The sequence below is a fragment of the Ovis canadensis genome, chromosome 15 (assembly GCF_042477335.2).
Source record: "Ovis canadensis isolate MfBH-ARS-UI-01 breed Bighorn chromosome 15, ARS-UI_OviCan_v2, whole genome shotgun sequence".
Taxonomy (NCBI): domain Eukaryota; kingdom Metazoa; phylum Chordata; class Mammalia; order Artiodactyla; family Bovidae; genus Ovis; species Ovis canadensis.
Window position 1 is genome coordinate 54,745,844 of NC_091259.1, and position 69,384 is coordinate 54,815,227.

Below are 69,384 nucleotides of genomic sequence, written 5' to 3' on the forward strand. Positions count from 1 at the left end.
TCTCTGGTGGTCCAGCGGTTAAGACTCTACCCTTCCAATGTCTTGAGGAACTAAGATCCTATGTGGCACTGCCAAAAAATATTTAAAAAAAATTTTTAAATACATAATGGTACATAAGACAGGCAAATCAAAACTAGCAAAGAAAAAAAGCATAAACTAGCAGAAGCAAAAGCATATACAAATAAAATAATTTCAAGTTTTATTAAGTAACACAGAGGAAACTACTGAGATTCTGAAGTAGCTAGATGAGGTGGACAAGAAAGGTTTCACTGAAAAGACAGCATTTAAGCAAGAATCAGCTATTAATATTGTGAAACCCCAGGACAGTTTTATTTATTCTGTGATGGGTAAACAAAGCACTTTCCCCTTAAGAGAAAAACTATGAAGAAAGTCTAATTACTAGTAGGTCTCTCTGAAAGAGACACCTCCTCCAGCCCTTCCATCCCAGGTGATTTTTTCAAAGCCTGTGGGGGTGGGGGCAAGGGCGGAACTTGGACTTTCAGCAATGGTGAAATATTATTGACCTGTCAAGGGCAAAGATAAAGAGACTTGGGAATGCCCCCAGCAGGTCCCTGATGGAGCTTGGATGAAACTGTTCTCTGAGCAGTTCTAAGTTTGTTTGTATGTGTGTGTGGTTATCAAATATATGTAAGTGTTAGACTCTTTAAGAGTCTCAGAGCTGGGCTTGGCACAGTTCACAAAAATGTTGCTTTCCTCTTCTCTCCTCCTGCATTGTTCAGGTAAGTCCAACCACAGCCAAGTGGTCCTCAATCAGTCTAACCCCTTCTTACCCTTTATGGGTACCCAGACACATCACCAAGGTGAAGAGTCATGTTGAACATCAATGGCCTGGGCCAGTCACTGCTCAAAAGTCACTGAAGGGCTTTGCTGTCCACCTTAAACGATCACAACATTGTTAATTGGCTATACTCCAATAAAAAATAAAAAGTTTTTTTAAAAAAGTCACTGAAGGGGGATGGGGCCTCCTGCCGGGAAGAGTTAGTCTTGGACTTAGATTTCTGTTCAGACCCTGACCTTATTTGCACTGATGTAATCAGCCAATATTGGCATAGTACTGAGAGGTCTTGTTCCCAGCAGGCTTGGAGTGGGGTTGGTGCTGCTGCCTTCTCTATATAGGGGGTTCAGCCAGGCGCCCGGCACTGTCCTGGGGCCTCTCCAGCTCACCATGGCTCGGGCATTGGGAGCGCCAGGTGCACTGTGGCTGTTGGGCTTGTGCTGGTCTTTGGCCAAAGCCCACCCTCTGTGAGTGAAGCTGAGGCTGGGCAAGGAGGATCGGGGTTGGGATTAGAGTGGGATAGGGCCAGCTTTTAGGTCTGGGCTAAGTCTGGGGTAAGTCTGAGTTCTTGGGACTTCCCTGGTGGCTCAGACGGTAAAGCATCTGCCTAAAACGCAGAAGACCTGGGTTTGACCCCTGGGTTGGGAAGATCCTCTGGAGAAGGAAATGGCAACCCACTCCAGTAGCCTTGCCTGGAAAATCCCATGGACGGAGGAGCCTGGTAGGCTACAGTCCATGGGGTTGCAAAGAGTTGGACACAACTGAGTGACTTCACTTCACTTCACTTCTTCAAGTCTAGGGTCAAGAGCTAAGGGAGATGGGTTAGCTGCTGTGGAGCCAGACAGCTCTGTGTCTTCTCTCTAGGGCTAGAGCTCCTGAGCATGGGCACGGAGTTGAAGGTGGGAATGTGGCCGAGCCGGATGCAGATGTGACAGGTGAGGCCCTGACTCTCTGCGTCTCTGTCTCTGCTTCTGCATTGTATCCTCTTACCGGTCTTTCACCTGCTGCCTCCCTACCTCCTCCCCAGAACGCTGCTCGGATGGCTGGGGCTTTGATGCTACCACCCTGGATGAGGATGGAAACATGCTGTTTTTAAAAGGTAGGAGGGGCTGGGATTGGGGCATTTGGGATCTCAGACTTGGTCCCCTTCACCAGGATGTGTCCTGGTGGTCTTAGGAATTATTTAAGAGCATCACCCATGGCTTCTTTGTAACTATCAGTAGGCCAAAAGTTTGCTCTGGGTCCCTCAGTGACTGTATGTTTTGCAGGGGAGTTTGTGTGGAAGGGTCATGCCTGGGCCCGGCAGTTAATCTCAGAGAGGTGGAAGGATGCCCCCAGTCCCGTGGATGCTGCATTCCGCTATGATCGTAACAGTGTCCTTCTGATCAAGGTACGACCGGACCCAGATCAGGGCCAGGCCAGAAGTGCTGGAGTCAACACGAGAAACCCTCCCCCAGGTGGCCCTTGCCAACAGGTTCCAGGTTTCCTCCTCCTGGGCCTTCCTTTCCTGAGAAAGGTCAGGCTAGGGGTGTGTGTGTGTGTGTGTGTGTGGGTGTGTGTGTGTGTGTGCATGTGGTCCTAACAGGTGCCACATCCAGCGGCTCTTCTGCAGTCCTAATCTGCGTCCACACCTCTCTGGTATTCCTCAAGCTGTCGACCATCCTTTCCTTCCTAGAAATTCTTCCTTGGCTTCCATGACCCCGCATCTGGTCTTCTTCCTGTGGTTGCCAGGTTGTTCACTGTACAGCAGTACCTGGCCGAGGGGTGACTGGAGGATGAAATCCACCCCAGTGTGCTCATCAGGTCCCATGTCCTGGCCCAGCTTGTGTCTGCTCCTTCTGGGCACCTTCTCCTGACTCACAAAGATGCCGCGTGGCTGGGTGGCCCTCACTGCCGGGTTTGTTTTCCCTCCAGCCTTTTTTTTCTTGCTCTTCTCAGCTTCTCATCTTGGGCCACTCCCTGAATGTTCCTTGGGGATCCTTCCCAGATTCTCCATTCACCCTCCCTGGGTGATCTCAACCATTGCCATGGCTCTGAGACTCTCCACGCTGTGGACACCAGATATGGATCTCTCCCCAGAGCTCCAGACATTTCTTTGCATTTTCCTGGCTGACATCTTCAACTTAGATGTTCTGTACACACCTCAAATGCAGCACCCCTCAAACGGACCACAGTGTCTTCTGTACAAATCCCTCTCCTCCCGGGTCCCCTGTTTCAGCAAATGGCACCACCACGTGCTGCATCCTGTCAGCCAGGTGCACACGGGTCATGAGACCTGGGCTTTGCTTATCTCAGGTTGATCTCTTCCCCGGCCACATTCACTGTGTGCCAGCCACATGAGTATACTGTGTACACGCTACTCCCTCTGCTAGTAATGCCCTTTCCACACTTGTCTGCCTGGAAAATTCCTGCTCAGTTTTGAACACGTGGCCCAAACGTTCCCTCCTCTGTGCAGCCTTCGAGGAATTCTCTAGGTTGACTTAGGCACCTCTCCTTTATTCCCAATGCACTTCACATGTCTCCACCTTGGAGCTCACATGGCTAGGACTCACTATGGTCTCACTTTCTGCTTTCATACAGTGAAAATAAAATGAAGTCCTTGAAGGCAGAGGTAGAGTCTTGTCACCCCTTTATGACCAGTGCTTCTCACAGTACTTGGCATGCGGTAGTCATTCAGCAACTGTTTCTTGAGTGAATAAATGAACAAATGAATGTTTGAGTGGATGGATGATTGCAGGATGATTGTGGATGTGTTTGCCAAAACCAGTGGTGTTGCAGATCATTGTACCATGGGAGTGCTAGTTGTACATAATCAGATGTGTGTGTGTAGGAACAATGATTGGATTTGCACAAACTGAAGGTACATATTTGTGCAAGGGGTCAGCACATTGTTGTCCACAGATGGATTGAGAGTATGGGGGACTGCAGAAGAATATTACGTTAACTGTGATAGATAAAAGGTGTTGCGTGAGCAGAGTGGCAGTGTCTGGCGTGCATATTAAAAAAAGCGTGCTTTTGTGTGTAGGGGGACAAATTCTGGGTATATCCTCCTGAGAAGGGGCAAGAATATCCAAAGTTGCTCCAAAAGAAGTTTCCTGGAATCCCATTCCCACTGGATGCAGCTGTGGAATGTCACCGCGGAGAATGCTCTGAGGAGGGTGTCTTCTTCTTCCAAGGTCAGTGCCGGCTGGAATAGGAGAGTGTGGAGTAGTGGTGGGATGGTGGTGAGGGAGTAGAGGTAGGGAGGGAGGTGCTGGTAGTACCATGATATGGTTTCCCAAGAAAGAGAAATAGAGAAGCTAATTAAGGTCTGCACAGTTTAAGTAGGGGAAGTAAGAGGAAGTCATTCTGGGGAAGTTAACTGGATATAATTCTGCTAAAAGTCCCTCATGTCCTCCATGACCCTTAGGACAAATCCATGTTCTTTAGTCTCACAGACAAAGTTCTTCATGACCTTACATACAAGGTTCTCCAAGTCCCCCCAGCCTATTGACCCTCCAGTGTTTAGTCTCTCAGTCCCTTCCCTTGAACATGAAGCCCCCCAAACTCTCTGCTATTCCCTAGACACCCAATTTGCTTCATGCTTTCGGCTTCCATCTCCCACTCTTGAATGCTTTGTAACTCCTTCAGATTTTAGTTTAAGTATCCCCTTCTCTGCGGAGTTTTCCCAGACTCTTCCCACTGCCCTGCTGAACTGATCATGTGTACTTTGCTGCTGAATTCTGTCGTATGACTACTTTCCTCAACTCCTTCCCTGCTGGGCTGTGAGCTCCATGTGATGGGGGCCACATCTGGTCCATCCTGGGGCCCAGTGCAAGCACAAGAGAGGGCACAGTCTGGCCTCACCGAATGCTTGTTGGTTGATTGGACAAAGGCAACCACACGTGGTTCTGGGACTTCTCTACAAGTACCATAAAGGAACGTTTCTGGCCGGCCGTTGGGAACTGCTCCTCGGCCATACGATGGCTCAACCGCTACTACTGCTTCCGGGGTAACAAATTCCTGCGCTTCGACCCCGTCGAGGGAAAAGTGAATTCCAGTTATCCTCGGGATGTCCGAGATTACTTTATGCCCTGCCCTAACAGAGGTGAGAAAGCCCTAGCCCTGGGACCCCTGGAGACATGTCCACCTTCCCTGAGTCTGCAAACGCCATGCACCCCTACCCTCACCTATGGAATGATACCTTGGCCCTTGCGCCAGCCCCACTTCCATTCTGGCTCTTCCCAACTGTCTTCATATGGGGAAGACCTGCACCCCCAATACGCCCAGCGGTTTCTTCCACCTCGGCCCTCATTCTGACCTCTTGCCTTCGTGTGTTCTCCCTTGCTTATTTCTCCCCCAAGGCCATGCACACAGGAATGCAACCCAGCATGTGGATAAGCGCTGTAGCCCACATCTAGTCTTGTCTGCATTGCTCTCTGACAACCATGGTGCCACCTATGCTTTCAGTGGTAAGAGATGCCCTCCAATCCCCCCATCTCTGTCCTCCATACCTCCCAACTCTTTTGTGTGTGCCTCTCATCTCTGAGATATTCCCTCCATTTTCATCACTGTGCCCCTTATGAAAGGCTCCCATCCTTTCACGCTGGCATGCTCCTTTTCACCTCTCATTTCCTCAGATGCATATCTAAGGAACCTATCTCATTGTCCAGGCCTCTAACTTCTTCCAACTGTCTGCCTCTCAGTACTATCCATGCCAGGTCTGTGCCTTCCCTGGACCCCCTGAACCTATGACTCCTCATATCCCCTTTGCTCCTGCATGTCTCTGACCCTCTCCCCACCCCCCTACCTCAAGCTTATCTCCAGGAGATCCATCTTCTTCCAGGTGCCTGGTTCCTATATCCAGGCCTCTGGGCATAGCATTACCTGGAAATAAGATGTTCCCGTTGCTAAGCATCAGCCAAGAAGTGTTCAGTTCCTTAGCTCTTTAGGCAATAGCTTCACTAGCCTGATAAGATTTCTCCCCTGAGTGACCAGGGGAGACCCCTCTCCCCAGACCTGGGCCATTAATTAGTAAAAGCCATCTAATGCTACTTAAAAAGGATGTCTTGATCTATACTTGAGGACAGCTCTAAGAGAGTGACCTATCCCATTACACTCAGCCTAAGACATACGTATGACAGGATACAAGTGTGAAACAGTGGTTTAGAATACAGCAGAGTGAAAATCCTTCCTTACTCCTAACCCCTGAACAAATCCGATCAGATGTGACTACCAAGCTATAATGAAAAATACGCAGCCACAAGCAGAGCCTATCCCCATGACAAGGGGGATATATGACATAACAGCATATCCCCATGCTGTAATGAGAACATACGTTCGTGATGAAACACACACCTACAGTGAACAAGTAGACCTGTACTGAGAATACATGCCAGAGTAAGAACACAGACGGATCAGGAGAATACGCAGCTATGGTGAGAGCAAGGCACCACTGGCAGAACACACACACAAAGTGAGATAGCTATGGAAATAGAGACAGAGATCGGTAGAAAGACATGGAGATAGAAGCACTAAGAAACTAGGGCTACAGGGACCACACAGAGACAGACAGAGAACACTCACCCATGGCGAGATCGTGGAATCTCAAGGCCATGTACGCATAAACAGAACGCAGCCGAAATCCTAAATCAAGAGCATTAGAGATGTTCCATAGCTGCTGAGAGAACACCGTTATGGTAAAAGTACCCAGCCAAGCTGGGAACTCACTATGTTGGCAAAAACACCAGTACAACCCAGCTGTTCAGCAAAGGGCCAGTTCTCCCCTCTCCCTCATTGATAAATCTCTTGTCTCTAGCTCACGGTTTCTAACCCATTCTTTCTGCTTTCCCACCTTTGGCTCACACGTGGACCATCATGTCCTCTCGATTTTCTCTAGTTAGGATCTTTTAGCCTCAGATACAACTCATAACTGCCTCGGTTGCTCTTTTTCCTACTGGCTTTCCAGAGGAGAATGGGCCTGGCCCAGCCCCATAGTTTTATTCCAGACCACATTAAAGTGGCTGCTGGTTGGCCTCTGCATTGGCTATTGATGGACTGGGGCTCAGCACTTATTTCTTCCGCCCAAAGAGCAGCATAGCTCTGATTCTCAAAATAGGAGCCATGAGCAGGGTAGTTTCATCAGAAGGCAAAGGTGGACATGTGGTCACTGAGACTTGCCTGGTTAATACACAGAAAGAGAGCTTGTGGCTGCATGGTAGCACCGACTATTTATCAAGCACCAGATAGGCACTGGGCATTGTTCTAGGCACTGGGATACAGTGATCAACATGGCAGAAAAGACAATTACCCTCATAGAGCCTGCTGGAGACAGAGATGATAAAAAAAAAGAGAAAATAAAAGAGAATGCTTTCAGGCAGTGTTAGTAGCTGTGAAATGTCCTGGGAACATTAGAATATTTCTTATTCCCAAATACCATTTGAAGCTAGTATAAATGGATTTGTGAGTTGTTGATATTTTAAAATATAAAATAAAAAATGTTAGGTGTCAAAAAGCTGTGAAGAAAATAGGACAGAATAATTGGATAGAGGTGAAGAGAATGATGGGCCCCTTCTCTGAGAGATGATTTTTTAAAAAATATTTATTCTATTTATTATTTATTTGTCTGCACCAACCTTAGTTGCGGCATGTAAGATCTTGCTCCCTGACCAGGGATTGATTAAACCCGGGTTCCTGCATAGGAAGCATGGAGTCTTAGCCACCAGACCACCAGAGTAATCCTGAAGAGATGACTTTTGAGCTGAGATTTCAGTGATAAAGAGAAAGTAGCCCCATAAAGCAATGGAGGAGAAGCATTTTAGGGAAGGTGAACAGCAAATAATTTGAGGAGTCAAGAGAGGAGGCCAGTGTGTTGAGTGTTGGGACAGAGCAGATGAGTGGCTTCAAAAGAGGGAGAAGGAGCCAGATCACACGGGTCTGGGCATTCCCTGGTGGTCCAGGGGTTAGGACTATGTGTCCACTGCTGAGGGCCCAGGGTTCAGATTGGTCAGAGAACCAATTTCCTGCAAGCCGTGTATGGACCAACCAAAAAAGAAAAAAGCTTTTATCATGGGCCTGGTAAGGGTTTTCAACTGTAAAAGGAAGCCAGGAGGGGATCTTGAGCTGGGCCATGATCTGTTCTGACTTAATTTTTTAAAAGATCATCCTGGTTTCTTATGGAATGTAAGTCACAGAGCTATAATTGTATAACCAGGGAATCAGGCGAAGAGTTCTCGCAGCTGTCTGGATTAGAGGTGATGACAACGTGGACTGGGAAAAACAGCACAGAGGTGGTAAGCAGTCATCATAATGTATTCTGGAAGTTGAGTCCATAGCATTATCCAATGCCTTGGATATTGGTCAGAGTGGGGAAGGGAAAAGAGTGGTTTCAAGAATGACTTAGCTTGGGGAAGTGGGCAACTAGGTGACAAATGGTTCCTTTTATTAAGATCGGAAAAGACTAGGGCAGGAGGTGTGTGTGTTTGGTGGGAGCAGAAATGAGTTTGGACACATTAGGGTATTGGTATCTAGTAGCCCCAAATGGACACGTCAGGTAGGCAGCTGAGTTTGAGCCTGACACTCAAAGAAAAGGTCCATCAGAAGTGAAGAGAACAGTTCAAAAGTCTTCAGTATGCAGATGGGGTTTAAAACCCTGGACTAGGTAAAATCACCTAGAGAGTGAGGGCAGGTAGAGTGGAGGCCCAAACTAGGGGATTCTAATGTGAGATACCAGGCTGAAGAGGCATCAAAAAGGTAAGAACACTGGAAGAGTCTGGAATAACAGGAGCCAAAATTTAAAAAAAGAAAAAATTTAAAGAAGGGAGCTGTGAGCAGTCAAATGCTGCTAAGCGGTATAGTAAGGAGAAGACATTAGATTTGGCAAGTTGGAGGATACTTAACCCTGAAGAGAGAAATTTCAATGGCAGAGGGAAACAGGAACGTAAGTGAAGTGGATTGAGGAAGGAAAGGTAAATAAAAGTTTAGACAATTTCTTTAGGAAGTTGTTATGAAACGGAGAGAGGAAAATTAGGGGCTGGTGTGGCTACTCCCTCTGTCTCTGACCATCTCAAGGGATTAGAGAACACAGTCCGGGTGAGAACGCCCAGTGGGAGCTTGCTGTGCTCTTCCCTTTTCTTTCTTTCTTTTTTTTGAACTTTTAATTTTGTATTGGGGTTTAGTTGATTAACAATGTTGCGATAGACTCAGATGAACAGCAAAGGGACTCAGCCATACACATACATGTATCCATCTCCCCCAAACCTCCCCTCCCATCCAGGCTGCCACACAACACTGAGCAGAGTTCCATGTGCTATACAATAGGTCCTTGTTGGTTTTCTACTTTAAATATAGCAGTGTTTTAGGTTATAGGTCCTTGTTGGCTATCCATTTAAAATATAGCATTTCTAAGGAGAAATGATGCAAATGAACTAACTTACAAAACAGAGACTCACAGACATTGAAAGTGGACTTATGGTTGCCAGGGGGAAGGGACAGTTAGGGAGTCTGGGATGGTCACACGCTGTTTCCCTTTTAACTTCTGGCCGCAGTCTCACTGTAGCACCTCCTCACATGGACATCTGAGATGCATAAGGAGCCCACACCAAACCTCATTATGTTGGCCTGAGCTAGCAACCCGGCCACTCTTCTCCAAGCGTGCCCTTCCATCAGGCCCCTACTGCCTCCAGTTCCAATCAGGTCACCATGCCTAACTTTTCCAACCACATGCTTGCTCTAATTTCTCTCCTAGCCTCTTCCCTCCTGGCCTCTGGATGCACTCTCTCCCACTTCTCGGGACGCACCCCTGCATCTGTCACTTGCCTCTTCATGGCCTGGCCTTTTACCACCAGCACTAAAGCTTCCTCTGCTACCCACAGAGAACCACTACTGGCGTCTGGACAGCAGCCGGGACGGATGGCACAGCTGGCTCATCGAGCATCTGTGGCCCCAAGGCCCCTCAACAGTGGATGCTGCCTTCCTCTGGGATAAAAAGCTCTATCTGATCCAGGTGTGTGAGGGGAGAGAGGCCTGAGGTGGAGCCTGGGGAGAATTCCCTGCTCTGTGCTGATGAATCTCCTTGGTCCTCCAGGGTACCCAGGTATATATCTTCCTGACAAGGGCAGGCTACACTCTCGTAAAAGATTATCCAAAGCAGCTGGAGAAGGAATTCGGGAGCCCTCAAGGGGTCAGCCTTCATTCCGTGGATGCAGCCTTTACCTGTCCTGGATCTTCTCAGCTCCACATCGTGGCAGGTGAGTGGCGTCGCATGCTGAGGGGTGGTTGGTTCTGTGCTTCTCCATCAGGGAGTGGAAAAGGCCAGGTGCAGATCCCCATGATGTGGAAGCCACGTTACATCCGGTGTCTCTTCCCAGGCCAGAAGCTGTGGTGGCTGGACCTGAAGTTAGGAGCTCAAGCCACGTGGACAGAGCTTCCTTGGCCCCATACGAAGGTCGATGGGGCCCTGTGTACAGAGAAGTCGCTGGGCCCCCACTCGTGTTCCGCCAATGGTCCGGGCTTGTACCTTGTCCAAGGCTCCAATCTGTACTGCTACAAAGACGTGGAGGAACTGAGCAAGACCAAGGACCTTCCCCAGGCCCAGAGGATGAACAGCCTCCTGGGCTGCGCTCCCTCCCAGCACTCCTGACGCGTGTCTGGCCCGGCTCCTCCTCCCAGTTTCCTCACAATAAAGCCAGAGTGCTTCTTCACTTGAATCACACGGCCCTGGTTATGGAACAATCTCACTTCTTTGAGTTGAGAAGCTTGTAACGTCTCTTTTTGAGGCTCTTTAAACCTACAGGAGATAAGGGAGGGAAGGGCTGAAGGACAAACCTCATTTCTTTACAGGTGATTTCTGAATCCCAGTGATCACAGACAGAGAAACAGAGGGGAGAGAGATTCCAGAGGCAGGGGATATATATACATCTCTCTCTCTCTCTCTCTCTCTCTATATATATATATATATATATATATATATATATATATATCTCATTATGACTGATTCATGTTGTATGGCAGAAATCAACATTGTAAAGCAATTATCCTCCAATTGAAAAACAATATTAGAAAAAAGAGGGGAACAGAGAAAAAATGTAGAGAAAGGAACCCCTGTGTTGGCATAGGTAGTAAGAAGCAGAGCAGGGACTCTGCCCTACTAATAACTGACCACACCTTGGCCCCAGGACATAGGGAAATAGGGCTGGAAGTGGCTACACATACACCAAGTGGACTGGCCCAGTGCTGCCATGAAGGGCTGTGGCAGTCTTCAAATTGTAGGTCCTGGGGGTTCAGGCAGCATCATAGCAGAAGATGAGGCTTGGTTGCTATGAGTCAGGCACAACAAGCAGAATGAAAAATGAGTGTTTCACCTGCCTGAAGCAAGCTGGGAAAATGGAAGAAGGACTGACTCGGGACCTGAACTATGAAACACATTTTCATTTTCAGAATGTCACACAGCCTCGTGGGCATCCCCTGGGTATTTGCACCATCTAGAGGTTACAGTGGTTTGTTCTTTTCTGGTCATAAGCTGACCAAGACTTTAGGGTCCAAACTTACTGACAACCATTTGATTGGGGATTGGCCTGGACTATAGGCAACTGGGTCTCGAGGTGAGACCTTTTTCTTCCTCTACCTTTCCACGTCACTTCAGGTTGAAAACTTGTTTTAGGCTCAAAAGAAAAAAAAGCAGCCTCAGACTCCAGCAAGGGGCCCTCACTCTGAGCTTCCATACACTAGCCTCAGTGACCTCTTCCATTAAATGGGCACAATACTAGACACTTCCCTGTGACAATGAGTATGGACTCAAACCCACCTCTTGGATTCACTCCAGAGCATCCTTGGAAGGATAACCACACTCTGGTGCATGGTCCCTCCTGACCTGGGGGCCCCATCCTCTGTGGGGCTTTGGAGTCTAAGTAGAAGAGAAGATAGACAAACCCAGCACGGAAGGCCAGGCCACAGCGTGGTTCCCAGCAGGCACCAGGCCCTTGTTGTTTAGGAGAACAACAAGGTTGTTGTTGTGCCCCAGGTTCCTTTCCCAGGCTCAATGGCTGGGAAGACAAGCAGGTGATGAACCCAGGCCCCTTAGATCATGGTCCATCCAGGACTGGAGTTTGGCTGGGATTGGAAACAGAAGTAGGGGCCAGGCACCAGGGCTGTGGGATCCACTTCCAAGAAGTGTCTTGAGTTTTCCCTTCCATCCTTGAAGATGTCTGGATGGTTCTCCTCCTCGGGTTGGCTTCTTCTCCTTCAGCCTGAGGGGTGAAGACAAGGCCAGAGTCTTAGTTCTGGGTCTCGTCCAGTCCATGTGCCACCTCTGGGGCCAACACGGCATCATGTCAGGATGCCTAGAGGTGTTCTAAACAGTTATCCAGCAACTCTGCTATTGGAGGCTAACTTCCTCCTCTCTACTGAGAAAGGAGGACTAAGTCTCCTCTTTCTTCTCTTCTCCCATCTGCTCTGTTGAAGGGAAGCCTCTAAGCTTGTGTCCAAGGAACTTTCAGAAAAGGTCAACTCATGATTCTTCCATCCACCCTCTTAGCACCTCCTATGCTCAGGGCAGTGTGTCAGGCAGTAGAAAAAGAGATGGGTTGGACAGTTCCTTCCCCGAAGGTCTGCCACTCTACACAGTTGGGGTAGGGGGAGCTTAGGGGAGAATGCAGACAAGGCATCAGATAAATGCAATAGAGTGGGACAGACATTAAGATGGAAGACTACATATGAAAATGAAATCAGAGCCAGCAATACCTGGATGGGGAGCAAGTTCAGTTCAGTTCAGTTCAGTCGCTCAGTCGTGTCCGACTCTTTGCGACCCCATGAATCGCAGCACGCCAGTTCTCTCTGTCCATCACCATCTCCTGGAGTTCACTCAAACTCACGTCCATCGAGTCCGTGATGCCATCCAGCCATCTCATCCTCAGCCGTCCCCTTCTCCTCCTGCCCACAATCCCTCCCAGCATCAGAGTCTTTTCCAATGAGTCAGCTCGTCTCATGAGGTGGCCAAAGTACTGGAGCTTCAGCTTTAGCATCATACCTTCCAAAGAAATCCCAGGGTTGATCTCCTTCAGAATGGACTGGTTGGATCTCCCCACAGTCCAAGGGACTCTCAAGGGTCTTCTCCAACACCACAGTTCAAAAGCATCAATTCTGCAGCACTCAGCCTTCTTCAGAGTTCAACACTCACATCCGTAAATGACTACTGGAAAAACCATAGCCTTGACTAGACAGACCTTAGTCGGCAAAGTAATGTCTCTGCTTTTGAATATACTATCTAGGTTGGTCATAACTTTTCTTCCAAGGAGTAAGTGTCTTTTAATTTCATGGCTGCAGTCACCATCTGAGTGATTTTGGAGCCCCAAAAAAATAAAGTCTGACACTGTTTCTGCTGTTTCCCCATCTATTTCCCATGAAGTGATGGGACCAGATGCCATGATCTTAGTTTTCTGAATGTTGAGCTTTAGGCCAACTTTTCCACTCTCCTCTTTCACTTTCATCAAGAGGCTTTTGAGCTCCTCTTCACTTTCTGCCATAAGGGTGGTGTCATCTGCATATCTGAGGTGATTGATATTTCACCTGGCAATCTTGATTCCAGCTTGTGTTTTTTTCCAGTCCAGCGTTTCTCATGATGTACTCTGCATATAAGTTAAATAAGCAGGGTGACAATATACAGCCTTGACGTACTCCTTTTCCTATTTGGAACCAGTCTGTTGTTCCATGTCCAGTTCTAACTGTTGCTTCCTGACCTGCATACAGATTTCTCAAGAGGCAGGTTAGGTGGTCTGGTATTCCCATCTCTTTCAGAATTTTCCACAGTTTATTGTGATCCACACAATCAAAGGCTTTGGCATAGTCAATAAAGCAGAAGTAGATGTTTTTCTGGAACTCTCTTGCTTTTTAGATGATCCAGTGGATGTTGGCAATTTGATCTCTGGTTCCTCAGTTAGGAAAGCCTTTATAGCTGAATTTTAAAAGATGAGTAGAACGTATGCAATCCTTTAGCAAATATATATTCACTGCCCGCTATGCACTACCATGCCTGGTGCATTACAGGCAGAAGAGGCGACACAAGCACAGAAGAGCCAGGAGTGGGAACCACAACTACTCAGCAGGGCTGAGTACAAGGGATGAGTGAGAGGCTGGTTGGAGGTGAGGCTGGAGAAGGAGCCAGGGGCTTCTCAGCTTATGAGGGGCTTGCCCATCAGGCTAGGAAGCTTGGATTTTGTCTATCTTTGGGGAAATGGAGACCTACTGAGGGATTTTAGACGAAGGAGTCCTCACACTTGATGAGATTTACATTTTAGAAAGATGACTCTGACTGTTGCAGAGCGGATTCTGAGTGAAAGGAGATCACTGTGGATATAAGAAAGTCACTGAGGAGGTCAGTGCTGCGGTCCAGGTATAAATCATGGAGGCCCAGATACTGGTGCAATGGAGATGAAGAGAAGCAGGCAGATTAAAAATCATTTAGGGGATTTCTCTGATGGCCCACTGGCTGAGACTTCATACTCCCAATACAGGGGGACTGAGTTCGATCCCTGGTCAGGGAGGTAGATCCCACATGCTGCAACTAAGAGTTCACATGCAACTAAGTCCAACTAACACCTGGTGCGGTCAAATAAATTACTTAATTAGAAAGAAGACATTCTGCAGGACTTGCTGATAGACAGGATAGGAGGGTGACAGAGTGAGAATTTCATCACCGAATGACTCCATGGCCCCTTTTTTCCTGCTCATCATTGTGCCACTTCTTCCCAAACTTTCCATGGTGCCCTCTCAAATGCACACTGCATGGTCAATAAGCTTCTCTATATTCTTTACACACTCCGTGGTTAATATACTTCTCTCTTTCTCTCCAACGAAGAGATCGGGCTCTGCCCCAGGGACTTCTTCCTTCCCCTGGAGCTGTTCCAGTGGAAGGGAAGCAGCTCACCATTGGCAAGACTCCCATACATCCCTATGCTATTTTCTTCCTCTTTCTATGCAGGTTAAATTCTTTTCTTTGGCATCAAGCAAATGAGCCATAGTATCCTTATGGCTCCCATCTACTAACCTCCTGACTATGTCCTCACTTGCTGAAGACCCTACTTCAGTCACCAAACTCAGATCCTAGTCTCATTCACAACTGCTCCACCTGTGAAGCATTTCCTTAAATTCCAACACCCTCCTTGTGACCACAACCTCCTACCTGTATCCTTCTTCATTCTCTCTCTCACTGCTCTCTGACTTTTTTCCCATCCAAATGGAACATCAAGGTTGATCAACTGAACAATTTTCTTAACAATGGCTTTATTTCTCTGTTCCCTTTAACTTCTATTTAATCTAACCACGGAAAAGGAAAAAAAAAAAAAAGCCAACTTTAGGGCAGAGAAAGAGTGTGAGCTTGAGTCAGACATGTTTGAACTTCAGTCCCAGTTGGCCCACTTACTAACTCTGTAGATTTGAGAAACTCAGCCTTTCTGAGCCTTGTGTGTGGTGTATATGTATATGCAAAAAAGGAAAATATGTATCAATCACTGTTCCATAAGGATAGAGAGGGCACTCTAGATATTCCAAGTAAAGGAGGATTTGTGGTGGTTTTTTTTGCATTTTAAAAATTTACTTATTTTTAAATTGGGGGATAATTGTTTTACAATGTTGTGCTGGTTTCTGCCATACGTCAACCTTAGAGGAGGATTTGACAGCAAGGACTTTGTTACAAATTGTGGGGGAGGTCTGAAGAAGCATAAGAAGGAAAACAGAGTTACCCAGAGACCAGGAAACTACCACTAGTCTTGACTTAAAGGAGCAAAAGGCAGAAAAGGTATTGCCCAAAGTACAACAAGGAGGTGGAACCCACAAATCTGCACTGGGAGCTAATACAGCTAGAGTTTGTATTGCTGATGCTACTGTAACAGCCTCCATGTTTGCTAGGGTGGAGCCACTGCTCCTGAATTTGCCAGAGGCCCTGCCAAAAGCAGAGTGACTCTTTCCTTCCTCCCACTTTCCTCAAGTGAGGGTTCCCGTTGGCACAATCTAACTGGAATGAAGCGACAAAGGAACCTGAGAAATGTGGTTTTCAGATCTCCAGCCTTGTTGGTACAAGCGAGATTACAGAACAATGGATGTAGGGCTGAGTACCAATAGGCAATACTGACCTCATATATGTGTCATAACTCTTGGTTGCAAGCTATAAAACCCGGCTCAAAGTGGTGTAAACAAGAAATATTGATCAACTTATGTGACTTCAGGAAAAGGTAAACAAAGGTGTTAAATGGATGTTATCAAGCATCTGTCTCTCTCCATACTTTAGCTCTGCTTTTTTCATACTGGCTTCATTCTCAGGCAGGCTTATCCCTTCTTGTGGCAAGATAAGGACCAGGCTTATATTCTACCAGCACCGCTAGCCCAAAAGTTGAAGGAAAATTCCTGGAACTGAGTTTAACTGGCTCAGATTAGTCACGTGCCTATCTCTGAATTGATCATTTTGACTTGATCCTGGATAAGAGCCCAGCACTGAAATGGGTTGTAGAGTTCGAACGATTCTCATCTGAACCCCACAGATTTAGAGTGGGGAGGAGATGGGTCTTCAAAGAAAACTGATGTGCTGTTACCAATCAGAGGAGGAAAAGATGCTGCACTGGTAACAACAAAGGCAACAACAACTTGTTCATGACAGGATAATACTTATAAGGTTCTCCATATTCTCCATCCAATCCTCCTTCCCTTCCTCAGCTAGAGACTTCAGAAATATTGATATCACTAGGCGTGAAATACCTTAACCTCTTGCCTGGCTCCCACCTTATTAATTATCCTATCTACCCTCTATCCTCAACCCAACCCTTCAGCCTATAAAGCTCAGGTGTCCAATTCTATCTGAGCCCTTGATCCCACCTCCTATCATCACCTCCAGGATCTCAATCTATCTTTCATTGTTTTTTTCTTTCCTTTCAAATCTATCTTCTCTACTTGGTATCTTTCTGTAGTTTATACCCAGGTGGCGCTAGTGGTAAAGAACGCTGCCAATGTAGGAAATGTAAGAGATGCACGCTTGATCCCTGGGATGGGAAGATCCTCTGGAAAAGGGCATGGTAATCCATTCCAGCATTCTTGCCTGGAGAATCCCATGGACAGAGGAGCCTGGCAGGCTACAGTCCATAGGGTCACAAAGAGCTGGACACAACTGAAGCAACTTAGTATGTATGTAGGCACACAGACCATATTCAAGTCTCTGTCATCTTTAAGAAAAAAAAAAGATAAAATCAGAATCTTCAACTTTGTACCACTTTTCAGCTACTGTCTATTCTTTCTTCCAACTTTCTTAAAGAGGGATCTGCTCTTACTTATCCTACTTCCTTATTTTCATTTGCTTAAGTACTATTGCACTGTGGCTTCTGCCTCTATTTTCTGCTAATATAGATCATAGGGGGATCCATGACCTCCATATTGCCAAATTCAAAGGACACATTTTTTGACCTTGACCTGTTGGAAATCTCTGCTGCATTTGATGCTGTTGATCACATCTTCCTCCTTGAAAATCTTTCCTCCCTTGGATTTCTTCCATGACATTAGATCTCTCCTAATCTTCTCTTATTCTGTTTCTTCTCCACTTTCCTCTGGACCGCCTTTTCCTCTGCTGGTCACCAAATGCTAGCATTCCCAGAGTTCAGCCCTCCATCCTTTTCTCATTCTCTACTTGGCCTTCCGAGGAATGTAGTAGAATAGTCCTGTCAAAGAATGGTGTTGGGGAAGTCCTTGCTAAACCTAGCAATTGACTTTTGAGAGCCACTGCATATAATATGGGAGAAGGCAATGGCAACCCACTCCAGTGTTCTTGCCTGGAGAATCCCAGGGACGGGGGAGCCTGGTGGGCTGTGGTCTATGGGGTCGCACAGAGTCGGACACGACTGAAGTGACTTAGCAGCAGCAGCAGCATATAATATGTAGTAAGATTTTACTCATGGATTTCCCAAATGATAACAACCAATCTGAAGAAAGAGGGTTTGTTGTATCAACTACAAGAAAAATTACAATATCAAAGCAATATTTACATGTAGTAGTAGAAAAGGTCATCTTTGCTCCAAAAGTGTCTTTGCTGCTAATAAGGTTACAAGCTCTATTCTTCCCTATAGGTGACTATAGGGTCACCTATAGGTTATACAGATGTTCACCAGGCTGATCTATTAAACCAAAGAGCATAAAGTCAGTACTCCTGGTAAATGACTCTGGATGGATTTGCTTCTAATGTTTTTCCTGGTAAGTCCAAGGTAATAATTTGAAAAATGTGCTGCCTCAGAGGGACCCTCATTGGTCAAAACCACACAGACTATCTGAGATGGCCCATAAGCTACTGGTTGTTCTGGAAACCATCAGAAGGGGGATGAGATACAACTTAGAAAGGCTGGATGAAGGGTACAGGTTGACACCCCACCAATCAGGAGGCTTTGCAGAACTAGGAGAGCAGGGATTCAGGAAAACTGTGTGTGGATCAAACTGAACTATATGTACATCTTTTTTTTTTTTTAACAGCTCGGTTACAGCTCAAAGTTTTATTCAATAAACAAAGGATAGTCCACCCTCCAGGCGTGACGGTGGAGAGGGTGGAGATCCCAAAGGAGAGGCCCGTACGTCCATCTTAACTACACTTAACTGTGTTTGCATCTTAACTAATTAGATGCCTCTCCCCATCTTCACCATCACCTGTGATTATCATCTCTGATTACCTGAAGAGAAATCCGTGGATATTACAGCCATCCTGCTTAATGGGATTGGTAAGACACGTATTCTGGTGGGCTGTCTGTAAATGGGTGCTAGTCCTGGATTTTTTTTTTTCATTTGCTCAAGCAGAAATCTGGAAGTCATCCTTTCCTTCATTCTACCTTAGCCAATCAATTAATCACTAATTGTTGAGTTCTTTCTCCTGAATATTTATTAAAGCTATGCAATCTTCTCCATCCCTAATCCCCCCACTATAGTCATCTCCTAGAATTGCTTTCTAACTGGTACTTATCCTGCCAATTTTGCTCTCTTCCTATCTATTCTCTACTTAGCAGCCAGAAGTGATCTTCTAAAATGCAAGGGTGGGACTTCCCTAGCAGTCCAGTGGTTACACCTTTGCTTTCCAATGCAGGGGGTGCAGGTTTGATCCCTGGTTGGGGAGCTAAGATCCCACATGCCTTGCAACATATATACACACACACACACACACACACACACACATATACATAAAACAGAAGCACTATTGTAGCAAATTTAATAAAGACTTTAAAAATGGTCCACACCAAAAAAATCTTTTAAAAAATTTACCTCTTAAAAAAAGAGGATTGATGCTGAAGCTGAAGCTCCAATACTTTTCCCACCTGATGAGAAGAGTCCACACACTGGAAAAGACCCTGAAGCTGGGGAAGATTGAAGGCAAAAGGAGAAGCAAGCAGCAAAAGGATGAGATGGTTAGATAGCATCACCAACTCAATGGACATGAATCTGAGCAAACTCCAGGAGACAGTGAAGGTCAGGGAAGGCTGGTGTGCTGTAGTCCAGAGGGCTGCAGAAAATTGGACACAACTGAGCGACTGAACAATGACAAAGATGTAAAAAAAAAAAAAAAAAAGCAAAGGTGAATGAACATGTCCTTCCCCTGCCTCAAACCTTTTGATGATTTCCCATTGTCCTTAAATTAAAGTCCAAAACCCTAACAACATGGTTCTCCTTGATTTGGCACCTGTCTACCTTTCCAGCTCACCTTATGCCAATCTTCTACATTATCACACCCATCCTGGCCTTCTTGTACTTCTCCTTTGACTTGGAATCATTTTCTCTTCTCCTGGATGACCTTTTTCTTTTTCACCTCACCTAAGTGCCACTGCCTTGTGAGTCTTTCCAAATGTCCCCAGGTAAAATTTAGTCTACTCACATAGTATTCCACAGACTTCATTCAAAACACTCATCACAATTCTAACCATATATTTAGTATCACTTTCTTTTGTTATTCAAGCTTCATGAGGGTAGGGACTGAATCTTGTCTCTTAACAAGTTCCTAGCACCAAGGACAGTGCCTCCCACACTATAATTATTTGTTGAGAATTATCAAATGAACAAGGACATCTTTCTTCTTCTGAGTAACTCTTACTCATCTTTCAAAGACAAAAGTCATATGTTATTCCCTCCAAGTTGGGTGACAGTCAAATCTGATTTTTCTTTGGGACCCTAGGACCTAGCCTGAGGCTTAGTACATGGTATATAATAGAAGTTTGTCAAATCATAATAAACTCTTGGCTAGGAGTTGATAATTTCTGAAGTCGAATGATGGGTATATGCGAGTTCATTATACTATTGTGTTATCTTTCTATATATATATTTGAAAATCTCCATAACAGAACATTAAAACATTTATATTCACCTCAAGTCAAGTGAAAGTGTAGTCAAATATGATCTTGAGACTTCTGGCTTAGGCAAGCAGTAGACGGTGATGCCACTCACTGGGATGGATGAAATGGGGCTGCATCCAGGCATGTGTGTTTGTGTGTTCTCAGATACATGTACTGGAGAGAATTCTTTTTCACCCCAGTGTAACTTCTTAAAAGGTAAAAAAAAAAAAAAAAAAAGGGTGAGACAGAGTTTAGATTTGGACATTTTTAGTTTTAGGCACCCCAAAGGCATCTTTAGTCAGTTGCTCAATAGTTTGCAGGTACAATAAATCAAACCTCTGCCTTAGAGGAATGAGTTCGGGGAGGGTTTCTGGATGGTGACACTCCCTCTCACTGGCTTTGATGGCCTCTGGGCCATTGACCTGACCAGTGGGGACTACCCCACTATCCAGGGAGTCTGCAGTGTTGAGCTCCACTATTCCCTCCTTCACACTTTTCATCTGCCCTCCTGTGAATTTCTGGCAGGGAGCTATTCGTTCTTCATGTCTGCAAGGCCTTGGTGTCACAGTCTCATGTCCAGCCGCAGGGGTAGGGTGTGAAGAAACATCTGGGTTCCAGTTTGTTTCCCCCACTTACCTGTGACCGCAGACAAGTCGCTTTACCTTTCTGAACCTCAGCATCTTGTCTGCAAACTGAGGATAATCAGAGCAGCGGCTTCACAGGGCTGGTGTGAGCGCGAATGCGTACAAAGGGTTTAACACAGAGCCTGGCACCGTGAAAGCGGTCAATAAATACGAGCTATTATTATCACCAACGCTGTGTCCTCATCGCTTACCACCAGGACGTCAGGGAGTGTTGCCGCGAGAGCCGAGCAGGCGGCCTCCTCCAGCCCCTCCCCGCGCGGCCGCGGCCCGGGCACCGCCGCCGCGGTTCTCGCTCCAACCTCGGCCGAGCGTCGCCCCGCGGCGGTGCGGGGCCAGGGCCCTGCGGGGCGCGCAGGGTGAGTCCGGGGTCCCCTGGTGGAGGGTGGTGCCGGGCTGGGCGGGGGTCGGCGGATGCTGGGGCAGCCCTCTGGGACCTGGGGACCCACCCGGGCGCAGGGGTGGCGGCCGGCGAGGGGGTTGCGGGCGCGGGGCTCCTCGAGGCCGCAGGGCGCAGCAGGCAGGCGCCGGGCGCTCGGCCGCCGAGGGGCCCAAGATGGCGCCCCTCCCCCACCCCGGCCCCGCGCGCGCCTCCGCCGCTCCGGGCGCGGCCCCGCGGCCCGCGCGCTCCTGGGCGGGGGATGTTGTGATGGAGAAGCTGCCGCCGAGCCCGAGCCCCGCAGCCTGAGCCACCTCCGCCACCTGGGCCTGGGGCCTCCCCGCGCAGGTAGGAGCTGCCCCTGACGGGGCCCAACCTGGGCTGTCGGATCCCTGCCCCCAGCGGCCCGCGGATCCTGCAGCCCGAACCCCGGGGCGGCCCGCGTCCCCCGGCCGGGCCCCATCCCTGCGGGCGGCCCTCCCACCGCGTATTCCGACCGCCCTCCAGTCCCCTCCTTCCAAAGTCCGACTCTGCTAAGGTCCTCACGCCGTTGCCTCCCCGACCTTTACCTGCTGCCCCTCCGGAATGAATAGGGAGCGAGAATAAGGATCGGGGAGCTGGGGGCGGTGGGGGATGGGGGAGGGGAATAAGAGGATGGGGGAGGGGTGGTCAAGGACTGGGAAGGGGACCTGGGGTGAGGTGGGCCGACAGGCAGCATGGATTCCTGCAGGGACCCAGGCCTGAAATCTGTCAAGCCGCATTCTGTTGCCCTCGGCGACCGAGGGGTGTGCCCCGGGGCCGGCTGGCCCCAGCTCAGCCTGGAGGCCTAGCGCTGGCTGGAGCACTCATTAGGAGCAGTTTTCCCATTGTCGATTCAGAGGATATTTCGAATCTATTTTGAACCTGCCTGTGTGTTTCTTGCTTTCCCAGCCCCTCGGAGCCCCAGTTGGCTACATGCCTTAAAGCCAGAACCTCGTCTACACTTTGATATCTTTATTTCCTCGCTTCCCATTCATTCTTAAAACCACTTCACTCCATCTTCCATCTCTGGCACCTATGGAAACTGCTCAAGCCAAGGTCACTGGAGACTTCCATGTGGCCAAACCTAATGGACGCTTTTCCTGTACGTCCTTGCCGTTTCTTAGTGTTAGTGGTGTGTGTCTACTCTCCCTGAAACATTTTCTGGGTTTCTCTCCTGCAGCCTTTTCTGCTCCTTCTCAGTTTGCTGCCTCCTTCCCCTTTCTTTAGTTGCTGGTGACACTCTTGGTTCTTTCCTAGACTGTCTTCTCTCATTCTGCACTTTCTTCTCATATTTTATTCACTCTCAAGTCTCCAAATTTCAACTCTCAGAAATGGATACTTTCCAATCAGCTACCCAAGCTGGAATCCTGGGCAACATTCTAGATTAATCTCTGTCTTTCACCCTATATCTTATGTCAGCAAGTTCTGCCACATCCACTACCTAAGTATTTTTCAAATTCATTCATTTCACTCCATCTCACCCACTGCTGCCAAACTTAATCTAGGCCACCCACCCCCTTTTTTCCTTGATTGCTTTGATAACATACCCTCCTGCTTACTTCCCGTTAATACTCTAACATAATTTTTCTTTACTAAAAAAAAAAAACAACTATTCAATCATTTATTTATTCAACAAGTGTGCTTTGAGCACCTAGTATATACCAGGTACTGTTTGGCGCTGAAGATTAATGATGAGCAAAATACACTATGCCCTTGTTCCCATGGAGCTGACAGTCTAAGGGTAATGTCAGATAAGATAAAATTACAAATATAATAATTACTATGAAGGGAAAGGTGAATGGTGTCTTGAGAACACACAGGAGCACAAGCTAAACTGTACTGGAGGGTAGGGAGAGAGGACTGAGGAAAGCTAAGAACATGACATTTGAACTAAGCTGTAAAGGATGAGTAGGAGTTAAGCTGGGAGGGTAGGGAAAGGGAGTTCTGGGCAGAAGGGGAATCGTGTGTAAACACCTTATGGAAGGAGAGAGCAGGATGTCTTTAAGGAATCAAAAGAAGACCAGTGATGCTGGACAGCAAAGTGTCAAACGTGGAAGGAAGGTAGAGGCCAGGCTGAGCTGGACAATTTAGACCATGTTAAGAATTTTGATCATAAAGCCTTTGTCCTTGGTGTGGACTGTTGATGGTAGTAGATGTAGAATGTCAATCAAATCCAGAAATTTTTCTTGGATAGAAGATCGTCAGTACTTGGGGATAGATTGAATATGGGGAGAGACGGAGAAGGTGGTGTCAAGGATGGAATTTCTACTTCTGGTTTATAGAACAGGTTGGATGGTCATATTATTCCATGAGCCAGGATCCTGAAAGAGGACCAGTTAGGGTGTGGGAGAGAAACATGAGTGAGTATGTTGGTTTGAGAGGCCCTTGAGACATCCAGCTAGAGATATTGAGTAGAAAGTTGAATGTATCTGTCTGGAGCTCAGATGAAGGTTCTGAAATGGAGGTATACTTTTGGAAATCATCCGTTTGCAGGGGGCAACTGAAGTTATGGGCATGAATGAACACTTGTATTGAATATTGGGTGAGAATGAGAAAACAGCATGAGAATAAGCCATGAGAAACTCCAGCAGAGGAAGATGAGCCAGCAAAGGAGTGTAAGAAAGCATCAGACAGTATCGAGAGTGTAGGAAGAAAATCAGGAGATACAGTGCGTGAAAGCCATGGCTGAAAGCTGGATGAGAGGCCATGGTGTCAGATGCTGCTGAAAGTACAACCCGGATGAGGACTCCCAAGTGTCTGTTGGAGTAAATGACACTGGGGTCATGTTGACCTTGGAAGGAGCTGTTACTGAGGTGTGCTGGAGTGAAAGCAGGGCTGGAAAGAGTTGAAGAGTGAGACCCAGGTGAGGAAATGGCAGCTGTGAGTAAAGACATCTCTTTCAAGAAGTTCATGGTGTCAGGTTGGGAAAGATTCTGTGTTTAAGTTGGGAGATAGTGGATCTTATTGAGGAGCTATTTACTACATGGAAGAAAAAATGAATCAACAGTGGTTAAAAAAAATTCCTAGAAAGGCATGAAAGGAAGAATTTAAATGACAGGTGAAGCAGTTGGTTTTGGAGAAAAGGAGAGAAATGAATAGATGCTGAGTCAGTACGTTTTTGGGCCTGAGGATGTTCTCTGGCTGATGGCTCCCATTTCCTCAATGAATTAGGAGTGAGGGAGGGAGGCATTATCCTCTGAGAGGGAGGGGTGAGGAAGGGGTTGGTCCAAGGAGAGCTGTGTTCTTGTCTCAGGCAGGTCTCCGCTGATGTCTTGGCTAAAGTAAACCTTGGGATCCTGTCAGACACGACTGAAGCGATTTAGCATGCATGCATGCGTTGGAGAAGGAAATGGCAACCCACTCCAGTATTCTTGCCTGGAGAATCCCAGGGACAGAGGAGCCTGGTGGGCTGCTGTCTATGGGGTCGCGCAGAGTCGGACACTACTGAAGTGACTTAGCAGCAGCAGCAGCAGCAGCAGTGCCCTGTTCTTTTCCCATCGTAATACTCAGTCATTTATTCAACAAATACAGAGTGCTTAGAGGGTTAGATACTACCGTTATACTGCAGTGTAATGAGCTCGTCAACTACTGTTTCTTGATAGACTGTGAAATCCATCAAGGAAGAGCCATTTCTTTATTATTCATCTCTCTCCCCCCCCATGCCTAACACAGTGCCTGGCATACAGTAAGCAGTCAGGCTAGAAAACCATTGACCTTGAGCAGGATTCATCCCCTACCCCTGAGGTCTCCTGTCAGGCCCTTCAGGTTTAGTGGCCGCTCTTAGTTCCCTGAGGAGCCTGCCTGCTCCCTGCCTTGAGCCAGAATCTGTGTGGCTCCTTCCATCCTTGGAGAGGTCCCAGGTGTGAGTAGTACCAGTGGGAGGGAAGAGGTTGGGTTGTGCCCCCTCTTGAAGATACTGAGCAACTGGTCATTCTTTGACCTTAAGAAATGAAGTAAAGGTGACCACACTTTCTTGGGACAGGCAGCACTCACAGCAGAACACCCGCTTCCCTCCCCCAGTGCTTTCTGTCCCTGTGAGCAGATGGGCAGGGGTGTCCTGAAGTCACCCTGATTCCTCAGTGTCCCAGCCTCACAGGGCATGTGCCCTTCTCACATCAAACCTCCAGATGTCAAGGAGGTTGGTCCCGAGTACTGAGAAACCTGGCTCCACACACTCCTGTTTTAGAGAAGGGCCAATCATCCCTGTGATGTTCCGAGTATGGCACAGTCATGGGGTCCTTCATCTCCTGAAACTCAGAGGAACAGCCTTTGAGTGAGGATGTCAGTTTAAGCCAACCATCCCCCTTTTTGCCTAGATCTCAGACCTTACTTGCCTGGGACCCCATACTACTTCCTTCTCAGGGACCCTTCAGCATTCTCCAGCACCCTCCCTGATTCTCCTTCCCCGGTCCATGGGATCACACAAGCCTGTCTCAGTGTCTATTCCCAATTAGTTCTGAGCTACCTAGTTCTTAGTTCCTCTTACCCCTCCATCCTGACCAAGGGCCCACTCTGCAGACGCACAGCTCTCTTTGGTCATGGAGTGTGAAGTAAGACACAGTCTTAGATGTTCCATCGGAATGCGGTGGTGCTGGGCAAGGTGAGACGCAGAGGAGGGAATGGGCACGTGAAGAGGGGAGAAGGGACCAAACAGGAAAGACTTACTGCTTAGGAGCTGCGATGGCTAAGCCAGGTTTTGAAACCTAATCAGAGGTCCTTACAAAGGGAGACAGGATTCCAAGCGAGAGATCAGTGTAAACAAAGAGCCAGGGCTAGGTGGGTGTGACAAGTTCCTGTGGCTGGGGCATAAGCTGAGGAAGAGGCAGATGGGGAGAGGGTCCGAGGGGGTCACAGGAATTGGCTCAAGGAGGCTCTTGGTGATCTGCTAACGAGCGCAGACTTTATCCTAAAGGCAGCGGTGAGCCATCTAATTTTTTGAGCTGGAGAGTGACACAATCTGGTTTCCATTTTTGGAAGATTACTGTGGTTCTGGGTAGAGGCAGAGCCGTTTATTTTTCTTGTTGGTGCCAGTGGCCACGAAATTTCTCATTGCCCAGGGGAAGCCATACTGAGCAGACCAGCAGTCAGTTACGTGGGAGGTAGACACGTGGACAGGAACCGTTTTTCATTTCTTTCACAGATGTGTGCATGGCATCGTGCTAGGGTCTGAGGAGCTAGAAATGACGGAGAGGTGAGCTATGGCACCCACCTCTTAAGTGGAGCACTGCACCCAGGAGATGGCCAAGCCTTGCCCGGCAGCCTAAACACCTCCCTGCAGCCGGTTCAGGGTTGAGAGCTCTGCCAAGGAGGCAGAAAGAACTGAGGCTGTGGGTTCGGGGAGACAAAGAGCTCAGGGTGAACAAGGAGCTAGAGAGCGCTCAGGTGAGAAATTGAGGAGAAAGAACTGTGCAGTGAGGATCAGAGAGGAAGGTGTGTGTTGGGGGCAAACTGGGGTCAGTTGCCTATTGGGGGAGGTCAGGTAGGAAGAGAGAACTCTGAGTCAGGCTATCAGGGAGGGGAGGAGAGTGTGGTAGGGGCTGTCTAAGAGGGTCAGGATGTGAGAAAATTGAGTAGTTTGGTGAGGGAGAACAAATTGTGAGGGGGCATCCAGGGAGTGAGCACATTATACTGGGGGTCATAGAAAGGGAGAAGCTTCCAGTGGAAGGTCAGGGAGATGGGGAGGGTGGAATGGGGCTCTGAGGGTGGGATCAATCATTAGGGTGATGGGCTGGGAAGCCTGATAGGTGGAGAAGGTGATCCACAAAGGGCTTCTGAGGATGCAGGAGGGGGTTCAGGGGGTCAGGAGGGGTGGGCTGTCACTGTGGAACAGGTGAGCCCCTCACCGGAAGGGCAAGTGGAGTTTGGTTAGGGCACCGTGAGCAGTGGCTGACACACAGTAATAGGACCACTGTGTGTTTTCTGAAACTGGCAGAGGGGATGCTCAATGGGGCCAGGGGAGATGGGAGGGCAGATTCATACATTGATTCAACAAGTATTTATTGAGTTCTTGCTTTGTGTCAGCACTGAGCTAAGCTGTAGGCATACTGCATTGAATAAAAAAAGGCAAAATCCTCACCACCATGGAACTCAAATTATAGCCATGAGAAGGCAGTCATTAAACCAAGTAAACAATAAATTAGCTTGTTAGATGGTACTGGTGCTGGGGAGAGTTTGGGGACGGCTGGGAGGGGGCATGGTGGCCTACAGTATTAGGGTATTTAGGGAAGGCATCCCTGAAAAGGTGACATTTAGGCAAAGACCTCAGGAGCTGGGGGTCCAGATCAAAGGCACCTACGGTGACCCAGAAGCACTGTAGGTGCTGGCAGAGGAACTGGTGCCCGAGGTGAGATACTTGGTAGAAACAGTCACCAAAATGCAGCTTCACCTGGTCAAAGGAGCCATGAATTGGAGCTCAAGACCCTTGTTTTGTGACCTGAGGGCTCAGCACCTTGCCCCGGGGGCTTGGTTTGCAGTTCATTCTCTCATTTTCCCGGTCCCTCGTACAGGGTGTACTTGGGGGCCAGCTGGGCCCAGTGATTCATGATGAGAGCACCAGAGCCAGGGGAGCTCACAGTCTTGGGGCTGTGGGTAGCGGTGTGGCAAGAGGCAGGGAGCAGGCAGTGTCCAGTGTCTAGAACACAGGAGCTGGTTCCTCACCAGCCGCACTCCTGGTACAGTAAGCCCCAGTTGGATGAGTTGGGGGTGGGGATGCACAGAGAACCATTGTTATGGAGTCCCTGCCACTGGGAGTGAGGGCAAAGCAGGGGCTAGCTCTGCTATCCCTGGCAGCTCGGGGCTGGGGGTTGGGGATGGGGTGGACCTGGCCTGGGCCTGGCCGGTGCAGGTGGTGGTGGTGGTTGAGTGGGTGTGGTGGTGATGGCGGAGAGTGGAGCCCAGTTACTCTCCTAGGATAACAGCTCACAGGACACAGTGGTATGTGCTGGCCTACTGAGTGAAGGGAGGTGAGGAGGTGCAGGGCACAGGCCTGGGGCTGAAGCAGGGGTGTTGCTATGCTGACCTGGAGGCTCAGCATGGTCTCCTCTCCCCACTTGCAGGATTTGCTGAGGCCATGTCTGTTCCATCATCCCTGAGCCAGTCGGCCATTAATGCCAACAGCCACGGAGGCCCCGCACTGAGCCTGCCCCTGCCCCTGCACGCTGCCCACAACCAGCTGCTCAACGCCAAGCTGCAGGCCACGGCCGTGGGACCCAAGGATCTGCGCAGCGCCATGGGGGAGGGTGGTGGGCCCGAGCCAGGCCCTGCCAATGCCAAGTGGCTAAAGGAGGGCCAGAACCAGCTCCGGCGGGCCGCCACAGCCCACCGCGACCAGAACCGCAATGTGACCTTGACCCTGGCTGAGGAGGCCAGCCAGGAACCCGAGATGGCACCCCTGGGCCCCAAAGGCCTGATGCACCTGTACTCTGAGCTGGAGCTCTCCGCCCACAACGCGGCCAACAGAGGGCCGCGAGGACCCGGCCTGATCATCAGCACCCAAGAGCAGGGCCCGGACGAGGGAGAGGAGAAGGCAGCAGGCGAGGCCGAGGAGGATGATGAGGAAGAGGAGGAGGAAGAGGAAGAGGACTTATCTTCTCCCCCAGGGCTGCCGGAGCCCCTGGAGAGCTCGGAGGTGCCCCCTGGGCCCCAGGCCCTGGCAGACGGCCCCCGAGAGCACAGCAAGAGCGCCAGCCTCCTGTTTGGCATGCGGAACAGCGCAGCCAGCGACGAGGACTCGAGCTGGGCCACCTTATCCCAGGGCAGCCCCTCTTATGGCTCCCCGGAGGACACAGGTATCTTGTGCAGCTTGACATGGGGAACGTGGGAGGGAGAGAGGGCAGAAGGTGGGTCCCTCCATACAGAGGCTGGTATCCGCCTGGGCGGGGGTCACCAAGCCCGTGTCCTTAGTCCTCAGCAGGCCATGCCCTGCTTTTCCAGAAAGAAATGTCTTCATACTGAGAGTGCTTGAACAAGTGGATAGACCTTTCCATCACATACCCCCGATGGATGATGGACTGGTCTGTTTATGAGGCACTTACCAAGTACTGGCTCTCTGCTCAGTATTATGGTATTAAATCTGCATGCCAATGGGAGATAGATATCATTAGTATGTCCATAGTACAGGTGACAAAAAATGGGCCTGGAGAGATTTAGTCCTCTCCCAAGGTCACCCATGGGCTTCCCTGGTGGTTCAGACGGTAAAGAATCCTCCTGCAATGCGGGAGACCTGGGTTGCATCCCTGGGTTGGGAAGATTCCCTGGAGAAGGGAATGGCTACCCACTCTAGTATTCTGGCCTGGAGAATTCCATAGACAGAGGAGCCTGGCAGGCTACAGTCCACGAGTCGCAAAGCGACGGACACGGCCGAGCGACTTCCACTTTCAAGGTCACCCACAGTCTGAGATCACAGTAGAACTGGGATCGAAACCAGGTCCAAGTACAGACCTGAGCTCTGGGCCCTTATGCTATCACTGATGCATACAGCCGGACAAACCTAGGTGCCCTCTAGGCAGTTTTGAACAGGCAGCAGCTCCCCACAAAGGTCTATTTGGAAGGACTGGAGTGTTATGTACAGAGCACCACACTGGATGTTGCAAGAGTAATGTTTTGTTAGGAAGAGGATATTGACTAAAAGGAAACGAAGAAGAGGATGCTTTCTTGGGATGGGGGATAGATATTAGGATTGATATCTATCCAAGGACTGATCCTTCAGTGGGCCCCATTTAAAGAAGTTGAATCTCTGCATTTGCTACTGTCACGTGGAGATGCAGATAGAGCTGAGGAGCAAAGGACAGAGATAATGGGCTGCAGCCGCAAGCCTGTGCTGGATGGTAGTGTGAGGAAAGACTCTTCCCGCTCCAGGCAGCAGGCACCTTACCCAGACCCAGACTGGGGAACCTTGGCAGGGAGCAGGCAGTTCAGATGAGTGAAGGGCAGCATGCCATCCCCTTTCAAAAAACTTACTATGGACATTTTCAGACATATACGAAAATAACAGAATAATGAACCTGACTTACCCATGACCCAGTTTCAACAATTATCAACACATGGCTACCCTTGTTGCATCCATACCCCCACCTGCTACTCCTGGGCCCCAGCCTAGGCTGTTTTGAAGCAAATACATCTGTAAATGTTCACTCATGCATTTCTTTTCTTTTTTTAAAATCTTGATTGATTGACTTTTGGCTGCACTTGGTCTTAGCTGTTGCGGTGAGCTCTCTCTAGTTGAGGCAAGTGGGGGCTACTCTCTGGTTATGGTGCTCCATCTTCTCATTGCTGTGGCTCTTTTGTTATGGAGCACGGGCTCTAAAACGCTTGGGCCTCAGTAGTTGTGGCACATGGGCGTAGTTGCCCTGTGGCATGTGGAATCTTCTCAGACCAGGGATAGAATCCGTGTCCCCTGCATTAGCTGGTGGATTCTTAACCACTGGACCACCAGAGAAGTCTCCCAACTCGTGCATGTCTAAAATATAAAACACTTTTTAAAAATCCAGGGACTTCTCTGGTGGTGCAGTGGTTAAGACTCTGTGTTTCCGTTGCAGGGGCACAGTTTCCACCCCTAGTTGGGAACTAAGATCCTACATGCATGCTCCTGCCTGCCCCCCACCCCCGGCAAAAAATATCCGAACTACTAAAAACATGTCCACTGAAATTTACCAGTACTTCCTCAGTATCACTGAATATCTAGTCAGTGTTTACATTTCCCAGTTGTCTAATGAGTGTGCTCCTGCCCTTCTAAAATTTGATTCATTTCATCAATATCCAAATAGGAACAGACCTTTTGATGGTTGGTATGTCTCAAAGTTTCTTTTGATCTGTACCTTATCCCTCCATCTCTATTTTGCTCAAAGTTTTGTTGTTGTTTTAATTGAAGCCACTGTGTTGTCTTCCCTGGGCTTTCCATTTTCTGGATTTGAAGAAGTTCCACTTCCCCTGGATTTCCCGTAAATTGGCAGTGAGTTCTAGAGCCTTCATTAAATTCAGAGTTTTTGTTTTTGTTTGTATTTTGTTTGAAAGGACACTTCACAGGTGGTATTGAGTACTTCTACCAAAGACAAAGTCTAATTGCCTGTCTTTAGAGGGATGTTAGCGACCGTCAGTGATCATTGCCCAGATCCCCTTTATAGGAACTGCTGCTACTCCACTCCAGCGGGTTACTCATAGGGTTAGGTGTGGGGAAATGTAGTCTCAGTGGAGCCAGTTCTTCAAGGGAAACTGAAAACTAGATATGGATGTGAAGCATCCCAATTTCTAAATGTTAGCAACCAACTCTGTTTTTTAAAAAAGTACCACACAGGCCAGACAAAATCTATTTGAGGCTTACACGGCCTGCAGGCGGCTCGTTTGCAACCTCTGCCTCAGGGTGTGTCAATCAGGGACTGAACAATGGAGAGCCTGGTTGCTCTGGGGTCCCTGGATGGTCACTGTGGTGGTCACTCCTATGAGCCTTCTGAGAGTGGGAGGACAGAACTGCTCAAGAGCTGGGAAGAGTCTGCTGGGTGCGGGCAGTGACCTCAGCGAGGGAGCTGGTGTGGTGAGAGGATCGGCAAGGATCAAGGTTTGCTGGAGGCAGTGGAAATCGAGTATCTCGGGATAGGCTGCGTCACTGCCTACTCTCTTATGACTGTTGCTATGACCAGGGAGACCACAGAGGAGGTCTGGTCTCCGGTAGGAATGGGGTAGAATTGAGCAAACGTTATTTTCTCCTTCCCACCCTAGGATCTCCACAAGGTTGTTAATTGAATGCGGAAGTATATGAATGAATGGATGGATGGATGCATGAATGATGAGCGAATGATGAATGAATGAACTTCCTACCTGTGTTGGGTTCATACTCGGTGCCAGGTCTTGTCCTAAATGCTGAGAATACGTACTACAAATGATAGAGATTCCTGCCCTCATAGCACTCAGTCTAGTATTTTGATAGCAGTAAATAGGTAGTTTGAGCCCTGGGGTTGCGGAGGTGCAGGAAGAGCAGGTAATAGACTCAGGGGTGGGTCAGTTTTGAGAAGGGATCTTTACACTGATGCCCAGTAGGTGGTGCCAGGTGAAGTTTGAGGGAATGTAGGCTGGGATCAGAGAGGATTAGGGGCACGAGAGAGAGACAGAGAGAGAGAGAGAGAGAGAAAGAGAGAGAGAGAGAGAGAGAAGCAGGGAGAGAGACCAAGGGTGAGGGGAGTGGTCAGAGGTAAGGCTGAGAGGCAGGGGAATAGGGGCTCCTAAGGTCCTACAAACCTTGTGGAGAAATTGGGTTCTGTCCTGGGGGCAAAGAGAAAACAATTAGAGTATGCAACTGGAGAGGAGGTTGTTAGCATTTGGGGCTGTAGCATGCAGCTCAGATTGGAAAGGGCTAAACAGGAAGAGGGAGACCAACTTGGGAGGCTGTTGCAGTGACCTAGCTGGACTTCGGGAGTGAGTAGGGCTGGGGAAAGGGAGAGCAGGTGACTGCATCCGGCTTAGCCAAGGAGGCCTGAACCTTTGAGTGCGTGGGGGGAGCGCTTGAATGAATTGGCGCAGGAGAAAGTATGCATTTCTAAATAAATGTGTGCTTGTGGAAGCAAGGGCCGGGGTGGGGCTGTGCTCGGAGGGAGATGTGCCAAGCTCCAGAAGGGCCTCCCAGATGGTCCGGGGGTAGAGCGGCCCCTCCAGGACAGATCGGAAGGATGAAGCTCTGAGGCAGGAAGGTGTCGACTGACAGGGATGGCAGATGGATTGGTGTGTGTGACTCAGTCAGGAGATGGTGACCTGGTCCTCAGATTCAGGGGTATATGACCCTTCAGGGAGAAGGGTGTGGCTCTGGGGGACACAGCTGTCCTGGGTGTGGTGTTCCTGGAAGGTTTGGGGGGAAAGCCCCGAAGACCGTGGAGGGTCCCCAGGGAAACGCAAGCTTTCTAACTCCCTGGGACCTGAGGGGAGAGGTGGCTGGGGGGAAGGAGGCAGTAACGGGTACCTGGAGGCTGGATGGGCAAGAAGAGCCCCTCCTCTGTGAGGCCACTTCATTGGAAGCTGAGGGTGGCGAGGTACCTTGCCAAAGTGACTCTCGCATCAGGTACACAGTCACCTCGGTGTAGCCACGCCCACTTCCAGCCCTCCTTGCCTGGTTGCCCAGCAGCCTGGGTCTGGGGACTGACTGCCTGTCCCTCAGTGCTGCCTCTTGGACCAGTCCGGATTCCTGGTTTCCCTGGTAACGGGAAGCACGTCAGCAGTCTGGGCACTCCCAGCCGGTCCTGGTGCTGCGGTTGCCGAGGAGACGCTGCAGCCTAGCTGGGCCCTGGCAGGTGAGGGGGGTTGGTGCTGGGAAGCCCCAAGCCCAGCCTCAAGCTTGCTGGGGCCCAGCCCCTGAAGCCCACCCTCCGCTTGAACTGCTTGGCAGATTCTGGGCAGGGGTGGGATCCCTGGGAGCCTGGAAGCCACACCCTGTTTGCACGGAGAGCTCTAGGCTTTGCAGGGCCCCAGGTGGCTGGGGTGTTCCCACGAGGCTGAGCCTCCTGTCGTCCCTAAGGCTGGGCTTGACTGTGGCACTGAGGTGACCGCTGCGGGGGGTGGGATGGAGATTCAGGATTGGGGGAGGGGATCTAGGATCAGAAAGAAGCGATGTGAGCAGGGAAGGCTGGGGTCTCACGAGCTGCACCCTCCATCCCCACTCCAAGGGGGTTCCCTTCCCTGTGGTCCTGGCCCCTCCTTGGTGAGCTCCAGGTAGGGGAGGATCCTGCCTGGCAGGCGCTCTGCCCTGGTGAGAAGTGGGCGGGATGAGCTTCTCTCTGCAGCCCAGCACCAGGCTGTGAGCCCAGCTGGCCAGGCTGGAGGGGCTGTGAGGAGGCAGGGTGGAGCAGGAGGGGCTGGGAAGGAGTGCCATGGTCTCCCAGGACTTTTTCCTGGCCATCCTCTTGCAGGATAGTAGCCCAGGTGAGGGGCGGCATGTACCTGGGCACCATGTGGGGCGGGCTGGCAGGGAGCATGGACCTGCTGGAGGCGTGAGCTGGGCTGTGGGGCTGGAACAGTGTGGCTCTGCTTGGAGAGGGGAGGGCATGTCACAGGTGTGTGGTGTGCACATGTGCATGAAATGTCTGCACGTGTGTGTGGCAAGGGTCAAGGTGTGAGTGTCTGTGGTATCTGCACACATGTGGCAGAGGTTGACATATGTTGCGTGTCTGTGCATTCACTGTGGGTGTGGTACCCACACATGGGTTGGGGGGCATTGTGGATATGGTCTGCACATGTGTGTGGCAGGGGCTAGAATATATATGTGTGTGCACACACCTTTGTGGATGGTGGCTGCATTAGTGGATGGATGGAGTTGGTGTGTGTGTGTTTGTCCCTGCACATGAACGCAATACCTGCTATCCGTGTAGGTGTCTCCTGTGCGTGCACACCCTTGTGTTTGTGGGGGCTACACAGGTGTGTAGTAGGGCTTGTATATGTTGTGTGACTGTGTGCATGTGTGTGTAAAGGGTAAGTGTGTCCACTGGAGATACGGATATGTATGACAGGTCATTTGGGGTCACTCAACCTCCTTGCCTTCTCTCTGCCCCCCTCCTTCCCTCTGTGTGGCCACATTAGCTGGGAGCAGGGCCCAGGAGGAGACATGAGTCACGTCCCTTGCTGGTGGGCCCCCCATGCTGTGACTCCAGACTTTAGGCTCTAGGCGGAAGCAGGAATCTTGTGTTGGAGCCCTTCCCCCACCCCTTCTCCACCACTGGGTCTCGGGAGGGGACTGGGCATAGCACCCATGATTCTCTTGTTAGGTAGGCAGAACCTTACCAAGACCACCCCCCCCACCCGGCAGATTCCTTTTGGAACCCCAACGCCTTCGAGACGGATTCCGACCTGCCAGCTGGATGGATGAGGGTCCAGGACACCTCAGGGACCTACTACTGGCACATCCCAACGGGGACCACTCAGTGGGAGCCCCCGGGCCGGGCCTCACCATCACAGGGGAGCAGCCCCCGAGAGGAGTCCCAGGTGAAGCCCACAGGCCTGATAGTTCTGACCTGGAGTGGAGGGGGGTGCTGCTGGAGCAAGATAAGCCAGCCACTCCTTGCTCCCATTCCTGCTTCTAGCTCACCTGGACCGGCTTCACTCATGGAGAACGCTTTGAGGATGGAGAATTTTGGAAGGTGAGTGAGGGGACCTCCTTCACGATGGGGGAGCTGGAGATGGGGCATCATTTGGGTCCTGATTTCTCTCTCCCCTTCCTCAGGACGAGCCCAGTGAGGAGGCCCCGATGGATTTGGGGCTGAAGGACCCCGAGGAGGGGATGTTGCCTTTCCCAGCTCAGAGCCTCAGGTGAGTGGGCTGGCAGTGGGATGGGTCTGTCTGGAAGGGGCCTTGGGACAGCTCCCTCTTCGGGGGCCTGTACCAAGTGTTACATCTGCCTCCAGCCCAGAGCCATTGCCCCAAGAGGAGGAGAAGCTGCCCCCACGGAATGCCAACCCAGGGATCAAGGTGTGTTCAAGGCGATGCCTGTGCCCAGGTTGGGCCCCCGTGAACAGGAGCGCCCTTGGGTCAGGTTCTGGGGTCTCTCTGGTCTCAGTACAGCTCCGCAGGTCCTCAGCTCTTGCACTCTCAGCACAGACCCTTGTGTCTGAGCGGGAGGCACTTCAGTTTATAACTCAGGCAGCCTTGTTGCTTGGCAGGGGGTCCCTCCTGGCTGGGCTCAGGTGCTTCCTGCCTAGGGGTCTCCTCTGAGAGCATCAGTCCTCCTGCAACTCTGTCCTGTTTGTAGAGCCTCTTACGTCCTCCCACCTGCTGTGCTCTGAGTCGGGAACTCCTCTGGTCTCAGCAGAGTGCCCTGTGTCCTGGCTGGGGGCTCTTCTGGGTTTAGACTAGACCCTCTATCTCCCACCCCCTCTTTTGTGTCTGGCAGTGTTTCGCCGTTCGCTCCCTAGGCTGGGTGGAGATGACCGAGGAGGAGCTGGCCCCTGGCCGCAGCAGCGTAGCAGTCAACAATTGCATCCGTCAGCTCTCCTACCACAAAAACAATCTACACGACCCCATGTCTGGTGGCTGGGGCGAGGTGAGCTGGCAGGGTGGTAGGGCGGCAGTGAAGTGCAGAAACTGGGAGAGCTGAGTGAACCAAGCTGCACCTCTGCCAGGGCTGGGGAGGGGGTTGCGGATCCACCAGGCAAGTCTGCGAGATGGAAGTGTGACTCCTGATTGGGAGATGGTTGCCTGACAGCGAGGGGGTTGATAAAAGGAGTCACGTCGGAGATGAAAGGTGTGAGCTTTGCTAGAGTTGAAGCCTGCAGGGTGGCTGGTCCCACACCAAAGAAAGGGCCCTAGAGAGGTGGCTCACCTCCCTCGAGCTGGAAGTGGCAAATATCAGCCACCTTCCCGGCTGGGGCACCGCTGAGCATCTGCTTCTTGGGCCTGCAGGGAAAGGACCTGCTGCTGCAGCTGGAGGATGAGACGCTGAAGCTGGTGGAGCCACACAGTCAGGCCCTGCTGCATGCCCAGCCCATCGTCAGCATCCGCGTGTGGGGCGTCGGGCGGGACAGCGGAAGGTGGGAGCAGGGCCGGGGCTCCGGGGTGGGGGCTCAGCCAGCAGTCAGAGCGAGGCCCTCCTCCCTAACTCTGTTGTTTGCCTCTCTTGTGCTGCCGGACCCAGAGAGAGGTACTATGCCTAATCTACCCTGACCATTCTTCTCCCCACCCCTGGACCAGATGAAGCAAAGCGCCCAAGTCTCCCTAGTCTGCCCCGCCCTTCCCTGCGCGCTGTGCTCGCCCATCCTCCCCGACCTCGGCATGCTTGCCTGTCTACCCTCCGGCCAGAAGGCAGTGTCCACAGTACAGCGACCCGAGGGCAGACGGATGGGGAGGGCGTGGGTGGGCGGGAGTGAGGCTCTGCACTGGAAGGCACTGGGAGACACTGAGGCGCCCCTCCCCCAACAGGGACTTTGCCTACGTAGCTCGCGATAAGCTGACCCAGATGCTCAAGTGCCACGTGTTTCGCTGTGAGGCACCCGCCAAGAACATCGCCACCAGCCTGCATGAGATCTGCTCTAAGGCACGGCCCCCTTCGCACCCTGGAGTAGCTGCCACCTTTGCTGTACAAGGACGTGGGTGGGGTCTTTGAGTGGGGGGCGCTCCAGGGCAGCGAAGCCCTGACGGACCCGCCCTCCCTCTTCCCCCTTCCCCTCCCTTTCTCAGATCATGGCCGAAAGGCGCAATGCCCGCTGCTTGGTAAACGGACTCTCCCTAGACCACTCTAAACTTGTGGACGTCCCTTTCCAAGGTCAGTGTCACAACCCCACCAGGTCTGTCTCAGTTTTGTTGGCAAAGTTAAGGGGACCCAAGAGGAGGCACGAGTTCCTGGGCAGAGTGATAGTAAAATGGAGACGCAGCACTTAACCTGGTCGTCCAGAAGTTCATACTTGTAACGCGGGGGATGTGAGTTAGATCCCTGGTCAGGAAACTAAGATTCTGCAAGCCGTGCAGAGTGGCCAAAAACAAAAAGAAAAATGGAGATTCAATTCCTGGGGTCAAATAAGTGTAAGGACTTTGGTTAAAGAGAGGCAGGGGAGGGGTGGAGGTAGGGCCTTGGCTGAGTCAGTGTTCAGTTTATACCCTGGTGATGGGGACTGGGAGAAGCAAGAGCTGTCCCTGTGACTGATCCTCTTCTTTCCTCCTGCAGTGGAATTCCCAGCACCTAAGAATGAACTGGTGCAAAAGTTCCAAGTCTATTACCTGGGGAATGTGCCTGTTGCTAAACCTGTTGGTATGTGTGTCCTTTTCCACCCAGGGACCACCACCGTGATCTCAAAGCCCTTCCCCCACCCTGCACCTCCCAGTACCTCTTTCACCAGAGCTTCCTCATGCTTGATGTCACCCGGCTCTTCAGAGTGCATCCCACCTTCGGTACCTCTGTACCAGCTTCACTCTGGGTCTTAGCTTCCCTGAGTGTGAACCAGTGAACCAGGCATATAGGGAGACCCATTCTTGAAAAGCTTTGGTTAGGTTGGGCGGTAGGTCTTTGATGACTAAAGCGCTGGAGCAGCCAGGAGCTGTGTTTGGTATTACCACCAACTATGGACTGTGATCATAGAAAGGAAGCAGTGAGCATATTTGTCAACATGCTTTGTGTTGGTAAATTACTTCCGTATATGTCATTTAATTCTCGAGAATCCTGTGAGTTTTGGATTATGATGATACCCATTTTATAGTTAAGGAAACTGAGGGTAGAGACTATTAGGTTCACTCTGATACTTCTAGTACTTTCATAGTACCTATTATTTACTTGTTCATTCACTTAGCAAATAATTATGAGGGCTACCATGTACCAGGTTCTGGCCACGGCCCTGCTTTCATGGAGGTTATAGGAAACTACCTTAGGAAAAAAGAGGATTAAATCAAACAGTCACACAAATAAATGTGTAGTTACAATTTGAGTCATTTTACTGAAAGAAAGTAGCAAGATGCATGGAACTATGTAACAGAGGAGCTTCATTTAGTCTAGGAAGTCAGAAAAGATTTGAGAAAGTGACATTTGAACTGAGATCAAAGAATAAATAGGATCTAATGTGCCCAAATGGGATGGAGACAGGAATAAAATGGGGAAAGATCACTCCAGGCAGAGTGAAGATTGGGTATGAGGACCCATCATGAAAGACACTTTAGTATTTCAAAGTCATTGAGAAAAGTGGTGCCAGGTGAGGCCAGGAGCTTGGCAGTGGTCAGACCCTGCGGAACCTCATAGGCCGTGTTTATGATTTGTTCTTCATCCTAAAGTGTTAAGAAGCTACCAGAGAGTTTTCTGGAGTGCACTTGTCATAATCATTTTAATTTTGTGAGGACTTCCCTGGTGGCTCAGCTGGTAAAGAACTCTCCAGCCAAGGTGGGAGATGCAAGAGATATGGGTTTGATCCCTGGCTCAGGAAGATCCCCTGGAGAAGGAAATGGCAACCCACTCCAGGATTCTTACCTGGAAAATGCCATGGATTGAAGAGCCTGGTGGCTACAGTCCTTGGGGTCACAGAGTTGGATAAGACTAAGCACATATGCCCGCACCTAGGTGATACATGGAGAAGGATGTTCAGCAGGTGGAGGTGGACCTGGGGGCCTCAGGAGGACCTTGCAGTAGTTGTGGCTGGTAGTGAGAGTATCTTGCACTGTACTGGGGCTGGAGAGGAGTGTGTGGATTCGAGAGGTTTTTAGATGATTAAAGTCAACATGCTTTGGTTGGATGTGGGGTGGGGGACAGAGTCCTTAAGGTTGACCCCTGGCTTCCTGGCTTTTGGCACTAACTGGATAGTGGTGCCATTCTCTAAAGGTAGTAGGTACTGGAAGAGGCCAGTTTTGATTTGGAGATTTGAGTTCAATTTTAGGCGTGCTGAGTTTGGTGTGTCTTTGGGAAGGTGAGTAGCAAACTCAAATTGGCAGCTGGATTCACAGAGGAGAGGACTGGGCTAGAGATACAAATGTGGGCATCATCGGGTTAGAGAGGTAATCAAAGCCATGAGTCTGAAGAGGATTGACCCTGGAACGTGGGCAGCCACTGTGAGAAGGGTTATCAGGCTAGGCCTGGCTGTGAGCCCCTCCAGCATTTAATGGACAGTGGAGGAGCAGGTATGAGGTCAGAGGAAAAGAGATGGCTTCAATAAATGGTCAGGTGTCATGCCAAGGGACACTTGGGAAGAACTCAACAGTATTTGGTGAATGGATAAACAAACACACAAACAAAAGAATGCTCAGGTGAGAGCCCAGGAGATGGTGGACTGAGGACTCTAACCCTGGTCATCTTCAGTTCTCTGTCCTTCCCTTTATACCATGCTGACTAATGATCAACACCATTACATTCAGTGAGGGAACCCTTCTTAGGGTGGGGATTGAGCTGGGGTTGAAGGAAGGCCTGGACTTGCAGAGAGGAGTAGACTGGATTCCAAGGTACTGCCACAGCTGTGGAGCCGGAGGTGAGGAGATCCTCGTGGGAGAGCAGGAAGGACTCATGACTCCGCCCTCCCCTTTGTGCTGTTTCCTCCTCCCTTTCACCCTCAGGTTCATGACTCTTCCAGTTATTGCATCACTCCCCTATCTACCTGCCATTCACATAGCTTCTCAGTACAATAAAGGAACTGTCTGCAGCCCTGGATGGATCCTCTGCTGTCCATCAGCTTAGAAGGTCTGCCCTGTTGAAGCCAAGAGTTTCACACGGTAGTCCCTAAACTCACTTTATCATGCTTTATTTATGCTCTGTTTTTACCCTGCGCAAGTTTAACATTGGCCCCTCCTGAAGCTGCAATATTCACTCATTAATCATCCATCCATCAACAAATGACTACCCAGTGCCTGATTTGTGCCAGGCACCGGTCTAGATTCTTGGTATATGTCAAAGAACAAAATTGCCTTTAAACCAAGATTCCTGCCTTTAAGTAGCTGACATTCTATTCAGAATAGACAGGCAATAAGTAAATTATATAGTATGTTGGAAGGCTACAGTTGAGACCTGAAGCAATGAATCTACTCATTAGAAAAGACCCTGATGCTGGGAAAGATTGAGGGCAGCAGGAGAAGGAGGCAACAGAGGATGAGACAGTTGGATGGCATCACCAGCTCAGCGGACATCAGTTTGAGCAAACTCCGGGAGATTGTGAAGGACGTAGCGACTGAACAACAAGGATGAGGGGGGTTGGGAGTTTGGGGCTGGGGTCAGGGTGTAGGTTTCAGTCCTGAGCTGTCATCACATATGACAGACTCTTTCCAGGTCACCTAGTTCCACTGTTGTCCCCGCCTCCATGCTGATCCTCCCCACTCTGGGGCCAGGTGCCACCCCCACAGCTCCATCTGCTTATTAGGCAGTCTGACTTTGATGTCTGGTCTCCACATGACTGGCATCAGTGTCATTCACATCTGAGCGCTCTGCAGGCTGCCCTCACCCACCCACTCCTGTGTCATCACCCTTCTGTAGCTTCTGGGCTGCTGGGTTATTATACCAGTTTGGGTACATTTGCCCATTTGCCTTTCTCAGACATCTGGAATTCCTTTAGTCAATAAGCCCTGTGCAAGGACTGGGGACAGAGAATGAAACTTGATATCTGTCCATGAGATGGCCATAGCCTAGTGTGAAGAAGTTCCTAGCAGTTACAAGATGTGCCAAGAGTTGTCTCAGCAGCACCCTGTCTGCCTGTGGCAGGGAAGGCTTCCCAGACAGGAGGGCCTAGGTGAACCCTGATGCTGATGCGTGAGAACTGGGAGTTTCGCAGACAGTCAAGAGAGGAGGAGCCCTCTGGAGGGAGGCTTTCCCTCAGTTACAGTCTGTCCCTGGAGGGCATCCTCTTCTTTTACTTTGTGTTTCCCATCTGCCTTGCTGGGCATTTGCCAAGATTAGATGTTGATAATGCTACATAAATCCTTTGAAGCTCAGGGAGCAGTAAAATACGAAGCTTGACAGGTCAGATGAGGCCAGTTTTTGGAGGACTTCATGCTTAGGAGAGAAGTTTGGCTTTGATCCAATCAGAGGTAAGATGAGCAAGGCCAAGGTGAGGGAGGACTTTGGGGGAAGATGTGTTTTCTGCCCTCAAAGGGTCCACAAGTTCGGTTCCCAGTGGGAGCCCAGAGGCACTGACAGGGGCAAGCGGGCCTGGGGGCGGACCAGTGCGTGCTTCTGCATGGACGTCAGTCACTCTAACGTCGTCACTGTAACCACACACAGATGACACAGCCAGCTCGTGAGCAGTGCAGGGAGCAGAACTGGTTGCTGCCCTGGTTCTCTGCTGAGTCCCAGTGGCGGTGGCATGCACGGATGCATGGGTGGAAATGTCATGGGTGGAAGTGTTTAACGGCAGTTAACGTTAGGAGTTAACGGAAACATTGTTACAAGGGCAAGTTGATTGATCTAAAAGCCAGGAACCTTGGATTCCTTGGCTTTTGCATAAATATTAGAAATTACTGAGTGCAGTAAGATTTTGACAGCCCCTTTGGTTCTGAGACTAGGACTATAGACAAGGGGCAGGGGAAAGGCCTGGCTGAGAACTCAGGCTCTGGAATCAGACTGCCTGTCTTCAGATCCTCATTTCTCGGTTGTGACCTAAGGTCAATTACCTGATTTCTCAATATAAGCTTCAGTTTCCTTATCTATAAAATGGTGATAAAGGGATCTGTTGTGAGATTGTGTATGACAGTGCACTATAATGTCATAACGTGGTGTGACACATGAGACAACATTGCTCAAATGGAAATTAAAAAAAAAAAAGCCAAAAGCAAAGCTTGCATCCTGGAGTCTTAAGGACTGGCGAGAACTGGCCTATAGGGGCTGATTTAGGAGTTGTATGAAGCACTGCCGTGTGTGAATGTGGAGAGCAAGGTATGGGGAGGATAGAGCTTTGGGGGTCAGTCTGCTTAGAAGGCTGGAGGAAGAGACAGAGTCAGTGAAGCAAAGCAAGCTTAGGATTCAAGATGGAAGAGACTAGAAAAGTGCCAGGTCACCGAAACCAAGGAGGAGTGCACCAAAGAAGGGTATCTATGCAGCATGGTCCAGGGCTGTGGGCAGGTGAAGTAGGGATGGGGCAGAGACCCCGGGCTTGACTGGGCAGAGCTGGACAGTCCCCAGCGTAGAGCTGGGGTGTCCTCTGTCCACCACCAGCAGTGCCATGTTCATGTCCTTGTCTTTCAGGGGTAGATGTGATAAATGGGGCCCTGGAATCCGTCCTGTCCTCCAGTAGCCGTGAGCAGTGGACCCCAAGTCATGTCAGCGTGGCCCCTGCCACTCTCACCATCTTGCACCAGCAGGTAAAGACCTGGGTGGAGAAGGTATGGCAGGGCCCTGCTGTGGAGGGCAAGACTGGGAATGAGGGGAAGGGCCTCCGGAAAGATGGACACACCCAGTGGAAGAGGGTCCGGCCATCCCTTTCCAACTGGTGCCCCTCCCCGCAGACGGAGGCAGTGCTGGGGGAGTGCCGGGTGCGCTTCCTGTCCTTCCTGGCCGTGGGCAGAGACGTCCACACGTTTGCATTCATCATGGCTGCCGGCCCAGCCTCCTTCTGCTGCCACATGTTCTGGTGCGAGCCCAATGCTGCCAGCCTCTCGGAGGCCGTGCAGGCTGCATGCATGGTGAGTGGGGAGGGTGGTGGAGCAGTGGCGCCCAGCCCACTTGGGGCAGGCTGCGGCATGACTGCGCCTCCTGCCTTTGCAGCTCCGCTACCAGAAGTGTCTGGATGCCCGCTCCCAGGCCTCCACCTCCTGCCTCCCAGCGCCCCCAGCCGAGTCTGTTGCCCGGCGTGTGGGGTGGACCGTTCGCCGGGGCGTTCAGTCGCTGTGGGGCTCCCTCAAGCCTAAACGGCTGGGGGCCCACACCCCCTGAAGCCGTCCGTGCTCCCTCCACCTGCTTGCATTGGGCCCCAAGGAACTCAAGGGTGCGGGGTGGGGAGGGGCCCTGCAGGCTATTATTAGACTTCAGGTCCCCCCCACCAGAGTTGCCCTCCCCAGTAGCTGGGGTTCCTCACCTGGGGGCTGGGAAGGGAGATCTAATTCTGCAAGTGACAATATTGGATTGAGAGAAGAGGAGCAGAAAGAGGAAGCAAGGCCAGCCCCAGCTCTCCATCCCCACGTTTCAGGTGAAGCAGGAGGAACTGGTCGAGGCCAGGCTCCATCTTCATAGGATCCTGCTGGGGCAGAAGCGGGGGGCCGGGTCCAGGCATGGGTCCTCTCTCCTCTGCTCTGTGGGTACCTCTGCTGTACTGATATCACTAATAAAGTCTGCCCTGCTGAGCTGTGTACTTTCCTGTGCCCACAACACACCATCACTCCAAGAACCCTCCTCCTTCCGTTAGGATTTTGTTCCTGGGCCCCCCTTGCCCTCCCTGCCTCAAAAAAAGAAATTGGGACAGTTGCAGCAGGGTCTCGAGTCCAAGTCCCTTGTATTTATTTGAACAGCCTGGCAACCAGGCAGCAGCAGCCGTACAGGGTTCCTGGCTGACCAGTACAGGCCTGGGGTGACAACTTCTGTCTGGTCTGCCCAGGTCAGTGCCAACTTAGACCTCTGCTCCATGGCCACAAAAGGACAGCAGCCTCAGAGCAGCCAACCCCCCTCCCATATTTTGCTAAACCAGCTCCAGGAAAGGAGGTCTTGTTTTCGAGGTGTGCATGGACCACCAGAGATGGGCCCTTCCACCAGACGTTCGTCTCACAGTGGCCCTCTGGAGTTTTCACGCCTTTCCTACGACAAGCTCTTTCCCACTTCTGGGCCCCAGGGGTGTCAGCACAGCAGTGGCCTTGACCACAGGCTCTGGACATTGGGGAGGCTCGCATCCGGCACCAGGTGGCGACACAGAGCAGGGCTGTCTGAGCGGGCGGAGAGCTGGGCACACAGGGTAGCGAGGCGGCAGGGTGTGCCGCAGGGCTCCGAGGGCGGGTGGCCCTTATGGTAGAGAAACCAGAAGGTCTGGAAAAGCTGTGTGTCCCTCCACATGCGGTACACCAGGTCGTGCCAGGCGGTGGGCAGCGCATTGGGCAGCCCATAGGTTTCCCGAGCCCTGTAGAGGAGGTGCCAGTGTGGTGTGGCTCCGGGCTCGTTCGCCTCCGTCAGGTTCAGGATGTAGGTCTCATGGTCCAGGACCACGTGAGAGCTCCCGGAATAGTTGCCGTCTATTTGGTAGACACGGTACCCTGCAAGGAGGGAGGGCTGGCTGGACACGGAGCAGGCAAGGCCACTCCAGCAGGGAGGGGCAGCTTATCCCCTGGCTTCGGCTCGCCTTCCTCTCTCTCAACCACCTCCTTCACCCCAACAGTTTGCTTCCGCCCCACTCACCAGGATTAAGGCCGATGTAGGTGGTGGCACTGGGTGCCAGGAAGGCTACAGACAGCGGCCGGCTGAGGGTCTCTTCGTCATAGAAGACCTCAAACTCATCCACGTGGGTGTGACCAAAGAACTGACCGGCCAAGGTGTTCTCATACCTGGCCAGAAGACATGAGTCACATTCAGAAGATTCCAGTGAAGGGAGAAGAGGATCCGAGGAGGACAGGGTGCTTTCTTTGTCCATCCAGTTCAAGGACGTAGCCTCCCCACCCCATGGGGGCAGTGGGGGATGATGAGATGCCCAAGGGAATTTCTGACCCTTAGACTCGAAAACCACTCAGGCCTGTAACACATCTCCCTCCTACCTTTCCACAATTCTGTAATAATTCCAGCTCCAGCTCTTCAGGCAGTGCCCTGGGGGAATGTGGCCAATTATGTGCACCTGTGGGGAGGGTTAAGGAAGGTTTTCAGAAGAGGGGTCCAGGTAGCACTAGCTAGGATGGCAGGTGTTCATGTCTTCAACAAGGGCTGGCATTCATGGCCAGAGAAGGGGAGCAAGTGAAAGGACTTTCTAAGAGTGACAGTTGAGCTGAATCCCCAGGGAACACTGTTGTGAGTGCAGAAAAATAGAGCTTCTCTGCCTACAAGTGCTCCAGCACCAGATAGGAGTCTGCTCAGGAAGGCCCTGTTCTTTCCTCCCACACCTGGCCCCTGCCCACGGGCTGAGCTCCCACCACCCTCTCACTTTGTCTCCCCGGTCCTCAGCGGCCTGAAGCTCCCCCACCAGCCACTGGAGCTGTCCAGCAGGGTCTGTGGAGTTGATCAAGAGCCAGAAGTTCTCACGGGAACAGAAATTCATGTTGAGAGAGATGAGGCGGAGGCCAGGGCGTGGGGAAAGGGCATAGAACCCCCCAATTCTGAAACAAAGTGAACACGGGTCAGCACACATTTGGAGTCTTGGCCCTCTGTGCCTAGTCCTGTGCAAGGAACCTGTGTGAAGGAAAGAGGCACCCAGGATGATCCCTACCTTCATGCTCACATTCTGGCTGAAGGTCAGACAGCACTGACCAGAGGGCCCACGGGACTGGAGAGTGGCTCAGAGGACTAGAGGCTCTAGGAGCTCAGAGGAGAGAGAAAGTGGGCTAGAACAGGAAGCAAAGGTCGTCCAGAGAGAAGAGAGCCCCGGCCTACCTAGGTGAGCTGGAAAAATCGGGATGTTAAAGGGGGAAGGCGTCTTAGAGAGGGCCAACATGAGCAAACACAGTGCCACTAGCCCTGTGAAGGAGGGTGCCTGGAGATGAGGGTGGAAGTGGAAAGTGGGGTCAGCCTGGGAGGGGAGTGAAGCGAGCTGAGGGCTCAGGCAGAGCACTCACGCGTAATGCCAGCTCCCCACTCCCTTCGCTCTCATCCACCTTTCTCCTCCCTCCTTGGGTTTCCGTGGGTCTCAAATACCTGAGGGTGCGAAGGGCTTCAGCCGGCAGCCAGGGCTCCCACGCCTCAGCCATCGCCTCGTAGAGCCAGTGGGAAGACTGGTTGCCCTTTATGAAGGGGGGAGGGAAGCCGTTGACGGGTGTGCTCTCGTGGTTGCCCACGGCAGGGTACACCGGCACGGGCCCCAAGAACTTCTTCACAAGGGCTGTGACGGTGGTCAGCGCCCGCAGCTGGTCCTGACGAGACTGCTGCCAGACGTTGTGAGCAGGGATGTCTCCTGTCCAGTACACCATATCAAAAGGGCCGGCGGGGCCCAGCCCACTCAACAGGCTCTCCAGGGTTCGCAGGGGCAGGTCACACTTGCTATACTCGCCCCAGTACCCAGCACCGGGCTGGGAGGCAGGCGGTGGGCCCGAATCCCGGCGGCAACACAGTGGGTTCTCACAGTTGGGGTCTGTGCCTTCCAGGTAGTCGTGATCCCAGTGCAAATCAGTGAGGAAGAGGACGCGGCTGACAGGGGAGCCTGGGGCTGGGGGCTTGGGCGGCTGGGGGGGCGGCTTTGGCACGGTCGGCAGAGAGATATTCCAAGAGGAGAAGATGTCCCAGTGCCCACAGGAAGAGCCCAGCAGCAGACCACAGGCCTCTGACGGGCTCAGCACTGAGCGTGTCCACACCTCCACCATGTCGTCCTCGAAGAGGTGGACAGCTGACTGGCACACGGCAGGCGGCGCGATCTTCAGCAGCATGCACAGCTTGATGGCCACGGAGCCCACCCAGGCCACACTGGCCTGATTCTGCCATGGGAAAACCAGTGGTGAGGAGTCAGAGACAGAGCTCAGGGACCAGGCCACCCTGGATATGAAAGACCCTTTGGGCTTCCATACCCACAGTGGGGCTGGGATAGACTCCACCATGGCAAAGAGATATTAGTTCACACCTGTCTCCCACAGATATTGCCCTGTGACTCAAGCAGCACCAGGCCAGTACTTCCTTTTAAGCTCAGTGGCAGTTCAGGCCTTTGCTGGCCCCGCTGACTTTCTTAGACACTGTCTGCTGAGTGCCCTAAAATTTGGACTGGGCAGAATGACAGACTGACCAGGATTTGGGGACACACGTGAGGATAGGGCCTTGATTCCCCGAGGAAACCTTCCACCCCGCCACCCTCCGACCACCCCCCCAACCAACCAGCGGTCATCATAACCCCATGAGGGACAGTCAAGGCACCCCCGACCCAACTAGTCCCACATCTCTGGATATTCCTTAATTCAGGTTCCCTTTTGGTTAGTAGCTAGCCCTAGCCATAGTGGTGCTAGGTGTAAGGTGGAGGGGATTCAGTCAGGCGCACCAAGCTGGGAGTCCTGCCCTCACCAGCTGTTGGCCCTCCTACAAGTGACTACGGCTCTGGGGCCTCTATTCATTTATAAAGCAGAGATAACAGTAATGAAGCCACCTAGCAGGCGACATTTAACCTGAGTAAAAGGGCTAGCGCAGTACCCAGCATTAAACTTGCACTGTTTCCTTACTTCACAAGTCACAGTGGACGTGGTGGTGGTGATGTGCAGCCAAAGAACAGCAAATTCAGCAAAGTCTTATGGAAGACAGCCTCTCCATTAGGGATGCTCTTGGAAACCCCAGAGCTCCGGCCTTAGCCCCAGCCCCTACCCGCAGCTGCACCTTTCTGGCCTGTCTCCCAGCAGCCCCTGTAGCACTCACCCTCAGCCCGAAGTCGATGGCGGTGAATAGTCCTTTGCAGGTTGGGCAGGTGAGGTTCCACCAGCCAAAGGCCTCCTGGAGCTGGGGCGCTATGCGAATGAACTTGGCGGGATGGCCTTGGGCAGGAAGAGGATGGGCCTCCGCAGAGGACCAGAGGACCAGGGAGTTGGGCAGTGCCAGCGCAAGTGCCAAGCCCAACCACAGGAGCCTCAGACAGGGGGCCGCGAAGGACCTGTCCGATGCCTGCTCCCCGTCCGACCTGGGGCGGCCCTGGCCGGGAGACACTCCATGGCGGGGCATCGCCCAGCTTCCTAGACCAGGCTGGTTCGCCCGCCCGGCCCCGGCTGGTGTAGGCCTCAGTAGGCTCTCGGGATTCCAGGCGGTGCCAGGGACACCGATTACCCCCCGCGCAGTCGGCTGACTGCTCGGAGAAAAGCCACAAAGCAGCTCCGCCCCTTCCTCTTTCTGGGTTCCGCAGCAGCTGATCGCGGTGGCTGGAAGCCAGGGCGCAGCTAGGGAGGCGGAGCGGACGCGGAGTGGGCGGGGCGCGCCTGGGACCTGCCCAGGCTCGCGCCCGAGATCTCACCCCCGCATGGACTGCGGCTGGGGGCCGCTGTCGCCGCCCGGCCCTTGCTGGCGCCCATCTAGTGTGGCTGGTGAGAGGCTCCTCCGAGGCCCCTTAGGCAACTCCTCTCACTCGAATTCCTGGAATAGCTAACTGCCAGGCCCACTGGGCTTTAAACTCGAAGCGGAGTGGGCAAGAGCTGGTGGTGGTGGCGGGGAGCGCAGCGAGGCAAGGATGCTTACACTGTGTCTGTTACTCTCCGCCCAGAAGGTGTCAAACCTCAATTTCCTATGTTCTGCCACTGGTCTCTGCACCCGTGAGTCGTCGCCCTGCCTTTAGTCGTGGTATCTCAGACTTCTGTTAGTGGAAGGGACCCTAGGCTTACCCATGCCTTCATTATGTTTGAGGAAACAGAGGCTCAGATGGTAAAGTGGCTAGTTGAGTTCAGTCGCTCAGTTGTGTCCAACTCATTTTCAGTAACATGGATGCATCTAGAGATTACTATACTACATGAAGTAGCTCAGAAAGACATGACAACCTGTGACGAAGAACAGATTAAAGACCATACAGCCAGGAACATGAATTAGAACTTGGGTCTTCCACCTTCCTGTATCCTTGATGGTGAAAGCTATCATTTGTCGAGTGCTGTAGGATGTCCCAGGCACTGAAACAAGCATTTTATAATGACTAATCCTCAGTTCTAACAACAACTCTAAAAAGTTAGTATAATACTGTTATTATCTCCATTTTCCAGATGGGAAAACTGAGGCACAGGGTAGATAAGTGGCAGAATAGTGATTAAAACTGAACTGTATCTCAGTGCTTCTCCAGATCCACAGAACTATCAGGTTCCTGTCAGTTCTTCCCTTTGAGAAATTTTTCTTTAAAAAACAAAACAATTCATTTATTTTTATATTTGGTTGTGCTGCTACTCTTTGATGTGATGCTCAGGCTCTAGGCCCACCAGCTTCAGTAGCTGCAGCACACAGATTCAGTAGTTTGGGCTCACGGACTCTAGAGAGTAGGCTCGGTAGTTGTGGCACTCCAGCCCAGTTGCTCTGCTGCACATGGAATCCTTCTGGACCAGGGATCGAACACGTGTCCCCTGCATTAGTAGGTGGATTCCTATCCACTGTACCACCAGTGAAGTCTTGAGAATTTTTTTCCAAGTGACCCTTGCCTCCAATATCTATGAGCATCATATCAGATAGAGTAATTATAGTATAATAGGAAATATATTTAGTTTTGTCTCCAGTTTCTGGCACAGAGCTCCTGAAATCTTTTGAATTTTCTGATAGGAGTGTCTTTTGTTATTTTTACAAGCCCCTTTCAATCACACCCAAATTTATGTTAATAGGTGAATTAAGGTGGGGCGCCTAAATAGCCTCAGGATGGGGCTGATCCCTGGGAAGAACTAGTGATCAGAGTGAGATGTTTTGGTCTCACTCTCAGTCTCCAGGTTGGGGAAGAGGGCTGGGGATTGAGCTCTATAAAAACTCTCAGAGTGCTTCTGGGTTGGTGAACAATCGAGGTGTTGAGAGGGTGGTATGCCTGCAGAGGGCATGGAAGCTCTGTGGCAGTCCGCCTCCCGTGCTTTGCCCTATGCGTCTCTTTCATTTGGCCATTCCTCAGATGTACCCTCAGTATTAATCAGAACGTGTAAGAAGGTGTGTTCCTGAGTTCTGGAAACTGTTCTAGCAAATTATCAAACTGAGTAGAGGGTCATAGAACCCTAGAATTCACAGCTGGTTGGTCATAAGTATAAGTGGCAATCTGAGACGTTTTGTAAGCAGGTAGGGAAGGGGGTCCCCAGAAGGAAAGAAGCAAATATAGCTTTCAGACATAAGAGAAGCCCTTTTAGGCCTAAGCCATTTTGTGGTCTAGTCTGACGTAGCGTCTGCCCTTGGACAGTTCTTGTGCTGTGTGCTCCGTCGTGTCCAGCTGTTTGTGACCCCATGGACTGCAGTCCACCAGGCTCCTCTGTCCATGGGGATTCTCCAGGCAAGAATACGGGAGTGGATTGCCATTTCCTTCTCCAGGGGATCTTCTTGACCCAGGGATTGACTGCCTGTCTCCTGCATTGACAGGCGGATTCTTAACCTGCTGAACCACCTGGGAAGCCTCCAATAAAGATCTTAAGGGAAAATAAAGAACAAGACTTTTCAAGAGAAGTAACCAAAGTAAGGGTAATAAATCAGTTGCAAAGACTCCCAGTTCTGTTTCAATGGTAAATGTTAGCCTGAAGCACTTACTTGAGAGCTGTTTTTCCGAATTTAAACCCTTTCTCTGAGTGAGTCCCCAATTCCTAGATCAACTGGAACCTAAAGGATGCTGCTGCTGACTTTTTCTGACCCTTGGGACTTCAGTCAACTGAAGTTGGAACTCTGTCAAGTTCTGCTTCTATTCTCCGCAGAATTCTCCTGCTCAAGCCCCTTCTTGTATGTGTACGTATCCTTAGCTTAAAACTTCCCCAGTTTTGCTGTTTAGGGAGATACTACTTTGGGAATGATTCCTGATGTTCATCTTACTTGTTGCAAGTAATAAATTTTTTTTATTTCTCCTAATCTCTGTCTCCTTTGCATCTCTTGACTTGACACCCACAAAGAGCTGAACTGAGTTTTCTGGTAACATTGTGACTGGGTGTGTTGCAGGAAGGGGAACTTCTTACAGGACCTGAGAGTGGGCTCTTGTCTAACACTCTGAAAAGAATTGTTGGAGGAAACACAGGTACTGACAAAGCAAGAAGGGGTGGGGAAGGGGTGGGAAGGGGTGCCTAGGTGGAGAGCAGCAGGATAAGGGAACGCAGGAGAACTGCTCTGCCCCGTGGCCTGCCACCTCATGGTAATTGGCCAGGCATTCTCAGGGTCTTTCCTGGTGGCAAGTGCATCCCTCAGCCAAGATTGGTAGGACATTTGGACTGGAGTCTCTTTTCTCCCTTTGACCTTTCTTGAATTCTTCGAATTGGTGGCAGCTTGTTAGTTCTGCGCTCCTTACCGGGACCTCCTCTTAAGATAACTCACCCAAGTGGCTGCTATGTTGCCAGGGCAGGTGGTTTCAGTCAGTGTTTCCTTAACGTCTGGACTGGGGACAATCTTGTGGGACTGACCCGTTTAATTTGTGGGATCTGATCCTAACTCCAGGTAGATAGTATCATAATTTCGTTGAATTGTTGTAAAATTAGTTGGTGTTGGAGAATTGGTTGGTGTCAGAGAAAACTCTTCCAGAATTGGTGTCAGAAATACAATTTGCTAGCTTGGCCCTAGCTCATGGAATCTTGTGATCCAGGAAGAGATAGAATGGAAGAGCAGGGGACGAGGAACCTTAGATTTCTGGGTGGCCACATAGTCACCCATGGTATGAAACAGCAGCTGTGCTGTAGTCAATTACCAAAGGTAAATTTTACCAATAGAATTTAGAGATAGATCCAACTTCCTGGGGCATTGGTCACTAGAATCTCGAGGAAATGGAAACTAGTGAGAAAAAAGCAGACTACGCAGTCTCTTGGTTATTGATATCTGTAGTAGCTAAAATGAAATAAGAGAGAGTGCTGGATTGGACATTGATTGGCTTGAGCTTCGGCTACTAGCCCCAAAGCCACCAGCAAAGGGAAAATATTATGTGGGGACAACAGAGAGTAAGACTCTGGTCACCAAGAAGATAGTCTGTGTTGGGAGAAGACAAAAACCAAGAAACTACTAAAACCAGGGGATACAATGTGAAGGAATTGTTTTATTTTATAGATTAGTATCACAACTTCTTAAATAGCCTTCACTGAAATGCATTGTGAGAACGACTAATTTGGGGATGGTATTTTTTTTAATGGAAGAGCATGTTTAGGTTGATACAGGACCTATAGCTTACTATGGAACAATCACCAGTGGTTATATATGATCCAGACGCACAGTAAGTTATTCTTAAGGAAATGGCCAGCTTGCTGGATTGGATAAAAGCCACTGTAAGGTCTGTTTACCCGGGTAAGGTTAACTATTCAGCAACGCCCATTAAATGTCACGTGGAACACTGCAGATAAAGAAGCTGATCTGCTTCACATGCAGGCCATGAGGAATGGATTTTATGATGACCAGGATAGTCACTCCCCTGTTCTTGAGTGACTTTGGCCTGCAGCAGCTTAAAGTGGGGTTTTGGTACCCAGCCAGAGACTGAGGTCGGGTCGCAGTGGTAAGAGCACTGAATCCCAGCCATTAGACCAGTGATCAGTGACAAGGCCCTGGCTCTTCAGCTTTGCAGAAAAGAATTCCCACAAAGATGGAAAGCAGTGAAACCAGTAAAGTATTTATTAGGGCGGAAAAAGTACAGTACATGAGGACAGACATATGGGAGGACTCGGAGAGAGAGAGTCTCTGAGTTGCACCCTCGTGGCAGTTTTGAATCACTGTTATGGGGCGTTTCTTCTGGGTTTCCTTTGGCAGTCATTTTGATTTGACTGGTTCTGAGTCTGTATTTGGTTTACCTCAGGAGTCTCCCTTATGTGCATGTTCATCTCTTAGCCAAGATGGATTCTAGTAAAGAGACTTATGGGCATTTGACATTACTTACTATGAAGTGATGTCCCCTCCCTTTTTGACCTCCAAGGAGCCTTTCTGTGCATATGTAGTCGGGGAGGTCTCCTTGACTTCGAGAATGAGGAATATGTGGTCTTTTATCTCTTACCTGGGCAGGGCCCAGACTCCTCCATCATCCTGTTTTCATGGAGTTTCTGTCCACAGAAGATAAGTTATTCAGCCAGCAGCCCATCCATGTCCTGCTTCACCCTGACTATGCCCAGTACCCAGGACACGGTAAATGCTATGGTTAAGCAGGCTCCTTTTGCGTGGACACCACGGTTGCATTGATGCCGCATGTAACTTTACTGCTACATAATCAATCACCAGTCCAAAAAATCTTATTTGATCTGTTATCTTCCCTTCTCATCCATCTTACAGATGCTAGTAAAAACATTATATTAATTAACAAGAGAATGGGGAGATGTGGATGAGAAATCAAGGGGACTCATCCCAACAGGGTGGATATCTTTAGATGGTTATCAAGAAAGGGAGTTCAAGTAGTCCCGTTTGTCCTTACCTGTTTCTGCTCTGAGTCTCTGTCCTTACTTACAGAGGACACTGATGACCCTTAGGGCTCACATTCTATCTCTTCTCCAAGACCGTATTTTCTAAGGTCTTATAAGGAAAAAATGTTATATATCAGAACCAGATCTACAAGGTTCATGTACTGCAGTTGCCTATATAGTTAAGATGCATATCTAAAGAATAATTTCAATGAGTCCAGATTCTTGCATCTTCCCATACACGGAAAAGAACTAAAATAACTTGAAATATCTGTTCTTTGTAATTAGCAACAACTTTTTGATGTTCAACCAAATGTTTGTTTTCCCAGCACAAACCTCATATATATTTTTGTTCCTCCCTAACCTCTTTGGAGCAGGTCCTCAGAACTATTAGAGATGCTGACTCCTGCACTATAGCTCTCAGTTTAGTCAGTTCAGTCACTCAGTCGTGTCTGACTCTTTGTGATCCCGTGGACTGCAGCACACCAGGCTTCCCTGTCCATCACCAACTCCTGGAGCTTACTCAAACTCATGTCCATCAAATCAGTGATGCCATCCAACCATCTCATCCTCTGTCTTCCCCGTCTCCTCTTGCCTTCAATCTTTCCCAGCATCAGGGTCTTTTCCTGTGAGTCAGTTCTTCGCATCAGATGGCCAAAGTATTGGAGTTTCAGCTTCAGCATCAGTCCTTCCAGTGAATATTCAGTGATTTCCTTTAGGATAGACTGGCTGGAACCCCTTGCAGTCCAAGGGACTCTCAAGAGTATTCTCCGAAACCACAGTTCAAAAGCATTAATTCTTCGGTGCTCAGCTTTCTTTATAGTCCAACTCTCACATCCATACATGACTACTGGAAAAACCATATCCTGGACTAGACGGGCCTTTGCTGGCAAAGTAATGTCTCTGCTTTTTAATACCTTGTCCAGATTGGTCATAGCCTTTCTTCCAAGGAGCAACTGTCTTTTAATTTCATGGCTGCAGTCACCATCTGCAGTGATTTTGGAGCTCAAAAAACCAGTCTCTCACTGTTTCCATTGTTTCCCCATCTATTTGCCATGAAGTAATTGGATCGGATGCCATGATCTTAGTTTTTTGAATGTTGAGTTTTAAGCTTTCACTTTCATCAAGAGGCTCTTTAGTCCTCAGAAAGATCCCCAATTAAACTTAAGTCACACATTTACATTGTGTGTTTTTCTTTCAGTTGACAATCTTATCTTTCACTTGTGTCTCATCTCCTTAATAACATTATTTTTGATCACTCCCTCCTTTTTCATTTGCCCAGTCCCCTTTTTCACAGTGATTTCACATATATTGTTGCTTTTGATAGAACCATCACTTGCTACATATTTAACGTCCTTATTCTTATGGATAAGCAGTCAAAAACCTCTCTTCCCCTGATATGGATCACATTGTTCTCCAGAAATCAAATTCAGAGAAAGAGATTAACACGCAAGAGATTTGGGAATTCCCTGGTCATCCAGGGGTTAAGACTCTGCCCTTTCACTGTTGTGGGCCTGGGTTGAGTCCCTGGTGAGGGAAAGAAGATCCCACGGCAAAAACAAAAATGAAACAAGCAAACATAATGCAAGAGGCTTATTAGGAGATGCTCTGTGGAAAGAAAGGGAAGGTAGCAGCATTGGGCAGAGGGACAAGTTGAACTGTGATGCTGTCTCCATAGAGGCTTCAGTGGATTTCATGGGAGTTTTGAAGCTGAGATGACCCTTCAGAGTTGTTCTGAAATAGGGTGAGGGACTTGCTTCATTTGGGGAAATCCCAGTAGCTGATCCCAGAACAGCAACTGATACCCATCATTTTCCTCTTCTATACTTTCTCGATTTCCTTCACCCCTAGCTAGCACCTCTGTTGATTTCAGTGGCTTACCTGATGGTGTGACCCAGACTTTTCCCTTCAGGAATCTGAGCCCGGTATCCATGCTCTCCTAAGTCAGAGCTGCTGCACTTGTCATGACCATCAAAATAGAGCAAAGCAGGGGAGTATCAGAAGGCTCCCAAACGAATCAGCTGGTGCCAAATGCATCCCCCTATGTCTCCTTTGGTAACAGCTATCCTATCTCCCTTTTTTTATTTATGATCACACTGCACAGCTTATAGGATCTTAGCTCCCCAACCAGGGATTGAATCTGTACTCTCTGCAATGAAAGCACAGAGCCCTAACCACTGGACAGCCAGAAAATTGCCCCTTCCACCCTGCCTCCCCTTGTTCCTGTGATCAGGATTTGAGTTGAGAATTTTGAGTTGTTTTTTAAAAATAGTATGTATTCATGTATTTTTGGCAGTGCTGTGCCTTTGTGGCTGCGTGCAAGCTTCCTCTAGTTGCAGTGAGCAGGGACTACTCTCTAGATGAGGTGCATGGGCTTTCCATTGTGGAGCACAGGCTCTGGGGCACTGGCTCAGTAGTTATGGTGCACAGGCCTAGTCAGTGCCGCCCCCACCCCCACCCCCACCCCCACCGGCCCCTGGCATGTGAGATCTTCCCTGATCAGGAATCTAACCCATGTCCCCTGCCTTAGGTAGATTCACTGACCACTAGGGTAGTTGGGGTTCCAGTTTGGAACAGTGATTGGCAGAGGGATAATATGGGTTGGGACTGTAAACTTCCTAGTTAATTTGGGGAGTCTGTTCCCATTTGGGGTACCTATGTGCCATTGTGTTAGGAAACCTATTCAAATTCTGTACAGATGACTAGTCAACTCTTGGGCTAACTGTGAAACTGGAAATTAAATCTGTTGTCAGCAACCAAGAACTGATGGGGAAAGGGCTCCCTCTTGTGGAATTTCTAGAAAGTACAAGAGACCCTGAACAAATGGCATCTTCTGACAGGCAGTTCCAACTAGGTGTGCACAGACCCCTGCAGGGCAGAGCAGTGGCTAAGGGATGGGTTTTAGAATCAGTTTCCTGCGTTAGAATCCTGGCTCTGCCACTCATTAACTGCATGACCCTGAAAAGTATGTCACCTTCTAAACTTCCATTTCTTCCTTCCTGTGCGACATGGAAATAATAGTACAGAATTTTGGTAAAGATTCAATGAGATAAAGCATTGTTGTTCGGTTGCTCAGTCGTGTCCGACTTTTTGCAACCCCACAGACTGCAGCACACCAGGCTTCCCTGTCCATCACCAACTCCTGGAGCTTGCTCAAACTCATGTCCATCGAGTCAGTGATGCCATCCAACCATCTCATCCACTGTCGACCCCTTCTTCTCCTGCCTTCAATCCTTTCCAGCATCAGGGTCTTTTCTAATGAGTCAGCTCTTCACATCAGGTGGCTGAAGTATTGGAGTTTCAGCTTCAGCATCAGTCCTTCCAATAAATATTCAGGCCTGATTTCTTTCAGGATTGATTGGTTTGATCTCCTTGCAGTCCAAGGGACTCCTAAGAGTCTTCTCCAACACCACAGTTTGAAAGCATCAATTCTTAGGAGCTCAACCTTCTTTATGGCCCAACTCTCACATCCATACATGACTACTGGAAAAACCATAGCTTTGACTAGATGGACCTTTGTTGGCAAAGTGATGTCTCTGCATTTTAATATGTTGTCTAGTTTTGTCAGTACTAAATAAACTAGAAATAAAGAGTAGTTAGAACAATATGTAGTGTCTGCATCTGCCATTTATACTGGTGATCCTTGATGTAATTTAATGAGATCTGACTCCTGTCCTCCCCAGCTTCCCACGCCCCATTTACTGTGTCCACAGTCAGGGGAAAGGAACTCTGGTTGCAGTGAGGTAAAGAAAGAATGTGGGAAACAAATGCCCGCCTCAACTGAGATATAGGTAGCATTTATTTAACAGACAGTAACAGCTCCTTTTATTGTCAGGCAGTCATACATTCATTCACTCGAAACACACACACACACACACACACACACACACTCACACACACACACACAGATTTGTCAAAACAAAACCCTCATTGAATTCAGCCTCCCTAGAAAAGCCTTACTATACAGTCATCTATTGTTATTCAAACAGCTTCCTGGGGCCTCAATCTCCCCACCCATGAACTTCTCATCAAAGGATTCATTCAATACAAACAATTCTCCTCTGAAAGGAGAGGGATAAATTCTGCATCTAAGAAAAATATAATTAGAACATTTTATATATTGTTATACTATTGTCTGCTGGTATCCGTGGGGGATTGGTTCGGTAGAAACCAAAATCCACAGAAACTTAAAATCCCTTATTTAAAATGGCATCCCACAAAGAGTACAGTTGGCCCTTCTCTCCTCAGATTCGTCATCTGTGGATTCAACCAACCTCTCAGTTGATTGAATCCATGAATGTCCAACTTGCAGACAGGGAGGACCGACGGTGTTAGTAGTGTTAGTAACTGGGCGATTGTAATCAATCACATGAGCGCTTCAGCTGCTGAGAGGAGTCGTGGGAGCATGGAGGAGAGTGACCTGCAATTGAGGGCTCTCATGGAGGAAGAGACTTGTTTGCCTAGATGTAGGAGGCCCTATGCCCCCACACAGGGAATCTCTTGCATAGTCCTCTGGCGGGAGAGGGCTGGGCAGCTTTGGAGACTGAGAGAGCAGATGGCAGCCCTGAGAGGGAGTTGGAGTTGGAGAGTGCCAAGAGCTGAGCATGGCTGGCACCAGCAGGCCTGCGAGGATCACGTTAAGGAGGTTAGTGTTAATCCTCAAAGGAACGGGTATATTTATTATGGTTCCTTCATTTATCCAGCCAGCCAGTCATTAAGGTAATAAACACTGCCAGGAACCATGAAACACAGAGATGACTAGAACATCAGCATCTCCCTCAGACAGCTCATGGGTCTGTGGGAAGAAACAGACATGAAACCACAAGCCTTACAATAAAGATATTTCAATGAAACTTCATGGTCCAGTAGAGGTCAAAGGAAGAGGTGGTGGATTCCTGTTGACTAGACAGTAAGGGTTGGTGGGGATGAGAACTGTTTTTTTTCCAGAAGATGTCAGCCTTGAAATAAGAGTATTTGCCTGGAGGACACAATTGGCAAGTGGTTTCCCCTTTCTTCTCAGTGCTTGAGATGCACTAACCTTTCAGAGCTTACACAACATGCTCTCAGCTTTCTCAGCTGAGCTGAGAACAGCTGTGCTGTTCTTTCTGCCTAAAAGGATCTTCTCTCTCCTTTCACTTAATTAACTTCAACTCATTCTTTAGCTGAATTGTGATTTCCTTGGGGACATTTTTCCTAGTCTACTTTTTCTCTTTTCCTTCTCTTCCCTCTCCTTTCTCTCCTTCTTTTCTTTTTCCGCTACCATAGGTCCCATTACAGCTAAAAATTTATGTTTATTTATGTGCTTTTTTGATTCATGTCTGTCTTCTCCCGTAGACTGTAAGCTTCAAGAGGGCGGGGACTGTGTCTGATTTTGTGGGCTTCCCTGGTGTCTCAGATGGTTAAGAATCTGCCTGCAATGTGGGAGCCCTGGGTTTGACCCCTGGGTCAGGAAGATCCCCTGGAGAAGGGAATGGCAACCTACTCCAGTAGCTTTGCCTGGAGAATTCCATAAGCAAAGGAGCCTGGCAGGCTATACAGGCCATGGGGTTATAAAGATCTGGACATGACTGAGCCACTCAAACTAATACATATCCCCAATATTCACCACGGTTGCTTAAATAAATTAGAAGTGAGAGTATAACAAAAAGACCAAAAGTATGAAATATTACATAACAAGGAGAAATTTTTCAAAAGTTTAGATGAAGAGTAGATGAAGTTTGAGAAGAGATGGGTGGGCAGGGAGGAGATCTTGAAGAATTTCGTTACCATCTAAACAACTGAGTCCTTAAAGGATATTTTAATGGGAGTGTGGAGATGCAATGAGGTAGGCCAGGGAAATCAGCTGGTAAAGAATGGTGATAGGAGGACTTCCGAGGTGGTCCAGTGTTGAGAGTCTGCCTGCCAATACAAAAGATGTGGTTTGGACCCCTGGTCCGGGACGATCCCACATGCCCGTGGACAATCCCATATGCCTTGGAGAATCCAAGCCCAAGTGGGCCGCAACTACTGAGCCCGCATGCCACAGCAACAGAAGCTCCCAGCTTGCTTTGTGAGAAAGCCCACACCCCAAATACTTTGTAAGTAAATAAATGATTGGAAAATAAATAATGGTGATAGATCAAGTTAGAGATGATGAATTTTGAAAAGTGGGATTGAAGCTGGGTGTTCCTCGGAGCATACATAGAGAAGAGATATTTGGAAAGTGGCCTCAAAAGAAATAACTGCAGGCTGTGGGGAGAGGACTCTTGACACCATCCAAGTAGCCACCTCAGAGCCACAAGGAAACAAGTGAAAACAGTGAATAGTTGAAGACACCAGGGTTTCTGGCTTGGGAGACCGGCAGATGGAGCACATGTGAAAATGCCAGGCTGGGACAAGAAAAGAGATACAGCTTTCTCTGAGGCTGAAGGTGGTGTACTTCAGACTCATGGAGGGGGAGGAGGAAGAGAGAAAGGGAAGGGATCTCAAAGTCCCTGTGATCTCGGTCAGCTAGGAACTGAGGTCCACTGGTCCCGGGCTGTATTGCCTCCTTCCTCATCTGTCTTTCTAGCAGCTATCCTTCAAGTCTCGGCTCAGCCACTCCAGCACTCACTGGGCACCCCTCCCCATGCTCCTCCCATAATACACCCATCAGACACCCAACCTGAGACAATCACCGGATGCTTGCCCTACTAGAGCAAAGTGTGGTTGCTGGGGGAGCTTCAGTTTCACCACTTTGTCCCCACTTCCTGGAATGGCACTCACTGTTCATCTGTTTCCCAGAAAGGAGGGGGACTGGGACTGGGGTGTGCAGGAGAATGTTGACAGTGTCGAGATGAGCAGAATGACAAAGAATTTAAGGAGAAACAACCAACCTTCTTGATAAGCAAGACTGGAAATTCAGGTCAAAAGATACAAACTTCCTTAAAATAAAGTACTGAGGATGTCATGTACAGCATGATGAGTGTAGCTAACACTGCTGTCTGGGATATTTGGAAGTTGTTAAGAGAGTAGATCCTAAGAGTTCTCACTGCAAGGGGAAAAAAACGTTTTTTTAATTTCTCTTTTTTGGTATCTCTTTTGGATGAATGATGTTAACTAAACTTATTTTGGTAATCATTTCACAGCATATGTAAGTCAAGTCATTATGCTGTACATCTTAAACTTACACAGAGCTATATTTTAATTATATCTCAATAAAACTGAAAAAAAAAGACAAATGATCTAAAACCTGAGAAAATATGACATCTTATACCACTGAACAGTTGATAACCAAGTCGAACCACCTGGATAGACTAAATGGGAATGAACTTTGTTGTTTGATCAGATTGATCTGATTGACAGTCCCTTTTAGAAAGTTAGAATTTAACCGTCTCAGTTGCCCATTAGTCTTGTGATAAGCCAAATGACTTTTAATCAAACATATTTTTTCTTGCATCTTATCTAAAATTTTATCAATATTCTTCTTTTTGCTCCAAAGGAAAAAAAATTTTTTAAACCTGGTTTCTTGGAAGCTTAGATCCCTTGAAATAAAACTTTAACCCTTCCTTAAAATTAGCTTATTTGAGAAGTTGCTTTAACAAAGCCATTGCTTGGCTTTATGTAATACCACCCACACTTTTCTGTTACACCAGTGTAGGGACCATACCCCAGTAAGGTGTTTCAGAGGCTGTCTTGGAGATTAAAGCGTGAATAGAGAAGATTTCTATGTTTTTAAAGCCCAGTTTTTTAAAAACTGAAGAAGTAATATGAACACACATTAAAAATTGTTTTCAGGTACTTTAATGGGTGTACTTTTTTAAAAAAGGATGCTTTTTTCCTACCCCACACTCTTGAACCTTTCTCTGGAGAGAATCATGACTGCTTCTCTGAGTGTTGGTAGAATGTTTCTGTCATAATATGTGGATGTGTGTCTGCGTGGGTAACAGAAAGTTGAAAGGGATTTGTGATATCTCAGTATTTTGACAAATGCCCTAACCTGAGAAAATACACATAACCAAAGGATTACTTAAAAGTTACCCCGAACAGATCTTTTGACTCTTACCCTAATATCCACTTTCAGCCTATATAAAAGTAGTCTGAAATTCTATGAAAGTCAAAGCATAAGGCGCCAGTGCTATCAGATGCAGGGTGGGTGCGCGGGAGATGTTCCAAGAAAACCACTCAGAACGGCTGGGAACCTGGTACCTTTCTTGGAGAGAAAGGCTTGGGAGAGTTGCAGAAACATATATAGCCAGAGCAATCCCAGTGAAGTTACCAGGGCAAAGTATGGTGAGAGAGTCCTCAGAAGAGCTTGATTGTGACAGAGTCTGCTGCTGTCTTTCCAGCTTTGCTTTTCAAGCAGGGAGGCTGGCTGAGTGACCCTCAGTGTTAGAGCAAGGAGGAGGCAGCAGTGCAGGAGTCTGCATGCTCATAGCTCGTTGTCATGAAGTCAAGTGGATGCCGTGGGAGAGAATGAAAGGTGAAGGAGCCTTGTCCAAAGGGATACTTGGTACTGGCATTAGGAGACAGTAGATTGTGAAGAGGAACTGAGATGAGGACTCAGAACACCATCTGGATAGTCTGCTTCCTGCCTGCTTTTCCCCCCACATCCTAGGCCAGGGAACAGTACAAGGTTGATATCCCTACTGGGCCTCTGGAATCTGCAAATGTCCCCAGGAGAGAGCCAGATATCTATGCAGAAGATATGAAGAGCTCAGTTATAACAGACTAATGCTACATGAAAAAACTCATGCCCAAACACACTCTGTGGACTCTGGAGGAGCCAGCAAGAGGTGAAGCAGGTGGATGGAGAAGGAAAGAGCTATTCATGCCTCCTTGCATCACTATAAGTTCCCAGGCCACAGAACTGGCCTGAGCTGAAAGTGCAAGGTTAATGAGGAAAGCTCTGAACTGGAAATGTTTTGGATTTTGATTTAGGCAGAACAGCATCATTTTAATACATCAAAGTGAGTTTAAGTTGCCAATGTGAGACTTCTTCTACCTGAAGATAACCAGAACTCTATGAGATCTACTTGAGACCTCATGGGAAGGGTGGTGTGAAAGGGCATTCAGGGCAGCACGTTTGAAGGCTGTGGTTGGAAAGAAAGCAGAGACTTGACTGTACTCCACCGAGTTTGTAACTGAAAGTGGGGTCCAGCTGCTTATTGCTCAAAAGACAATAAAGGGGCAAGGTTGGTGGAAAGGAAAGTTTGCTTTATTTTGGATGCCTGCAAACTGTTGTGAGAGGGGGCAGACTTCTGTCCAAAAGCTGATTCTCTCCCACCGAAAACCAGTGGGCAAGAGCTTTTATAGACAGAGGGAAGGGACTACAAGCAAAAACAGCATAGTCAGCTCTGACAGTCACCTAGAAATTGGTCATCGATGGTCTGAAATTGGTCATCGATGGTCTGATTAGCATTATCTTGATTGTCTTAGGTACAGTTAGTCTTCAGTTCCAGGCTCAGTTTGTTCCCACTTTCTTGAGGCCAAGTCTCTGGAATTGGCCTCAGATTGTCATCTTGTAGTTAGCTTCTTCCACCTGGTGGGGATTTCTGTATCTACAAGACAGCTCACAGGTTATGACTCAGAATACTATCTATAGCACTTGAGGAGGAAGCATAGGTCCTTGATTTTGCTTAATGAACAAACTATTATTATTTGGTCTCCTTTGACTGCTTTCCTTTGGACCGCCTGTCAGCAGTCACACGATGACCCTACGTCACCAATGTTGACTGATGATCCCCGAGTCGTTCTTGGGAGAAGGCTCTCTATTCACTGTGTGCACTTGTTACTAATGATGAAGGTTACCTGTGAGTGTCCTGAGACAGTCCTGCACCCCGAACACATTGCCCGATGGAGATATTTTGAACTCCACTGAAGCATGTGATTAGGCCTTTGACACCATGGGTGGAGTGCGATGTCAGAAGGATCATTCTGTACCGGTGTGGGGTTGAATAGGGGTGGACTCCACTGCACAACCAGTGGGTCATTTCCATTTATTAGCATCTCTACTATCCACAGAAGCAAAGCACTGGTGGCACTTTTCAGCCAGAAAACAGGAATCTACCTAGAAAATCAACAGGTATAGTTGTGAAGACATGTGCACGTGAGTGGTGAGCCTGGATGCACCCTCCTCCGCATCCCCACCAGTGCAATGGCTCTCTGACTTCACCAGTACCTTAAATCTGTCATTATTTTTCTCCCTTTTATCCACCTGTCCTGGCTTCACATCCTTTCTATATCATATTCTGTGATCTAACACTACAGTGATTCTCCACAGATACCCGCAGCTCCCTTGCTCTTCTTTCCTCTGTCTTTTTCATCTGGCTTTTCTAATGCTGAATCCTAGTGGCTGAAATTGTTACAGAAAATCCTATAGGTGAGAAGACATATATGATGGTAAATCCATAATCCACAGCTTCACATGAGCTGTCAGTGCTGCCTGGCAATTTTTCTGCTTTTCTCTAGTTGGCTTGTCCTAATTTTTCTATAATAACTGTTTCAAACTTTGTTCATCTTTTTTTAAAAATTTAAGTATGGTTGCTTTAACAATATTGTGTTAGATTCTGGTGTACAGCAAAATGATTCAGTTACATGTATATTCTTTTTCATATAGGTTATTACAAGATTTTGAATACAGTTCAATATACTATGATTTTGAATATAGTTCAATATATTCTCTGTGCTATATAGTAGGTCCTTGTTGTTTATCTATTTAATATATAGTAGTTTGTATTTGCTAATCCCAAATTCCTAGTTTGTCCATCTCCCCTGTTTTCCTCTTTGGTAACTATAAGTTTGGTTTCTATGTCTATGAATCTGTTTCTGTCTTATAAGGCATTTGAATCACACTTTAGATCCCACACATAAGTGATAGCATGTGGTATTTGTCTTTCTCTTTCGGACTTATTTCACTGAGTATGATTATCTCTGTGTCATCCATGTTGCTGCAAATGCCATTATTTCATTCTTTTTATGGCTTAGTGGTATTCCATTGTGTCTATGCACCATGTCTTCTTTATCTATTCATCTGTTGATGGGAATTTAGGTTGTTTCCATGTCTTGGCTACGTGAATCGTACTGCTATGAACATAAGGGTGCATGTATTAATATCTTTATAAATTACAGTTTTGTCTGGATATATGCCCAGGAGTGGGATTGCTGGATCATACAGTAACTCTATTTTTACTTTTCTGAGGAAACTCGATACTATTCTCCATAGTGGCTGAACCTACTTATATTCCTACCGACAGTATAGGAGAGTTCCCCTTTTTCCACATTCTCTCCAGAATGTATTGTTTGTGGACTTTAATCTTCTCATATCTCTGATTCCTCTGCCCCCATACCACAAAGTTGCATTTGAGAATTTTGCCTTCTATTTAACAAATAATTTAGGAGCAGTCACTAGGAAATACCCTTGTTTTTGATATAACAAATGAGGTCTACTCACATCTGTAGCCATCCTCTCCCTCTCCCTTCTGTTGTGTCCTAACAACCACAGCAAATATTTACATAACACTTACTGTGTGCATCTACTTTTATATTATTTTAGAGATGATGAAACTTGGGTGCAGAGAGGTTAAGGAGCTTGCCTAAGATCATACAGTAAGCAAGTGATAGAGCCCAGTTCTGAAGAGAGGAAGTGTTTCTCCTTCTACCAAAGGCCAGTGCTTTTTTTTTATGGTTCGGAGGCTTTTGAACCAGGGATCAAATTACCAACATCCATTGGATGATTGTAAAAGCAAGAGAGTTCCAGAAAAACATCTGCTTCTGCTTTATCGACTATGCCAAGGCCTTTGACTGTGTAGATCACAACAAACTGTGGAAAATTCTTAAAGAGATGGGAATACCAGACCACCTTATCTGCCTCCTGAGAAATCTGTATGCAGGTCAAGAAGCAACAGTTAGAACTGGACATGAAACAACAGACTGGCTCCAAATAGGGAAAGGAGTACTTCAAGGTTGTATATTGTCACCTTGCTTATTTAACTTACATGCAGAGTACATCATGTGAAATGCTGGACTGGATGAAGGACAAGCTGGAATAAAGATTATTGGGAGAAATATCAATAACCTCAGATTCCCTTGTGGCTCAGATGGTAAAGCGTCTGCCTGCAATGTGGGAGACCTGGGTTCGATTCCTGGGTCGGGAAGATCCCCTGGAGAAGGAAATGGCAACCCACTCCAGCACTCTTGCCTGGAAAATCCCATGGATGGAGGAACCTGATAGGCTACAGTCCATGGGGTTGTAAAGAGTCGGATATGACTGAGTGACTTCATTCACTTCAATTCACTTCAGATACACAGATGACACCACCCTTATGGCAGAAAGCAAAGAAGAACTAAGAGCCTCTTGATGAAATTGAAAGAGGAGAGTGAAAATGTTGGCTTAAAACTCAACATTCAGAAAACTAAGATCATGGTATCTGGTCTGACCATTTCATGTCAAATAGTTGGGAAAACAATGGAAACAGTGACAGACTTTATTTTCTTGGGCTCCAGAATCATTGCAGATGGTGACTGCAGCCATGAAATTAAAAGATGCTTGCTCCTTGGAAGAAAAGCTATGACTAACCTAGACAGCATATTAAAAAGCAGAGACATTACTTTGCCAACAAAGGTCTGTCTAGTCAAAGCTATGGTTTTTCCAGTGGTCATGTAAGGGATGTGAGAGTTGGACTATAAAGAAAGCTGAACATCAAAGAATTGATGCTTTTGAATTGTGGTGTGGGAGAAGATTCTTGAGAGTCCCTTGGACTGCAAGGAGATCCAACCAGTCAACCCTAAAGGAAATCAACCCTGAATAGGCTGAAGCTGAAACTCTAATACTTTGCCCACCTGATGTGTTCTTCAAAGAGAGATCCTGATGCTGGGAAAGACTAAAAGCAGGAGAAGAAGGGGATGACAGAGGATGAGATGGTTGGATGGTATCACTGACTTGATGGACATGAGTTTGAGCAAGCTCCGGGGGTTGGTGATAGACAGGGAAGCCTGGTGTGCTACAGTCCATGGGGTTGCAAAGAATTGGACACGACTGAGTGACTGAACTGAACTGAAATCTCATCCTATCTATAGATTTAACCACCACAGACTATGGGAGAGTGGTTCGGAGGACAATAACAGTTTCAGCCACACTCTCATGCTCTTCCTGTTTTTGAACCCAGGTTTATGTTCCAGACAAACTGTGAGGCAAAACAAATTGAAATGTTGGATTTTAGAGCATAGAAAAGTTTATTGTAAGGGCTAAGCAAGGAGAACCATGGTTCATGTGCAAAAAGCCTGAACTCCTCATGGTTGTCAGGGAAGAATTTTTATTTACTTATTTCTCTATCTATTTATTTAGATCTTTAGTTGTGGCATATGGGATCTATTTCTCTGACCAGGGATTGAACCTGGGCCCCCTGTATTAGAAGTGTGGTGTCTTAGCCACCGGACCACAGGGACGTCCCATTTTGCTTTATAGGCAAAATTTGGGGGAAAAGCTGCAGGGTGTGTAACCCTCCCCTGGTTGAGTGGTGTGAAGTAACTGGGTGGTGTTCCAGAAATCTCAGTCATCAGCCTTCTGGTTCTAACCATCTGGAGTCCATGAGCTTGAGCTCAACCTGAAGTTACCATCCTCCCTTGGGTGCAGGGGTGCTTATTCCTCAGAGATGCGCATCAGGTTGCTATGCACACCCTCTGAAGAGCAGCCAGGACCAGGCCCCGCTGCACTACTGTTTCTTCTGCATTCCCTCACTCTCCTAATTAGTAACTGCTTGAATCTCTCCTTTGGAAGGTCTAGGAGGCTAAAGTCTGCTTTCTACAAATAAGAAACGGGGAACACAGAAAGGCTTTTATGCCTGGGAGGTCCCCACAGTGTCTAGCTCGCTGTCAATCCTCCCTTTTCTTTGATTCTCCTCAATCTTGCAGAAACAAGTGTTGGACAAGAAAAGGAATAACATTTTGGATAGAGAGGTTAATCATAAACTCGGCGGAGAAGCTAGGTTCTAGGGGGTCTCTGTTTCATTCCCTCTCTAACATCTTCAACTCCTACTCAACCTGAAAGCCCAACTGACATGCCCATCTTTAAAAATTAAAATGATGCAAACCAAGACAAAACAAACACAGTCCCTCTCTGGACCTAACCTGTTCTCCGGCCATCCTTATTCTGGTTTCTTAAACAGGGAGCATCTCAAGAGACCTCACCATGCATGCCGTCTCCACTTTCTCACTTATTTGTCCTTTAAGACACTCCAGTATCATTTTGACCCCATCTGCTAAGTCGCTTCAGTCATGTCCAACTCTGCCTGACCCCATAGATGGCCTCCTACCAAGCTCCCCCTTCCCTGGGATTCTCCAGGCAAGAACAAGTGGGTTGCCATTTCCTTCTCCAATGCATGAAAGTGAAAAGTGAAAGGGAAGTAGCTCAGTCCTGTCCGACTCTTAGTGACCCCATGGACTGCAGCCCATTAGGCTCCTCCATCCATGGGGTTTTCCAGTCTACCAAAACAGTTAAGGTACATATGACCTCCACATTAACAGATCTAATGGATACTTTTCAGTCCTTCTTTTCTGGATCTGCCAGCAGAATTGGGCACTTTTTTTTTTTTTTTGGCTGCATGATGTGTGGGATCTTAGTACCTTGACCAGGGATTGAACTCATGTCCCTTGCATTGGGAGCACGGAGTCTTAACCACTGAACTGCTAAGGAAGTCCCATAATTGGTCATATTTGAGCCCTCTGTCTTCAAGGACTATCTTCTCTCTGTTTCTCCGTCACCTCAGTTTTCACTTTCCTCCTTTTTCCCCTCCTTGTCTGATCCTTCTCAGCCCTTTGCTGTCGCTTCTCCTCACTCCTTCCCAAGCCCTCATGACTTTGACTTCTTGTTCTTGCACAAGAAGCGGGCTGAACAGAAAGATCTACAAACACAAGGTGTCACGTGCTCCTCACCCATATTCTGATTTTACCTGAGGGCTCAAAGGATCTTGGTTTTACAAGCTACTTGCTAATCCAGCCTAGCATCAGTGGAGGCTTAAAGATGTGAGAAAAGTAACCTGGGCTGATAGCAAAATCATGGTTCTGCTTCCAGCTTCAAATAGAACTAAAAACTTTAGATCTTATTTTGACACTTGGTCCCCTGTCTTACCCTCCTCTAGGATCACCTTGTTGGCTTTATGGGGGGTTCCCTGGTGGCTCAGACAGTAAAGAATCTGCCTGCAATCGGGAGACCTGGGTTCGATCCCTGGGTTGGAAAAATCCCCTGGAGAAGGGAATGGCTACCCACTCCAGTATTCTTGCCTGGAGAATCCCTTGGACAGGGAAGCCTGGTGAACTACAGTCAATGGGATCACAATGAGTTGGACACTTTCACTTTCACACTTCCTGGCTTTATACTATTTCTCCCTAGACCACCAAATTCTGACAAAACCAACCTTCAATACAGTTGCTTTTTGCCTTGAGGGGTGGCAGGGGACACTTTCTCTTGAGCAAGGCAGTTAATTTCAGCCTCTGTCACCTAGAAATATAAGAAAGTCCACGGTCTAATGTAAGGACACATCCCATAACAGGGTATTTTGCCTGCCTTCCTCAGAACTTTACCTCTTGGTTTTTACCTTACCTTTCTTGTCTTTCTTGAATCCAAGCCAAGAAGATAGTAAACTATTTCCTGTTTTCTTATCAGTTTTTTCTTTAAAAAAATATCTTTTATCTATTCCTCTTTGTGACACTGAGAGGTTCCTAGCAGCCAATAATTGACTTTCTTTTGCCTTTTACCTGCTGCAGAACTCCAGCTAAAAG

General features: G+C 48.9%; 3 protein-coding genes and 1 long non-coding RNA gene across 7 annotated transcripts; 2 read left to right on the forward strand and 2 right to left on the reverse strand.

Annotated features, from left to right (window-relative positions):
- Nucleotides 1-1,023: 1,023 nt before the first annotated feature.
- HPX (hemopexin) lies at nt 1,024-10,482 on the forward strand. The gene is made up of 10 exons (XM_069555184.1): nt 1,024-1,263; nt 1,661-1,731; nt 1,824-1,895; nt 2,065-2,186; nt 3,822-3,972; nt 4,671-4,883; nt 5,140-5,247; nt 9,649-9,779; nt 9,861-10,023; nt 10,144-10,482. The coding sequence occupies exons 1-10, from the start codon at nt 1,187-1,189 to the stop codon at nt 10,413-10,415; spliced, it is 1,380 nt and encodes a 459-aa protein (XP_069411285.1). The 5' UTR covers nt 1,024-1,186; the 3' UTR covers nt 10,416-10,482.
- On the reverse strand, nt 6,987-21,523 carry LOC138421220 (uncharacterized). Of its 3 annotated transcripts, XR_011249435.1 has the most exons (5): nt 20,945-21,523; nt 20,142-20,317; nt 19,049-19,314; nt 11,580-12,021; nt 8,904-10,562 (listed from the first exon to the last, which is right to left on the reverse strand). It is a non-coding gene; the product is annotated as an uncharacterized lncRNA (long non-coding RNA). The 3 variants fall into 3 exon arrangements; XR_011249436.1 differs by lacking the exon at nt 11,580-12,021 and having other exon boundaries at nt 6,987-10,562; XR_011249437.1 differs by lacking the exons at nt 11,580-12,021; nt 20,945-21,523 and adding an exon at nt 20,746-20,831 and having other exon boundaries at nt 9,082-10,562.
- APBB1 (amyloid beta precursor protein binding family B member 1) lies at nt 20,793-43,845 on the forward strand. 2 transcript variants are annotated; one of them, XM_069555182.1, is made up of 14 exons: nt 20,793-21,109; nt 28,206-28,937; nt 34,931-35,106; nt 35,205-35,261; nt 35,345-35,430; nt 35,526-35,589; nt 36,011-36,160; nt 36,520-36,647; nt 37,036-37,150; nt 37,294-37,378; nt 37,778-37,861; nt 42,752-42,867; nt 43,012-43,188; nt 43,271-43,845. In XM_069555182.1, exons 2-14 carry the CDS (start codon nt 28,220-28,222, stop codon nt 43,436-43,438), a joined length of 2,124 nt encoding a protein of 707 aa, XP_069411283.1. In that variant the 5' UTR covers nt 20,793-21,109; nt 28,206-28,219; the 3' UTR covers nt 43,439-43,845. The 2 variants fall into 2 exon arrangements, with proteins under 2 accessions (XP_069411283.1, XP_069411281.1); XM_069555180.1 differs by lacking the exon at nt 20,793-21,109 and adding an exon at nt 21,154-21,477.
- Nucleotides 43,846-43,977: 132 nt separating this feature from the next.
- On the reverse strand, nt 43,978-48,771 carry SMPD1 (sphingomyelin phosphodiesterase 1). The gene is made up of 6 exons (XM_069555183.1): nt 48,017-48,771; nt 46,325-47,097; nt 45,618-45,789; nt 45,238-45,314; nt 44,885-45,030; nt 43,978-44,742 (listed from the first exon to the last, which is right to left on the reverse strand). The coding sequence occupies exons 1-6, from the start codon at nt 48,314-48,316 to the stop codon at nt 44,333-44,335; spliced, it is 1,878 nt and encodes a 625-aa protein (XP_069411284.1). The 5' UTR covers nt 48,317-48,771; the 3' UTR covers nt 43,978-44,332.
- Between the last annotated feature and the right edge of the window lie 20,613 nt (nt 48,772-69,384).

Bases quoted from the DNA above. Each gene is read 5' to 3' on its own strand.
- HPX (XM_069555184.1), top strand. From the start codon at position 1,187: ATGGCTCGGGCATTGGGAGCGCCAGGTGCACTGTGGCTGTTGGGCTTG. The intron at 1,896-2,064 runs GTAGGAGGGGCT...TATGTTTTGCAG, and splicing joins AAACATGCTGTTTTTAAAAG to GGGAGTTTGTGTGGAAGGGT. The intron at 10,024-10,143 runs GTGAGTGGCGTC...GTCTCTTCCCAG, and splicing joins TCAGCTCCACATCGTGGCAG to GCCAGAAGCTGTGGTGGCTG.
- APBB1 (XM_069555180.1), top strand. From the start codon at position 21,165: ATGCTGGGGCAGCCCTCTGGGACCTGGGGACCCACCCGGGCGCAGGGG. The intron at 37,379-37,777 runs GTCAGTGTCACA...TTCCTCCTGCAG, and splicing joins TGTGGACGTCCCTTTCCAAG to TGGAATTCCCAGCACCTAAG. The intron at 43,189-43,270 runs GTGAGTGGGGAG...CTGCCTTTGCAG, and splicing joins CCGTGCAGGCTGCATGCATG to CTCCGCTACCAGAAGTGTCT.
- SMPD1 (XM_069555183.1), bottom strand. From the start codon at position 48,316: ATGCCCCGCCATGGAGTGTCTCCCGGCCAGGGCCGCCCCAGGTCGGAC. The intron at 45,790-46,324 runs GTATTTGAGACC...ACTTTGTTTCAG, and splicing joins GAAGCCCTTCGCACCCTCAG to AATTGGGGGGTTCTATGCCC. The intron at 45,031-45,237 runs GTAGGAGGGAGA...TCTTCTGGCCAG, and splicing joins TATTACAGAATTGTGGAAAG to GTATGAGAACACCTTGGCCG.